General features: G+C 42.5%; 1 protein-coding gene across 1 annotated transcript; it reads left to right on the top strand.

Annotated features, from left to right (window-relative positions):
- Positions 1-20287: 20287 nt before the first annotated feature.
- On the top strand, positions 20288-52220 carry CHFR (checkpoint with forkhead and ring finger domains). Its single transcript, XM_075275160.1, has 18 exons — positions 20288-20372; positions 25403-25535; positions 27744-27843; positions 28638-28747; positions 29012-29071; positions 30271-30438; positions 30615-30776; positions 31160-31307; positions 35493-35647; positions 36677-36839; positions 41308-41447; positions 42007-42126; positions 42356-42439; positions 43343-43413; positions 45608-45695; positions 49968-50075; positions 50662-50734; positions 51846-52220. Exons 2-18 carry the CDS (start codon positions 25415-25417, stop codon positions 51886-51888), a joined length of 1914 nt encoding a protein of 637 aa, XP_075131261.1. The 5' UTR covers positions 20288-20372; positions 25403-25414; the 3' UTR covers positions 51889-52220.
- Positions 52221-61078: the final 8858 nt, after the last annotated feature.

Genomic DNA, 61078 nt, shown 5'->3' on the forward strand with positions numbered 1-61078 from the left:
TTTACTTTCTATGTGTTACTGTTTATGAACTTAAAAGTAAAAATACATTTAATCCTAAACACAAACACACCAATAAGATTACCCACAAAGAGGTTGGGTGATGTTTTCTGTTTCTCATATCTTGATGGAGGAGTATCCAGTATTTAGGCAGCAGATGTAGTGAGAATAATGTACACTGCTCAAAAAAATAAAGAGAAAAATGCAGAGAGAAAGGCACTGCCTGCAGTGCTCCGAGTACTCACCGTACGGAGTGCAAGCGCTAATGCTACCAAACCTAATACAATTAAAATTAATACGAACTTAATACAATTTTAATTGTATTAGGTTTGGTAGCATCAGCGCTTGCACTCCATACGGTGAGTACTGAGAGCACTGCAGGCAGTGCTTTTCTCTCCGTATTTTTCACCCTTTTTGGGCGGAAACTGAATGGAAACCACATGGACCCCGCGGATTTCTGTGGGTAACCGCTTTTTTAAGCAGTTTTTTAATCATTGAAGTAAATCTGCTCCAAAATAGTACCATAAAACACTATCACTTGTACTACAAAAAGCAAACCTTAATACAGTTAGATTGATGGAAAAATAAAAAAGTTATAGGCATTGGTATTTGGTGATGAACCCCCCCCCCCCCCCCCCCCATAAACACCTGTTTGGTCATCAAGGCTTTATACAAGATGGGGTGTATGTTATAAAATAATATATCATATATTATACTTGATAATTCACTTCTCAGAGTCATTCACTCTGGTTGTATTTTATATACACTGCTCAAAAAAAAAAAATACAGGGAACACTCAAATAACACATCCTAGATCTGAATGAATGAAATATTCTCATTGAATACTTTGTTCTGTACAAAGCTGAATGTGATGACAACAAAATCACACAAAAATCATTAATGGAAATCAAATTAATTAACCAATGGATGCCTGGATTTGGAGTCACCCCCAAAATTAAAGTGGAAAAACACACTACAGGCTGATCCAACTTTGATGCAATGTCCTTAAAACATGTCAAAATGAGACTCAGTAGTGTGTGTGGCCTCCATGTGCCTGTATGACCTCCCTACAATGCCTGAGCATGCTCCTGATGAGATTGCGGATGGTCTCCTGAGGGATCTCCTCCCAGACCTTGACTAAAGCATCTGCCAACTCCTGGACAGTCTGTGGTGCACCATGACACACTGGAGGTGCTACCAGAAGACGTGGTGGGGGCATAGGAAGCAACAACCAGTGCTGAACCTCTAATGAGGCAGGGTGAGGCAGTCGCCTCAGGCGGTGTTATCAGGAGGGGGCGGCATTTCAACTGACCTAAGCCAGTCCAAGACAGGGTGTTTAACTATGGCGGCTGCCCGACTCCCGGCGGACGACCGACTACTGTTTTACATAGTAGACACCCAGCGCTAAGGTCCCTAGTCGGTGCCGCACTGATCGGGGGTATTAACCCCTCCGGCGCCACCATTTTTCCGGTGATTGCTGGCGCCTGGAGCAAGCTCCAGGGCCGCGTCACGTTGGAATGACAGCCGGGAGCCTTGTAAAGGCTCCCAGGCCTGTCTGCAAAGCTTTTCTTTTGCAGGCTGATTTTTATACATGTACTTTGGTCCTGCCCAAATATATTCCAAATTTTTGGAATCGGATACATGAGATTATTGAAGAGAAAATGTTAATATCAATTCCCTTCTCGATTGAGTTTCTGTAATTACATTGCTCTTATAGTCTATTTTAAGGGCAAGGTGACCAAAAATAGGAATTTGATTTTAATTTTCAGGATGATTTTATTAGCTAAAGTACAGATAATAAGATACTGGATGGTGGATTAAAGGGATTCTACCAGTAAAACACATTTTTTTCTAGTTAACACGTCGGAATAGCCTTTAGAAAGGCTATTCGTCTCCTACCTTTAGAAGTGCTCTCCGCCGCGCCGTTCGTTCAAAATACTAGTTTGTACCGGTATGCTAATGAGTTCTCTCGCAGCGATGGGGGCGTCCCCCATCGCAGGAGCAGCGATGGGGGCGTCCCCATTGCAGCTCGAAAACCGACCGCAGCGCCGCCTCTATGGTCTTGGGTGTCCTCCCCTTGCTTCTTCAGCGTCCTGTCGGAGGCCTGCGCAGTACGCTCTGTTCGGCAAAGATTGCCGAACGTACTGCGCATGCGCAAAATTGCAGTGCCCGCACTATGGCTGGGACCGCAATTTTGCGCATGCGCAGTACGTTCGGCAATCTTCGCCCAACAGAGCGTACTGTGCAGGCCTCCGACAGGACGCTGAAGAAGCAAGGGGAGGACACCCAAGACCACAGAGGCGGCGCTGCGGTCGGTTTTCGAGCTGCAACAAGGACGCCCCCATCACTGCTCCTGCGATGCGGGACGCCCCCATCGCTGCGAGAGAACTCATTAGCATACCGGTACAAACCGGTATTTGGAACGAACGGCGCGGCGGAGAGCCCATCCAAAGGTAGGAGACAAATAGCCTTTCTAAAGGCTATTCCGACGTGTTAACTAGAAAAAAATGTGTTTTAGTGGTAGAATCCCTGTAAGGTTCCCACTATTTTAGAATGGATCAACCAGATTTTTTTTTGTATGCTGTTAAAGGGGTTGGCCACTTTCAGACCAATATTGAGACACAAATGTTATGGTTTGTAGAATAAATAGAGATGAGCAAGTAGTGAAATATTCAATATTAAATATTTGTTTCGAGTAGCCCGTCAATATTTGACTATTCGACCGAATATCGAATCCCATTATAGTCTATAGATAAAAAACTGCTCGTTTCAGGGGAAACCAAAATTCGACTAAATGGAGTCACCAAGTCCACAATGACACCCCAAGAAATGATGCCAACACCTCTGGAATGCAACTGGGACAGCAGGGGAAGCATGTCTGGGTGCATCTAACACGCCCAAGTCCCAGGATTACCCCACTATTACAGCCTATCAACTAGACACTTTCCAAACTCAATAGAACCTCTATGGAAAGTGGAAAAATACTTGGAAACCTTCTTTCCTCTACATTAATATAGACAGAAACACAAATTTAAACCTAAAGAAACATTAGCATGTGCTCATCACAATTCCTGACTTGACAGCTGCGTTAAGCAGGGTGCAGGGCAGGGCCGGCTCCAGGTTTTTATTGGCTCTTGGGCGACAGAGTCTCAGTGGGCCCCCTTGTGGAGGAGACGGGAGTCGGGACACTGCGCGGCGCTGCAGGCGAACGAAGCGAGTGACGTCATGCAGGAGTACGGCGTCACCTATGTCATACTTCCCAACTTTTGAAGAGTAGAAAGAGGGGCAAAATGTGCGTGCCGCGGCAAATTTAGCTCTGCCCACTTTTATGTTGACTTCGCCCATTCTCATTCATTTTTCATGTGCCCCCACACAGTATAATCCTCCATCTCCATATATGCCCCCCTCCATCTCTCCCCCAGTTTCATATACACCCTTCCTCTGCCCCCAGTCTCATGTCCCCCCTCCATCTCTGTCCCCAGTTTCATGCCGTTCTCCCCTCTTCATCTCTGTCTCCAGTTTCATGCCGTTCTCCCCCCTTCATCTGCCCCAGTCTCATGCTGTTCCCCCCCCTTTCATCTGCCCCAGTGTCATGCCGTTCTCTCCCCCTTCATCTGCCCCATTGTCATGCCGTTCTCCCCCCCTCCATATCTTCCCCAGTGTCATGCCATTCTCCCCCCCACTTCATCTGCCCCAGTGTCATGTCGTTCTCCCCTCCTTCATCTGCCCCAGTGTCATGCCGTTTCCCCCTTCATCTGCCCCAGTGTCATGCCGTTCTCCCCCCCCTTCATCTGCCCCAGTGTCATGCCGTTCTCCCCCCCTTCATCTGCCCCAGTGTCATGCCGTTTTCCCCCCTTCATCTGCCCTAGTGTCATGCCATTCCCCCCTTCATCTGCCCCAGTGTCATGCCGTTCTCCCACCCCCTTCATCTTCCGGATGCCGATGAGCTGAAATCGAGACAGGCAAGTGCTGACAACGATGCCGTGTGCTGACGACGGCCCTGGTGCAGTGTACAACGCAGACCAGGCCCGAGCACCAGGAACAGGTGTTACAAGGGCTAGCGGATAATGCTTCCAGCGACTTTTCTACCAGCCAGTCGGCCACTACCTCCAGTTGTGTTCATACCCAAGAGTCTGCCCCTTCTTCCTCCCAACATGCCTAATCTTCCCAGCAGAGTAATCCCACCCTTTCCCCCTCCCAGGAGATATTTTTGGGTTCTTTTCCACTCTGTTCAACCACTTCACGAATCCAAGGAGCTAACAGACGAATTTCTCTGTCCTGATGCCCAAACACTGGAGCATCCGCCATCTCCTGCCGATTTTGTGGTTGTGGACCCGCAACCAGCATTTCTCGGCCTCAGTGATGATGACAAGACATGGTTGCCATCAGGACAGGCTGTGGTTATGTGCGGTTTGCAGTAAGAGGAGAGTGAACAATTGTAAGAGGAGGTGGTGGACGATGAGGCCACCGACCCAACCTGGAGAAGGGTGATGTATAGCGTGGAAAGCAGTGTAGATGTGGAGGCAAGCGCAGCACCAAAAAAGGTGGCTAGAGGCAGAGGCCTGTCCAGAGGCAAAGGACAGCTGCTTCACAGAAGCCAGGCCAGAGCCAGCAAGGTTCAAGATGTTCCCTGTACTAGCCACTCGCCCAAAAGTCACCCATCGAGGCCACGTCCCTCGGAGGACAAACTGAGTGCAATTTGCACACTGTGCAACTCAAAACTGAATAGGGTCTTTGAGAAAAGCAACCTGAGCACCTCAGCCATGCGCCATCATTTGTAAGGCAAGCACTGGGCTCAGTGGGAGAGAGCAAACGCAGGACAATCGTCGGCCGGTGTTGCCAACACTGACTCTTCCGCTGTTTCCAGTGCTGGCACTGCAGTCCACACCACCAGCCAGGACACCTCCACATCTGCCTCTGACACTTTGGGGACTTACCCTCATCCTCCCTTTTCCTGCCTCTGCTCCTTTTTCCTGCACCATCATGCGCCTCTTCCCAGCTACTCCCCATCTCCCAGGTGTTTCATTGCAGGCAGAAGTACAGCGCCACCCACCTACATGCCCAATCCTTCAACGGCCTCATCTCATCTCAAAACTGCTGGCCCTGGAGATGTTGGCGTTATGCTAGTGGAGACTCAGGCCTTCCGTCACCTGATGGCAGCTGCGGCACCTCGCTATGCTGCCCCTAGCCATCGCTACATCTCCTGGTGTGCTGTCCTGGCCTTGCGCCAGCACGTGTTCCGTAACATCAGTCGGGCCCTGAGTTCCGCGCTTTGCTCTAAGGTCCACTTGACTACCAACACATGGACAAGTGCATGGGGTCAGGGATGCTGCTTCTCTATAATGACAGGCTGGGTGAAACTGGGGAGGCCCATCTCCTCTCCCAGCCCAAAATTCATGCCAGGGGTTCTCAGAAAGCCTGCTGCTCCGCTGCAACATCGACCACACCTGCTAGCTGTAAACGCTGCAGCACTGGGGAGTGGAGACGTCAGCAGGTCGTGCTGAAGCTCAGCTTGGCTGACAGAAAACACACTGCCCCCGAGGAGAGCAATGCCATCCTAGAGGAGATGGCAATATGGCTTTTGCCGCTGCACCTGGGCCCAAGCATGGTCATGTGTGATAATGGCCGGAACCTGGCAGCAGCTCTGGAGCTTGCCAGACTCAAACACAGTCCACACATGGCCCACGGTTTCAACTTGTTGGTGCTAAGGTTTTTAAAAACCTACCCCATTGTGCCTGATATACTGGTGAAAGTGTGGCCATTTTCGTAAGTCTAAAGTAGCTGCTGCTAGCCAGAAAACATTCAGAGCACACTCCTGTCATCTTCTCACCATTGGATGACAGAGGAAGAGGATGAAGTGGCATTTGATGTCACTGTCCCACACGAGGCTAGCGGGGAAGTTCAGTGCATCCCATTGCTTCAGTGCGGATGGTGTGAAGGGGAGTTGAAAGTGGAGGAAATGGAGAGTGACCCTTCCGGTGGAGGCAGCAAAGTCATGCCAAGTAACACTCTGGCACACATGGCTGACTTTATGTTGAGCTGCTTTTCCAGAGACAAAGGCATTGTTCACATCATGGAGAGCAACCAATACGGGATTTTTGCAATCCTCGACCCCCAGTATAAAAATAACATCTCGTCTTTCATTCTGGTAGGGGAGAGGAACAATCGCATAAATGATTGCCACAAGCACCTGGTGCAGAATATGATGGAAATGTTTACGTCAACCCTCGCTGGCGGCAGAGAGGAGATTTCCTCAAAGAGGCTAACAACTGCCATCCGGTCCACAACCACCAGGGGAACACTCTCCAAGGTGCGGGACACGTTAATGCCCCCCCCCCCCCCTGGCCAAACTACCGCCTCTGAGGGGCCTAGTGTCACCAGGAGGGAAAAGTATAGGCGCATGTTGCGTGAGTACCTGGCCAACCACAGCCCTGTCCTCTCCAATCCCTCTGCGCCTTCTACGCCTTCGGTGTAGAAGTTGGACCTGTGGCCCTTGGGGTGAGTGGAGGATTCCCCCAGTTGAGGTTTGGGTGAGTTTGGCGAGGGGGTGCAAGTAGGCCCCCCAGTTAGCTTTTTTGGTGGCATAGAGTGTACACAATGAACCCCAACTGTCACTTGCTGAGCCACTCTTCTGCTTGTAACTTCATGATAGAACCTGCGTGTCTATGCTTTCTTTTCAGTTCTATTGAGATTTGTGCACCTGCATTTCAAGTTTATGTACCATTCTGTGACTCTAGGCCACAAGCAGTGTTCTTTTTTGTGCCCCTCTGTGCCAATTCAGCCATGCCAGCCCCAGTAGTCATTCTTTCACCCCTTTTTCAATTATGACTTGCCACAGCAGTGTTTACAGTCTCAGCTGAAGTCTGATCGTGCACCCTCTGCCTATTGTTTTCTATGTAGGTGTACAGCACAGACTGCTGCTGCTGCTGCTGATGACTTCCTGCTTCCTGTTTGCACACACACATAGGAGAGAATATCAGAGAGCAGTGCTGCTGAGAACTTCCTGTGCTGGCTGGAAGCTAATTAGCATATTAATAAAAAACGGACTTATTCAAAAGCCACTGAGGCAATTTACATACAAAAGGTATGTGTGAAATAGCATTTTTAAAGGCTATGCATGTATGTGTTTAGTTAAAAATGATTTTTCCCAATGATCCACAGGTCATCAGTATGTGATCTGTGAGGGTCCAATACATGGATCTTGCACAGATCAGCTGTTGCAGCATCCATGGCCGCTGATAGGCCAGTATTACTGCTACTGGCGTCAGGGGCCCGGCCAAATTGAAAAATGGGGGGGCCCGGTTTTGGCCCACCACCTTGTGCCAACCCCCTGGCGCCCACAGCAGTCATTGTGCCCAGTGAGCAGCGCTGAGCTTCAGCTCCTCGCACAGGCGCAGTACTACCCGTATTGAAGCCGGCAAGCGGGTAGTACTGCGCCTGTGCGACATAAGTCATTCAATTGTAGTCAGGGCCGGCATCAGCGCACGGCATAGTTGGGCAAGTGCCGGGGCCCACAGAGCCGCTGGGGGCCCCCCCGGCACTTGCCCGCCCCAGCACTTGCCTGTCCCGATTTCAGCTCATGAGCTGAATACATAGGCGATTGAAGCAGGAGCTGTGAGCTCAGCTCCTGCTTTAACGGTGCGGCGTGTGTAGGCGTGATGTGATGACGTCACATCGCGCCTACAACTATGTGAATGGAGTGAGAGAGCGGAGAGAGGAGGGGGAGGTGAAGGGAGGGGGAGCGATGGAAGGTGAGTGTAAGTGTTTGTTTTGTATTAAACATTAAGGTGGAACATAATGAAGGGGGCCCATGAAACTGGGGAAGGGGAGGGGGGGAATGGCATGATACTGGGGAAGATGAGGGGGGGGGGGGGGACAGCATGACACTGGGGCAGATGTTGGGGGGGTGGAACAGCATGACACTGGGGACAGAGATGGAGGGAGGGGACATGAAACTCGGGGCAGAGGAAGGGTGTATATGAAACTGGGGGAGAGATGGAGGGCATATAATTTACGGGTGACTGTAGGAGGATTATACTGTGTGGGAGCACATGAAAAATGAATGAGAATGGGCGGAGTCAACATAAAAGTGGGTGGAGCTAAATTTGCCACGGTGCGCACATTTTGCCCCTCTTTCTACTCTTCAAAAGTTGGGAGGTATGGCATTGGTGACGCCACACTCCTGTGTGACGTCACTCGCTTCATCTGTGACGCACAATGTCTCGACTCCCCCCACCTTCTTTACAAGGGGGCCCACTGAGGCTCTGTCGCCCAAGGGCCCATAAAAACCTGGAGCCGGCCCTGATTGTAGTAAATGCAGCAAATTTGTATTGCCCTGAACAAAGATGGCGGAGAAAGGCAGAAGCGCTCTAAGTTTTGATGTGACCTGACCTAGCTATCGCCTGTTGTCTTCTGATCTGTACAGTCTGGAGATGTTGGGTGGATGTCTCCTCACGGTGTAAGACGGGTGCATGACTGCTGCAGCCCCTGCTACTATATCAGGTACATGTAGTGTGTATATGGCTGTGTACCTGCTATATCAGGTACATGTAGTGTGTATATGGCTGTATACCCTGGTCTGCTACTATATCAGGTACATGTAGTGTGTATGTGGCTGTATACCCTGGTCTGCTACTATATCAGATACATGTAGTGTGTATGTGGCTGTATACCCTGGTCTGCTACTATATAAGGTACATGTAGTGTGTATATGGCTGTATACCCTGGTCTGCTACTATATCAGGTACATGTAGTGTGTATACGGCTGTGTACTCGGGTCTGCTACTATATCAGGTACATGTAGTGTGTATGTGGCTGTATACCCTGGTCTGCTACTATATCAGGTACATGTAGTGTGTATGTGGCTGTATATCCTGGTCTGCTACTATATCAGGTACATGTAGTGTGTATATGGCTGTATACCCTGGTCTGCTACTATATCAGGTACATGTAGTGTGTATATGGCTGTATACCCTGGTCTGCTACTATATCAGGTACATGTAGTGTGTATATGGCTGTATACCCTGGTCTGCTACTATATCAGGTACATGTAGTGTGTATATGGCTGTGTACCTGCTATATCAGGTACATGTAGTGTGTATATGGCTGTATACCCTGGTCTGCTACTATATCAGGTACATGTAGTGTGTATGTGGCTGTATACCCTGGTCTGCTACTATATCAGATACATGTAGTGTGTATGTGGCTGTATACCCTGGTCTGCTACTATATCAGGTACATGTAGTGTGTATATGGCTGTATACCCTGGTCTGCTACTATATCAGGTACATGTAGTGTGTATACGGCTGTGTACTCGGGTCTGCTACTATATCAGGTACATGTAGTGTGTATGTGGCTGTATACCCTGGTCTGCTACTATATCAGGTACATGTAGTGTGTATGTGGCTGTATACCCTGGTCTGCTACTATATCAGGTACATGTAGTGTGTATGTGGCTGTATACCCTGGTCTGCTACTATATCAGGTACATGTAGTGTGTATATGGCTGTATACCCTGGTCTGCTACTATATCAGGTACATGTAGTGTGTATATGGCTGTATACCCTGGTCTGCTACTATATCAGGTACATGTAGTGTGTATATGGCTGTATACCCTGGTCTGCTACTATATCAGGTACATGTAGTGTGTATATGGCTGTATACCCTGGTCTGCTACTATATCAGGTACATGTAGTGTGTATATGGCTGTATACCCTGGTCTGCTACTATATCAGGTACATGTAGTGTGTATATGGCTGTATACCCTGGTCTGCTACTATATCAGGTACATGTAGTGTGTATATGGCTGTATACCCTGGTCTGCTACTATATCAGGTACATGTAGTGTGTATATGTGTATATGGCTGTATACCCTGGTCTACTACTATATCAGCAAAATAAAGTAGTTTTAAAATGGCGGGGGGGGGGGGGGGGACCAGGCACTTAGGCTGTATGGGGCCCCAAAATTCCTGATGGCGGCCCTGGTAGCATCCTCCGGATGGGACAGGGAGTGTGTGCCGGCTCTGCTATTCAAGTATTAGTAATGCTGTGCCACTCCTATTACTTCAATAGAAGCAGCCTGCACTCTCTGCCTGTCCTCTGTGGCAGCTTCTCACACACAGAGGCTAGTGCAACAGCTGATCTGTATGGTATCTGGGTGTCCAGTAGGAAGGTCATCAGAATAAAAAAACTGATTTGGGGGTCAGAAAACCCCTTTAACCCTTTCACCTTCATTCTGTATTCTTAAACTTTTACATTCATTTTTAGTCATCAAATGTAAATGTATTCATTTTATAACATATCTTCATTGCTATTTTTTAGTTGTCACAGACCTGCTATTCATTGTCTTTATTTAGCGCTTTGAGTCCCTAATAGTCAACTGGTGTGAATGGGCACAGGGTCTGATTGGCTCAATAACACTTCAATACCCCCTGCTATCATAGCAATTAACATATGAATGCACAATACAGCTATTAGGTATTCATATGCTAATTTAGCTGGATTTGCCTGTGTTAATGAGCATCATGTATTTAAGAGTTACTAAGTCTGGCTGTCCTAGTAATGTCCTGGGTCTACAGGTCCTAGTTAGATTCAAAGATTATGTCAAACTTTACAAACATTTTTATTGCTCCAGTACATCTAAAATGAAAATTTTGAAAAAAATGCAAAATTTATATTTGATTAAAACATTTTGTTTCTACGGGTTCTGTGCAGAGTTATGTGCTCCCATGGTAACAGACAACAAGGTATACAGTATGTATGGTCTGCTCTTATCCTGCAGTCTTTTCTGTCTCCTCCTTTCTGCTAACCTAACAAACTGCAAGGTCACACACAGTTTAGTTATTGTATGCATATATAGGGGATTTTACTGAATTAAGATAAGATAATCCTTTAATAGTCCCACAATGGGGAAATTTCAGTGATACAGTTTCACGGATGGTACAGTAGTATATAACAAGAGAGAAAACACATACAAGCTCATGGCAGATAGAGAAATCCTGGGAATCATAGCAACTAAAAAAGAAAGAAACACAGACACACTGCAGGATCATTTAGTTCTCTGTGCGGAGTGATGTTAATAATACTGCCCAACCGTGGTTGGAGGGCACGAAGAGGGGGTCACAGCATGTAGATATAACAGGCAGAAACTTTTTTTTTTTTTGCAGAGGTGGGGGACATATGCAGCTATCATGATAACATGTGGCAGTTCCTTTGGTAGGTGGTGAGATCTCCTGCTCACAGCTGATAGTTCAGTATCTTGTATCAGCACTATTGTCCATTAACCACAAAGAATGCCCCAAATGTCCTTCATCACAAGCCCTCCTCCTTTCTTCTTACCACTGTGTTCTACTGCCCAAAGAATTCTGAAGCCATCCAGGTAGACAGGCTGCTGCTGTCTTGCCAAGCTTCCATAAACTCATGGGGTAGGTGGGTGATGGTGGGCTCCCAGGCTGTAACAGAGTCCCACGTGTCCACAGTAAAAGAAAGAAATACCAGTCAGCTGTAGGCATCTTCACACATCAGCAATAGACGCCAAAAATCATCTCCTTGAAAGAAGAAGTCCGCACTTCCATGTAGGTTTCTCCTCCATGCTGCATGGTGTCCATGCTGTCCTTAGCTCCTGGGGGGATGGTAACAGGCACATGTGCAAACAGGAAAACTCCAGCTCATCAGGTCTTGAGTCTTGTCCATGCTTAACAATAGAAACAAAAGGAAAAAAAATACTCCACAGGGTCTTCGTTCGATTCATAGCTGCTAATTCATAGTGCTAGTTTGCTTGGTTAGAGGATTCTTGAAGATACAGACAAAAAGAGTGAAAAAGGAAAGATAAAGGTTGCTCTCAGCTTGGAGCTCTGTATCGAGGCAGCCACTCAGTGCGGTGCCATCTTAGATTAGCACACCATATGGGGTATACCTCTCTTCATTTGTGCATAGGCTTTGATGTAAGGCCTGGTTCACATCTGCGTTCGGTATTCCGTTCCGGGAGTCTGCATGGGGACATCCTGAATGGAATACTGATCGCATTGACAAGCGTTTGAGCAATGAATCTCGTTTTATAGACGTGTGTCAGGAATCTCAGTTTAGCTGCTGTTGCTTTAAGGTTACCCTGCCAATCTTTGAAGTTTCTGCTATGCTGATTCAATTAGCAGCTGAGGAGGGATATTTAAAACCTGTTCCTGCTCCTCTTCTAATACTTTATGTTGTTATCCAGTTCCTGCAATTTCTGATATTTGTTCCAGAAATTTTATCATAACAATGTGATTCTGAATAAAAATGTAATGCACTTTAAGTAAAATGTGGTTGCTTTCTGCCTGAAAAACCTCTCTAAGGGCCCATTCACACGGAGTAACGTGCCGCGTGACCTGGCACGTATACACCGTGTGAGATTTTGCGGGCCGTACTCGCTCCCATTGATTTCAATGGGAGCGTGGATCGTAAACGCGTGTTATTTTGCGGCCGTGATTTTGCGGTTGCAAAATCATGGCTGCAAAATAACGCGGCGTTTACAATCCACGCTCCCATTGAAATCAATGGGAGCGAGTACGGCCCGCAAAATCTCACACGGTGTATACGTGCCAGGTCACGCGGCACGTTACTCCATGTGAATGGGCCCTAAGGTTGCTTCCACTAGATGTCTCCCTTTGCAGTTCACTGCCTGTTACTAGGGATGATTTTCCCATAGATACCATCAAAAAGCAAAGACATCTTCACATTGAGTGAAGAGGGAGATTCTGTTCTGTATTCACACAGTAAATAGAGAAAGGATGGGTTGATTCTCCTCCCAGCCTCCACACACATCTACAAACTGCTTATTCTGTGCAAAGGACTTCACATTCTGCAAAACTCGCAGCATACAATGTAGGAAAAGTCTTCTATGTACTTGTATCTACTTCTATTTGCTTGTGTGATTACAGATGGAATATTATTCATAGACAGCAAGCAGTTTTCCTGATTGTGCTTATAGATATTTCCAGTGTTCCTGTTTCCTATAACTTGAGGACCCCCCCGAAACAGAAACCTATACACATAGAAAATTGGTTACCTGGGAAAACACGCGGACCCCATAGACTATAATGGGGTCCGTGTGGTTTCCAGATGAAACATGCAGAGAGATAAGTGTTGCTTGAAGGACTTCTCTCTCCGCATGCTTTGTGTGGGAACTGAGCAAAAACCACACAGACCCCATTATATTCTATGAAGTTCACATGCTTTCCCAGGTAACCACTTTTCTATGCATATAGGTTTATGTTCGGGGAGTCCTCAAGTGGACACTCTGAATGGAATCCCGAATGCAGATGTGAACCGGGTCTAAGAACAACAAGGGGTGCAAGCCCCCTCCATGAAAAACACGACCACACCATAACACCAACGCCTCCAAATTTTACTGTTGGCACTACACACGCTGGCAGATGACGTTCACCGGGCATTCACCATAACCACACCCTGCCATATTGTGTACCGTGATTCATCACTCCACACAACGTTTTTCCACTGTTCAATCGTCCAATGTTTACGCTCCTTACACCAAGTGAGGCGTTGTTTGCCATTGACCTGCGTGATGTGTGGCACCCAATCACCTGACCACGTTCGAAGTCTGTGAGTTCCGCGGAGCGCCCCATTCTGCTCTCTCACGATGTCTAATGTCTACTGAGGTCGCTGATATGGAGTACCTGGCAGTAGGTGGCAGCACAATGCACCTAATATGAAAAACTTATGTTTTTGGGGGTGTCTGGATACATTTGATCATATAGTATACTCCGGAGCGAGAAGCCGCGACTGTCGGAAGCTGTGACAGTCGCATTTTGGTCCTATTCTGACGCTGCTTCCTGCGTCAAAATCAGGACCAAAATATGCCATCCCGTGCCCCATGTGAACGGGGTCTAAAGAGGTTGTGGAAGCTACTAATGGGGCTTTTGGTGTACGTGTGGCTTAACTGTTAGCTAATAGCTCCTTTCACATATCAGTTACTGATATTACTCATTTTGACCACCAGGGAAGATTAAATTAATATGAAATATTTCTTCCTAATTTTCTTGCTTAAACCTGGGATGTATGGTAAATACCGGACATGTTCAATGACAGTGATGTACTCGGACTTTCACTTGATGGCAGATGCCAGTCAGTGCACCTTTAATAGTAGTTGAATTTGAAGGTCAGTAAAAAAAAATGTTGAAGAAGAATGTCCTGATTGATATTTTGAGACAATGACACCTTTGCGCAAAAAAAAAAAAAAAAAAAATCGGCTTCTGAGCAGTAGAGTAACTAAAGTCTTGTGGGCCCCAGTGCAATCTATTGCCTGGGACCCCCTACCTCATCCCTATAACAAATTCTTGATAGTGATGGTTACGGGTGCTGCAGCAGTATAGCAGATACTTGAAAGGTATACAGTTTTCGTACCAGAAATGTAACTTGAAGCTCCTTGGCCCCAGTGCAAAATTTGTAATGGGGCCCCATTCCTACATTATGCCATTTAAAATAGTGATATATCTTGGCAGAGGGATCTTTGGGACCCCCCCAGGGTTCACAGCCCGTAGAGACTGCTATTGCTGCATCCCCTATAGATATGACACCGGAAATCAATACAAGACCAAAGGAGTTTAATCAATGGGGTTAGGGTAATTTGTGAGTCTCCTTGGCTTATGGGCTGCAACCTCAATACTGATGGCAGTGCTTATGGGCCCCCTAAGGCTCCTGGCCCAGTGCGATTTCACCCTCTGCATCCTCCCCCTCCAAGTTACGCGGCTGCTTCTGAGGTAGCAGGTCTAACTTTCAAATGAGGATTACAAGTGGGTGTTTAGAGTTCTGAAATTTTCTAGCTGAAAAAATAGTGACCTGAAATAAGCTATTCCAGGAAAGGAACGTGATAGAAGAATCCGATATAGGTTCAAAAGGGGTCTCCTGCTCTTTGAGGTTGATGGATAAATCCTAAAATGGTACAGGATTTATGACAGGTAATTATGCATAGCTTTGAAAAATCTTCTTAACAATGGCTGATAGCAAAGGGAATTTTGCAAAACTGCATTAACACATAGAATAGTGAGTTTAAGAACTAGTTGTGGAGAAACTGTAAGGGTATGCTATCACAGCAAAATTTTGCACTCATTTTGAGCCAAGATCCGCCTCAAAATTAGCACCAAATTCTGCACTGAATCTGCCTTCCATTGATTTCAATGGGGGCAGAGATTGCAGAAGACTCTTGCCAGGGATTCTGCAATTGATCAGCTGCAAAAAAGCAGTGCAAGACAGTTGGCTGATCATTCCCATCAATCTGGGGCTGATCAGCGATTAAAAGCTACAACAGAAGGTTGAAGCTCTTCTTCAGCTTACCACTAATGGCTGCTAGGGGTCCATCTGGACAGCACTAATACATCTAAAAACGATAGTTTAGCCAGTCTTTAAAGGGGTTGTCCCACGTCGCATACTCACCAGTCTTCGTTTCTTTGAAATCTTCAGTCTTCCGGCTTTGTTTCGTCATTGGTGGGCGGGGTCACATATGCAAAGCCAAGCGGCGAGATGCCGCCGGCCCTGCGTGCGTGCTCATACACCAGTCTAGCCTTCACAATGCGAATACAGACACGCAGGGCCAGCGGCATCTCGCCGCTTGGCTTTGCATATGCGACCCCGGAGCGGAGCAACAGCATCGCTTCTGCCGCTGCTTGTTTCATGCAGGGCAGAAGCATAGCGATGTTGCTGGCTTCACCTGTGCCGGCATCTAACAGTCCCCAGCATCCGCCTCTCTATTACAGCGGATGTCGGGGACAGTTAGACGCCGGCACAGGTGAAGCCAGCAACATCGCTATGCTTCTGCCCTGCATGAAGCCAGCAGCGGCAGAAGCGATGCTGTTATTCCGCTCCTCCGCCCCCCTCCCCGGAATAGCAGCATCGCTTCTGCCGCTGCTTTCTTCATGCAGTGCAGAAGCATAGCGATGTTGCTGGCTTCACCTGTGCCGGCGTCTAACCCTGCATTGGTGGCCCCTTCCCCCAAAGGGTAAACTACCCCCCCCTCCAGGCTTGCTCCCGTGCACTTAGCCCCTCCTCCCTCCCCCTGAGAGCAGGCCGATACATCACTTGACTCAGGAGCAGCTAGGTCAGGGCTGTGGCCACAAAAAAATGAATAAAGTGTTATAGTGGACAAACAAAGCAGTTTTGCTGAAGCAATGTATTTAGGAAAAGTCTTACATTCACATTAACAAGCATTATAGATAGGATCCTTGTGATGGGACAACCCCTTTAAAGAGCTTTCATATATGACCATAATATATATTAATTGGAGGTTCCTGATGGCCAGCAGTGTAGATATTACTTCATCTGAAAGTTAACCTTCTAGTTAATCTTAGGGCCCATTCACACGGCCACAGAGGGGGCGGATTATGGCGTGTAATCCACGTCATAATCTGCCCCCTCACAATGGAGGTCTAGGGAGACTGATAGTGTTCTTTTTGCTGCTAGTGGAAAAAAGAAGCAAGCTGCCCTTTCTTCAGGCGGATTTTCAACGAGTCGCGGTGTCCGCCTGGCGGCAGCAACCTCCCAGAGTCAGTCCATTCATTTGAGCCGACTCCGGAGGGGGAAACCGCGACCGCAACAGTCGTGGCAGGCGGGTTTTGACCCGAGAGTGACGGGGCTCCCCACGTCACTCTCTGTGCCAAAATCTGCCCCCTGTGTGAACTAACCCTTACTGTATCAGTCTCCACTACACTGGGCATCGGTGAAGCAGACCTTTCTGCAGAAGTCAGTCTGGTTTTTGGGGAATACAAACGGAAAAAGAAGGGTTCCAGACCCAACAAAAGGCCGAAATATTCAACGTAGACATGAAATGTAAAATATTGTACTTTATTCTTGAAACTCAATTAAAAGTAATAAATAGAGTATGAAATGTTTTTGACACATAGAACACTACAATACAAACAGAAAGACAACCCACAGAGACAGAAGCCAGCACTGTCAGCTTATCATGGTACAGCTGATGTAGGTAAACATTACAAAGTTACTAATTGCTCAGAAGGAATACATATATATATATATATATATATATATATATATATATATATATATCTATGTATAGCCCAGGTCTGGCCATACAATATATTCCCAACTACAAAGTGTGGGTTTCACTCAAGAGCAAAGACACATATCTCGGTACACAAAGCATATAAGAGAAATGTACCAAAGAATGTTAAAGCCGTGCTTATATGTGTAAAGAGGAAGTGAAATATAGACCAGCCATAGACCTATAACTGATATCTGATAGTATGTCTATAAAGGAGGGGAATACATCTTACCCATCTCCAGAATGGTCTATTGTGGTGGTCTGCTGTGATCCGTGACTGTGGGAGTCCCAACCCGACGCGCGTTTCGGCACGTAAAAAACGGCCTTCTTCCGGGGGTGAAGAAGGCCGTTTTTTACGTGCCGAAACGCGCGTCGGGTTGGGACTCCCACAGTCACGGATCACAGCAGACCACCACAATAGACCATTCTGGAGATGGGTAAGATGTATTCCCCTCCTTTATAGACATACTATCAGATATCAGTTATAGGTCTATGGCTGGTCTATATTTCACTTCCTCTTTACACATATAAGCACGGCTTTAACATTCTTTGGTACATTTCTCTTATATGCTTTGTGTACCGAGATATGTGTCTTTGCTCTTGAGTGAAACCCACACTTTGTAGTTGGGAATATATTGTATGGCCAGACCTGGGCTATACATAGATATATATATATATATATATATATATATATATATGTATTCCTTCTGAGCAATTAGTAACTTTGTAATGTTTACCTAATCAGCTGTACTATGATAAGCTGACAGTGCTGGCTTCTGTCTCTGTGGGTTGTTTTTCTGTTTGTATTGTAGTGTTCTATGTGTCAAAAACATTTCATACTCTATTTATTACTTTTAATTGAGTTTCAAGAATAAAGTACAATATTTTACATTTCATGTCTACGTTGAATATTTCGGCCTTTTGTTGGGTCTGGAACCCTTCTTTTCCCGTTTGTATTTCTGCATAGAGGTTGAGATATGCTTCTTGATATCGGGTGGAGTTGTGAGAGTTAAATATGTTTACTTGATATATATGTTTCTTTACTCTCCCTTGCCATGCTTTTTTTGTTTCTATATGGTTTTTGGGGAAGTTTCCAATAAACACCTCTGGACAGGGATAGCACAGAGGGAACAAGGTTTGTCAAAGGGATGATCGCTATTGCATTAGTCTTGTCATTGCTGATTTTCCTCAGGGCTCTTGGAATAGTTGGTACAGGTGGAAACACATAAATGAATATTTTGTTCCAGAACAAGAGACTATCTAGTAGCTGTAGATGACTCACTGGATTCATGGAACAGAATCTCCTGAATTTGTTGTTGTCTGAAGAATCATAACATCTACCAATGAAAAAAAAGTGACGCTGGGCTCACACCAGCGCCCGATCTCCGTTTCCAGGTTTCTATCTTCTGCCGACAGAAGACGGAAACCTGGCAGACCGTGTCCGGTTGTGAGCGCTTTGTGCTCTCCGCGGCGAAACATTTTTTTTTTTTTTTTTAACCGAACACAAAGTCCTGCATGTCCGACTTTGTGTCCGGTTAAAAAAAAATGGTTTCCCCGCGGAGAGCAGAAAACGCTCACAGGCGCTCATGGCTGGACACTTTCCAAACCCATTCAAATGAATGGGTTTGAAAACTGACTGCAGGTTTCTGTCTCCTGTCCAGTTTCGGGCAGGAAACGGAAACCTGCAAAACAGAGACCGGGGCGCAGGTGTGAACGAGCTCTGATCTAATGTAAGTAAAGCAGACTACACTATAGAGCAGGGGTGGGCAATTAATTTTTCCCATGGAGCCACGTGAGAAATTGTAACGGTTCTAGAGGGCCATGCGCGCTGCAACAAATTTAGCTCCACCCATTTCTTTGCTGATTCCGCCCATTCTCAATTATTTTTCCCATGTGCCCCACATAGTAAAATCCTCCTACAGTCACCCTAACATTATAACGTTTCCCTCCAAATGTCCCACAATATTAAGTCCCCCTCCTGGTGCCCCAGTATAAACTAGCAGAAACTAGAGGGGACTTGAACCTGCAATCATTAGTAACCAATAGTAATATTCCTATGACAAATCTGAGATGTTAGAGAAACAGGTCAGCTACCATAATCTCACCGCATGGGAACCAGCCTGCAATGTGAAACGTACGGAGCCAGTGGGGTAATGTCACAGTGTGAGGTATAAAATCATCATCATCATAAAAATGGTACTGAAAGCCAAATCTTTTGATGGTTTGTCCAAAAGGAGCTATGCAGAGATATCAGAGGAGGGGGCCTAGGCCTGAGCCCTGAGGAATCCCAACAGCAAGAGAAAAAGAGAAGAAATAGCAGCAGCAAACGATACACTAAATGAGCAGCCAGAAGGAAAACCAAGAGATAGTGGTGTCCTTGAGGCCAATAGAGTGGAGCATAGTGAAGAGGAGTTGGAGTTCTACTGTGTCAAATGCTGCTGAGAGATCCAGAAGAATAAGAAGTGAGTAGTTCCCATTAGATTTAGCCGCCAGGAGATCATTGGAGACTTTTGTAGGGGTCATTTTTGTAGAGTGTAGTGCATGAAAACCTGATTGTAATAGGTCCAAAAGAGATAATAAATAAAATGAAATGAAGGGGTGGTTAGAGATAATGAATTCAATGGGAGGCGGTTTTTTGACCCGGATTTTGATGCAGATTCCGCGTCGAAATCAGGACCAAAAAACTATGTGTGAACTAGTCCTAAAGCTCTACCTATCACCAAAAATACACAAAAAAATATTTGTAGAACAGAAACAAATAAAAAAAATGTATAACCCTTAAAATGACGTACAAAAATCCCCCCAAATGTGACCTGAACCAGAGAAGATAGCCTGCTCATAAAGTGGCTAAACAAGTATGACTGTATTCAGACTATCATGAATGTATCTAGTGCATCACACAAACATGGATGACACAAGCACATTGCCATGAGACTCCTTCACAAACTTTCAACTTCAACCTCAAAGACCAAGTAAAGTACAAGGAAAGAGAAAGGCGAAAGTGTCGCAGCCAATTCGGTATCGGCTTTCATTTTACGTCAGCTGGTATCAGACACGCGCGTTGATTGGCTGTGTCTTCTGCATTGCTGAAATTTGCTCGCTGTATTCTTTATAGATGTCGCATATGCAATAGGAGGTTTTGCCCAAATTAAAAATGGCTGTTGTGGGTGTCACGTGGCTGCACCCATTCTGTCCTTCGGAAAGGAGGTGATTTCCATAGGAGACGCCACGTTCGGGGTAAGCCCCGCCCTCTGATCAGCTGACGCTGCCTGGTTTGTGTTGTGACAGGGAGGCGGCCGCGGATGAGACGGCAGAGACAGGACAGCCGGTAATGGTACCGGGGACTGGGTGTGTGTGGGGTACGGCCAGTTGGGGAGGAACATCGGTAGGATATGGTTGGCATGCTGCTTAGAAGTCAGTACTGGCAGAGAAGGAAGAGAAAGCGTTGGCAGGCCGGAACAGTAGGCTCCACACCCTCCTACCGTACACTGCAGCCATCCCATCCTGGTGCCTCATCCTCACCTCTGCCCTGCAGCCTCTGCCTGCTGCATGTAAAGCTGCCATACTCTAGAGGGGGCACTGGCAGCTAGAGCACGGGAGGGGGCGCTGCCAGGTAGGATTAGGCAGGGGGCACTGCCAGTAGGGCACATGAGTGACATCACATCTTTACTTTGGCTTTAAAGGTTATTGGGGCAGATTTATCAAAAGTGTCTTAAAACTAAACTGTTTTACTTGCCCACAGCAACCAATCACAGCTCAGCTTTCATTTTCTGTTCCTGTTAAAAGGGAAGCTGCAGTGATTGGTTGCTATAGGTAACTAAAAGTGTTTTCTTTCTAGACAGACTAAGGGTGAGTTCACATGGGTTTTTTTTGGTCCGGAACTTGAGGCTGCCTCAGGTTCCGGACCAAAATACAGGTAGCCGCGACTGAATGCTGGTGCACTCTGCTCCGGCTTAGCCTCAATTAATGGGCCTAGTTGGGAGGAGGGAGTGTCTTCAGATGGATTCGCGAGGCGAAACAGCCTGAAGAATGAGCATCTCGCTTCTCTTTTCTGGGAGCCGCAAGAAATGGCTCCCGGAAAAAAGAACTGACCGGCTCGCCATCTTTTTGGTCAGGATTTTGAGGCGGATACACTAGTGGTTTTTGCAGAAACTGCACCAAAAAAACGTGTTGCGTTTTTTCTGCCTCCCATTGACTTCAATTGGTTTTTTTAGGCGGAATCCTCCTGAAGATAGGTCATGTCGCACTTTTTTTTTCCCACTAGCTGAAAAAAAAACGCTAGAGCGAAAAAAAAAAACTGCTAGTGACTCCCAATGAAATAAATGGGAGGTGTTTTTTTTAAGCGGATTTTGAGGTGTAGTCCATGTCAAAATCTGCCTGCAGAAAACAGGCCCTAAATATATCTGCCTCAGTTTTTGTATACACTGACCCAGAAATGACTACTGTGCCATAATTTACACTGACCTGTACTCAGAGCTGTGCAGTCAATGATAAAGTATCAGAACTGTACCGTACCATGCGGACTCCCCGAACGGAATGCCGAATGCAGATGTGAACCAGGCCTTACTGACCAACAAAAAAAAAAAAAACCCTATCATATCCAGTGTATATTTAAAACTTTGGCAGGCGTTCCGTAGATTCTCTAGGTCAGAACAGAATCCTTTGCTGCCCTGTAATATTCCTCACATCCTGGAATTCTCAGGGTGAGATTAGATAAATTGAGTCCTAGTTCTTTTAAAGTGCAGGTTGCTGCACTCAGTGCTTTCTCTGACTTAGTTCACACGTAAAAACCTCCTGGCTTATTTTGGTCCTGAAAAAAAGCGCTTCCTAATTAGGAAGCTTTTTTTTTTTTTACCTTGCCAAGCTTTTTTTGGAGCTTTTTTTTTTGTAAAAACAGCTTCCAAAAAAAGCCAGGCTGTTTTCCCCTCCCATAAAGTGAATGGGCTGAAAAAAACGCTAGCGGTTTTTTTCCTCGCGTTTTTTTGCAAAAAAACGCGTGGCTTATTTTTGCAAAAAAACGTGTGGAAAAAAACCGCGTGGTTTTCACCTCCCATTCACTTCTATTGCTTTCTTCAGGCGGAAAACGCCTGAAGAAAGGTCATGTCGCTTCTTTTTTCTGCTAGCAGAAAAAAAGCTAGCAGAAAAAAAAAAAAAAGCTAGCAGAAAAAAGGCTAGCTGTTCACATAGGGCTCCATTGTAAAGGGGCTGATTTTGAAGCGAAAACCGCTGTCAAAATCAGCCTCTTTGCCCACGTGTGAACTAGCCTTGTCAGAACACTCTTAGGTCAAGAGGTTCCTTGTGGCAGAGAAGCACCTTAACCTGGCCCACAGGTGTCTGGTTCCTACTTGGGATCTAAACCTTGTATTCTCTGATCTCATGCCCGTACCCTTCATTCACATCTGCATTCGGGGAGTCCACATGGGGACCCCATTATAGTCTATGGGGTCCGTGTGCTTTCACTGGCACACCACTTGCAGTTGCGTTCGGTATTCTGCTTGGAGGGGTCCTATGCGGACTCCCCCAGACAGAATACCGATGCAGATGTGAACGAGGTCTTAGAAAGCTTATCTATTAAGATACATTTATCGCCTTCCCACTGGTGGCATTTTTTGATTTTCGTTTTCCGTTCCAAACCACATAACTTTTTTTTTCCTGTTCACGGAGCCATACGAGGGTGTAATGTTTACGAGTTATAATAATAATAGTATTATTCTGTACAACGTACTTGGAAGCTAGCATAAAATCTAGAATGGGATAGAACTGGAGAAAAACTGCATTTGTGTGATGTTCTTACGGGCTTCGTTGTTAGTGTTTAACTGTGCAGCCAAAATAACTTGTCACCTATAGTCTATGTTTTGATGCGATTCCAGGGATACCAATTGTATAGGTTTTTTTTGTTTGTTTGTTTTGATCGCTTTTAATTCACATTTTTATCAGAGGTGAAACTGCTAAAAAAAAACAGCGGTCTGGTTTTTCTTTCCCTGCCATGGCGTTCTCTGTACAGAATACATAACTTTATAAGTTTTCAGACCAGGCACTTTCAGACACAGGGATACCTAATGTGTACATGTTTAACAGTAAATTTTCTACTTTTATGTATATTCTAGGGAAATAAATGCCAGACATGCCTGGGAGCCTTCAATAGGCTCCCGACCGTCATGGTAGCGAAAAGTTGGCGCTGGATCTCGTTCCAGACAACAGCAATTCTACCTAAATGGCGGTGCCCATATGTAGCCAGGAAAATGCGGGTACTGATCATGGGAATTAGGGCCAGGCCTAACACAGGAGACGTCCACCGTACTATTTTGGGAAGGAGTTAAAATGTCCTTCTTTCTACCAATAACCTCAGCTAGAAGAATTTCTGAGATCCAGGCTGCTTTTTTAGGTGGACAGGGAAACCAAGCACTAGTGTGAACTTAGCCTAATTCTGTTTATTTGATGAAGAACTGCATTTGTCTTTTTAACTCTTTCCCAATATTTCAGGTTTTGAAATGTGTAATACAGCAGAGACCCAGCGGCAATGCGGGCATTAAGCATGTTAATGCCTTGGTCAAACCTGACTGTGGCGCATAGGTTGACGCTCCATTCCCTTATATGAGGCTGCAGTCACATTACAGTCAGAGCAGCAATTGGACAAAAACACTGGCACTCCATTCACTAAAAGGCCTTAGAGGATCTTTCGATCCCCTGCCCGTTTGATCACTGGGGGAACTACCGATCGGGCACTTATACCATGTTCTGTGGGAATGTGTCCATAACAGGACAACCCCTTTAGCTGCAGTAATGCCTAGCACATGTTACTATACATGTCAGGGGGGCGTTCACACTTGCACCCCTGTCCATCTGCCGTGTTTCTGTCCTAATCGTTGAAAATGGATAGGGGATGGCTTGCCAGCGGTCAGTTTAAAAACCCATTCATTTAATTTTTTTTTTATTTTTAAAGCAAACCATCGATTTGCAGCCTCTCCACCTGGAAGCCACGGACTCAGTCGGACATGTAGGACTTTGTGTTTGTCCAAAAAAAAAACAAAACTGTTTCCAGGTAGAGAGTCTGCATACGGATACCGGCGGTTTGCTTTAAAACTGACCGCCAGCAAGCCATCCCCTATACAATTTCTGCAGGGATTAGGGCGAAAACATGGCAGACGGACAGGAACGCAAGTGTGAACACCCCCTCACTTGTATGACAATAACAAACAGTAAACCAGAGTTTTCCAATTTACTGGCCATCAGCAGACAGGTGACATACACAGTTTTAATGGATTGTCAAAAAATAGGTTATGTCCTGTATCGGTCTATTTCATGGTTCCCTCAATGGACTTCGTCTATGAGAGATCCGTGAATAATGCCCCTTTTTCATGGCTGTTTTGTCCATTGGTTGAGTGAATGTAGATTTAGTGATTTTCACAGAAAAAGCAGGCTGTGGTAACGCAAATGAAAACCGCACATGTAAAAGCACCGTCTGTATCGTCTTTGGTTTGGTAATGTGGCTGATGGCTGAGAGATCACTAATATTTCTGGGCATCTTAATATTTCCCTGAACCCTACCGCCTCCATGTCCGCTGCTCAGTGGACAGCATATAATAATAACCACGCTTGCAGTCCTAGTTTGGATCCAATTGTGGTATAAGCATTAAGTAAAGTTTATCTTTTTGCCTCCCCCCCACACTCACATAATGAAGTCTTCACAACAAACCCTGCACCTCCCACTGTAGACTGAAATTCCATGGCACCTCATCGCCCAATAGCACCGCCGCATTCACAGACAGCTGCCTCCAACCCCCACTCCCGGCACAGGCAGTACAACCTCCCAGAATAATACAACAGGCAATAATCTCTTTCTATATCTGTTCTGTAATGTATCCCTTATGTTACCAGGAACGCAGTATGGACTGAGAGGGAAAACAATCTAATACCGGCTGCCTACTGGCTTACTGTCTTGCTTTTCCATGTTTCCTTCCCATGACTGCATCTTTTGTCTGAGTAGGATTGTGTGTGCATTTGTTGATGACATAGAGAACCAGATCTAGTTTCACACTGCTTTACCTTTGTCAGAAACCATTTTGGAAATCTAAACTTTCTGCCATGGTTTTTTCTTTCATTGTGTCTCAGTTTAGTTATGTCTTTTGTTTAATTGGGCCTGATAGATGTTGCTAATGGTGAAGGGGTTAATGCCGTTCCGCCCATCTCCAATACCTTGGATATCATCAGCTCCTACCATAATAGCTTGTACTCTAGTCTGAGCTGCAGCTACTGTTGTGTCTGGTTGGTGGGGAGGGGACCTCTCCTGTCTCTCTGATGCATAAGTTTGGTTCTCCCTGCCCCCAACTCATTGTGGTTTTCTCCCGATTGTTTCAGATGTGAATTGAGATGGAAGGCTTAGGGGAGAAGAAGCCCTGGGGGAAGCTGAGCAGACTGCTAGGAGCTGAGACCGAGGCTGCCTCTGAGCTTTTTCTCTGCAAAAAGGAATGGACGATTGGAAGGAAGAAAGGTAATTCTCTCCATAGATATATTGTGCTGTCTCAGATGTGCAATGTAAGGGCTGGCGCAATTGCAATTGTAACATTAATTCCTATTCATTTTAGCTGTATACAATCCTGACCTTTTATCACCTCTGAGAAGAGGCTGCTTCCTGGACCTCTCCCTTCATTTATACTGCAAGCTTCCTTACCTGTCATCCCCCTCCTCAGAGCCTGACCTCTAACTACTTCTCAATGGAAAATTTGTAGTTGCTCATTTAAGACCCCGTGGTCTACCTTACCACTGGCATCCATGTGTTTTACTCACAATGCAAAGCTTAGCTTGATACAACAAACCTTAACATGATATTTAACCTATTACATATGATGATGAGACTGAATGGTATGTAATATGTTAACTGCAAAGTTAATGCTATGACAAGATAACTTTTTTTGAGTCTATCTATTTTCTGTCTATCCACGTACACTGCATGTTTTAGATACAATTCATGCTAGACAAAGTAAAATAAGGAAGGAGATGTTTGTCGTGCTCTGTTCTATCTGTCTGTTCTATAGCTAACTCTACTATTTGACACAATCTAAAAAGTGAACTTGTAATATTGCATATGCCATCGATTTGTGGGGATGTCGGAAAAGAATGGCGCACACATCAAATAGTTGTTAAATGCATTGAAACAGTGGAGGATGTGCGGATATGTCTCACTTGACAGCTGCATTCATTTTTTATCATGTTTGTACTGATACACATTTATATTCAACTGAAAACACATTCGTACCCTAGTCTGTTCTTCATTACTATAGGATGCCTGTGGTTTGCTAGATTTTTATTCCTTTATTGATGTAGTAGCTATTCTTTAATTATATAAGCCTGGTTTCACCACTGCAGTTGTTGAAGCAGTCAGAGCTAGAAATGGATCCAGGAGGAAGTAGAAGTTCTTACTTTATAGTTCCCATTTCTTTTGATTCCTTTTCTGACTTTGTCTCAAAAACATCATGAAAAAAGCGGTGGCAGGAACTTACTTTAGTTAAAATCATGGTAAAACTGCAAGGAATTTAAAATGAACCTGTCATGTACATTTGTGACGCTAAACCAGCAACTGGTCCTTATGGACTGATGGTTTAGTGTTCCAAATACTGTAAAAATGTACATTTTCCTGACTTTCAGTGCACATCCAGTTCATCAAAAAAGTCAGAGTAGTATACGGACTTTGGACACACGTGGTTTACCCTACAATGAAGAACATAGGATACAAGGCCTCATAGCAAGGATAAAAATGAGTCCCCATTCAGATGGTCCTTGACACCATCAAACTTGTACCCACCAGTGACATCCTAAGGGCCTGACTATTGTTGATGTAGCATGATGTATTCGGGCTAATTCAGACAACCGTAATGTGGGTCAGTTATACTGTCTGCATTTGTTGTCTAGAAATCGCAATCTGTCTTAAGAGTCTAATGACCAGAACTAGCAGCAGGATACAGGTTTGGGCCATTAGATCCACAGTTGGGTCTTAAAGGGAGTCTGTCGAAACCAAAGTCCTCATTAAACCAGTCCCTGTACTTTCTAGTGCTCAGAACCATGATCACAGTACTATAATTTGTAGAATTACCACTTGATTTAGACAAAAATGATTTGTATTCCTGTCCACATTAGCCGGGTATGCATCTGTGGAGTGTTCTGGGATGGGTGAGCTTCCCCTTGCTCAATACCAGTCCCAGCAACGCTGATGTGATTGGAGTTTTCACCTATCCTGAAGCTAGAAGATCTTGGTTTAGTAACCCTTTTGGTGCTGGCATTCTCCCTTTAACTTGTTGTAATGCAACCACATTGTGCTAATGCACATAGAAGTTGAGCCATGGGTACACCAATTTAATCTGTGGTTTACCAGATCTTTCCATGTAGCAGTTTTACTTGCCTGTTAGCAGTAATCTATGTACAATACCCATGCTGGCTAACATACATGTAATAGCACCTTTTTAGAATCTCTAATCTGCTGGATGGAATACATTTTTAATAGGTTGTGGTGGCGTCATCAGTCTCTTGTAAGAAAGGTGTTATTTTTTTCTACAGGATTCTTTGTCATTTAGCACAGAAAAGATGGTTGTTGTTCAGCATTATGATATATGTGCACCCTGCAGGCAGCATATTGGGAGTGTTATTAAACACAGGTCTTCCTGTAAGCTAGATACTAGACGGATTTTTATTTTTGTCTTCACAGGTTGTGACCTTTCATTTCCTGGTAACAAACTGGTGTCTGGAGAACACTGCAAAATAACAGTGGATGAGGCTTCTGGGGTTGTTTCCTTAGAAGATACCAGGTAATGTAATAAAGCAAACCCTAGTTAGAAGGGTCTTTTTAACATAGATGGTAATACATACACTGTCTACCAATAAGTATAAGGACACCCATGCAAATGAAGATATCTGCGGTGTCACGCCTTACGCCGTTAAATATCGTGTAGGAAATAGCATTGGCATTAGTCACAAGCAAGATGCCATGAAGTGCAGAGTTGTCCGATTTCGAGAAAGGGGTAATTGTCGCGTACCACGAAAATGGTCGATCCTTAAGGGACATACAGGTAGCAAGCGAACTTAATTACCCAAAATCGACAGTGGCCTATATGATTACAAAGTGGAAGGTGAACGATGATTGACGAAAAGTGCCCAGAGTCAGCAGATGGTTGAAACTGGGAGATAGAGACCGACGAGTGCTGGCCAGAGAAACCGCACCCAACCGATGGCTCACATACACCAGGAGTTTCAAAAGGCATCCAGGAGTATTGTGTCGATCAATGACATCCGTAAGGAAGCATCTGCTGGGTTCTACTAACTATTCAATATGAATAAAAGTAGGAGGGGCATGCTCACTGAAAGACCTTTGCAAGATGTTATGTTATTTATATGTATTTGTGTTATTTTTAACTCTTGTGATGCATTGCACGTATAGTTACAAAAACAATACGTTATATGAATATGAAACTGCCATGTAATTTTTTTTCGAACTTATATTTTTTTTTTCACAGATTTACCTGAAACATTCCCATCATACATATGGTTGTAAATGTTATATGAGACTTTTTGATGACAATATTGTATATTTTTATATTTGCAGTACAAATGGCACCGTAATTAACCAGCAGAAAGTGGTAAAGAAGCAGTCCTACACATTAAAGAATGGCGATGTCATTTATGTTGTTTATAGGAAAAATGAGCCAGAGCAGAGTAAGTTGAGTCTAGTGTGTGTGTGTATATATATATATATATATATATATATATATATATATATATATATATATATATGTGTGTTGTTTCTATTTTGGAGAGAGGCATTGATTGTTACACATTTTTCTTCTGTTATTGTTAAAATACAAGCGTTATTAGCCAATTTAGTTTGCAATGAAGTGAATGCTGATGAAAAAAATTCAAACATTATATTTTTTAGTTATTCTGTAATGATTTTGTTTTGTTTTTTTGTTTTTTTTGTAGATGTTGCATTTCTGTACAGATCATTAAGTTCAGCACAAGACAATATGCAAGAGCCCGCAGGTGTGTTAATGCTTTACTTGACATCTAGGCCCTGTTTTCATGTCCTTTATTTCTTTGAGACCCTGTATGGTGTAGCATACTGTGATATGTTGCCTTAGAGAAAACATTAAAACCTAAACGGCCCATTTATTTATTTAGTCTAATCAGGGAGATCAATAAAATATATATGTAGATTATGGTGATTGTAATCCCGAAGTCTTGACATTAGTGTAGGCCAATTTTTCCATGGCCCGGCGGGGTTTTCAGTGGCAGAACAAGGTTGGGATGATTGGGCGGCACATAAGAAAACACAAAGTGCATATTTAGTTATTATATTTACCTATGCAGGGGAGACCTTCGCTCACTATTACTGTAATAGTGCCCCCCATGCAGATATTACCAGGCGTGAACCATGGGTTTCTGCCGCCTGAGGTCCTGAACTGGCTTAGGTCAGCAAAAATGCCGCCCTCCCCGGGGCCCTGGCATACTGCCGCCTGAAGCGGTCGCTTCATGTCGCCTCATGGGTGGTGTGGCGCTGGATATTACCTTTGTGGGGATGCCTATTACCTGTTGGGGGCATTATTACAGTAATAGTGTCCCACACAGTTAATAACATTAGTTATAGATAGTTTGATACGGATAGTTTGATGCTGCTTGTACAGCCGAAATGTCTAGTGCAGTGAATAGTCTTTCTATGTAGACCGAAATGACAAATCCTTTCACAGAGCATCTATCCTATGAATAGGTGATAAGTATTGAATTTGGAGAAGAAAAAAAATAAATCAAGACACTGGCTTGATTTCTATCACCTTATCACATAAGAATGGGTAGACCAAGGCTTAAATAATAAACAGTATATGCGCACTTGTCCATCCAGTCAGGGATCCAGTGGAGAGTCTCCTTTCAGCTCCCTGGTCTTCCTGACCTTGGCCTGCTTGTGAGTACATCAGCTAGTCAGTGGCTATGAGCTAACTGAGCATCACTGCTGATGGACTGACGCACTCACATACATGTAGAAGGTAATGAAAGACTGAAGACTCGCTAATGGATCCCTGGCCAAACAGAGAGGTGAATTTATTATTTTAAGTCTCAAAAGGAAGTAAAAGAAGGGACTTGGAATACCCCTTTAAGATTGATTCCATGGTAATCATGCAGTTGGATTTTTCCACTCCTGAGATACTATGGGGGTTTTTTTTGTTTTTGTTTTTTTTTTTTTACAGATACCTCAGGAGAAGCAGATGCGACTCAGGCGTTGTCTCCTTTCCAAGACACTTCACTGACGTCAGAGGAACCTCAGCCATCCACTTCCACATCTAACCTCTACAGCACACCCACTACCTCCTCCCAAGAGCCACTTTTTACCATGCAGATTCAAACATCCCCAACAGGTTTGTAAATTTGGCCAAGTATACACAAGTATTCCATTCAGAACATGTATGTTCACAAATTGTTGGTGACTGGGAGCGTGTATTCACACATACAAAGCATGCTTCTTTTACTCACAACCTCCCCTCATAGTGTGGGTATATACTGTTTACAGTTCGCACGCCTTTTGTTATTACAGATGCTGCTTGTACAGCAGCAAATCCAAATGAAAGCAAGCATTTGAAGTTGGGAGATGGTGAGCAAAGTCTTACTGATGAAACAAGTGACAGAAATCCGACCATTATTAAGAAATCTGAAGATGCACAAGATAATCCTCCTCCTAAAAAGAAGCTGAAACTTGGTTAGTGTTTTTTTTCTTATAATATCTGGTTGATGCCTTCAGAATACACATTTGTAATTTGAGTGGGACTGAAGGTCAAGTACAAGCTTTGCCCTGCCTCTTCATTAAGTGTCTGATGGTTATGTTCAGCTGTCCGTGTCAGTCCCATAGATTTTAATTGGAGTGATACCACTCCATTTCAACTCCTCCTCAGTGGGGTCAAGCAGTAAGAAGGAACAACCTTCAGACATGATAAATGCTAATTGTGGGAATACTACTTAAAGTACAACATCCTATATTTCAAAGAAAATAGTTTAACACTTTTTCTCCTCAAGCTTTACTAGAGCATACATGTTTGTATATGCTGTGTACTAATATTTAATTTGTTTTGTCTTTTACCTTAGATGACTGTTCAACCTCTCATAGTCCTATTCTTCCCAGTGACTCAAAAGGAGCATCTGAAGATACTAAATCTGCTGGCGTGAAGCCTGACAAAATGGAAGAGACTTTAACCTGCATTATCTGCCAGGAATTGCTGCATGATTGTGTCAGGTACGTTAACAGTTGTTTCTATTCACTTTACCTCTGCATCTTTGCATTTTATAATCTCCGCCATTGTGTTATACTTGAATTCTTTGCTCCATTCTGTTTATTATTGATGATCATGTGTCCTTCACACACAAATAGAAGCCAACATTAACATTAAATGTAAATCGTTTTTCTCCAGTTTATCCTGTTGAGCGTCACTGCTTAAACTTGCACTTGCTATGTCCTAGCAAAACAATAACTGTAATGATGTAGATGTCCATATTATGCTAATACTAGTAGAATACCCGCAGCTTCGCTCGCAGTAAATATATTGAATTGTTGGTTATGCTAAAGTAAAATTTTCAGTGTCACAATGTAATTAACATTTTCAGAGCTACAGTAAATCTTTTTTTTCCCACTTTAATTTTTTATTATTTTGGCATTTTATTAATTTGTCGTAACATTGATGTGAACAACAACTTTTTTTTTAATTTCTAACATTTTTATTGATTTTACATATTCAATACATATTTTATAGTATAAACTATTACAACTATATTAAGGATCTCACATCTCAGTAATGAAAACCGCCACACGGGCAGACTGGTGGAGTTGCCCATAGCAACCCATCAGAGCTCAGCTTTCACTTTACCTCAGCAGCTTCAGTGATTAAAGCTCCCTGTATAGTCAGCAATAATGACAATCTTACTATCAGGTAGTTACTATTATCTTGCTGCTCAGTAAGGCTGTTTGCAGGCTGTGGATTCTCCAGCTCCATAGACTTCTGTGGAGCCTGCAAAATTAACAGCTTTGTGCACAAAGAAGTCTATGGAACCGCCAAATCCATGGCCTGGAGTCCCGTGAAAAATACTGTAGTGTGCAAGCAACCACTAAGGATACCAGAAGTGTTTTGTCAGTGTGTGCGCAAAAGTGTGATCCATGTGTATGTATGCGTGTGTGCATGCACGTGTGTGGTCCATGTATATGTATGTGCGCATGTGATCCATGTGTTTGTGGAGCGCACTGCAAGTGTCCATGCATGCAGTAGTTGTGTGTGAGTATGCATGTGCTCTGTTCATCCGTGTGCGTAGTGTGCATCCATCTGAGTGTGTTTGCATACATGTGTGTTCCTTGCGTGTGTGTGGTGTGCATGTGGTATTTATGGGGTGGTGTTGTGGTATTTGTGGGGTGGTGTTTGTGTTGTGTGTGTATAATAGAGTGGTTTGTGTGGTGTTGTGCTTGTGGGTTGGTGTATGTGTGCTGTCTGTGTGATGTTTATATGATGTTTGTGAAAGGTTTGTGTGTTGTGTGTGGTGTTGCGGCCCCTTTAGCAGCGACTCTTTGGCGCTGTCGCTATAATCCTTCCCTGTTAGTCACAACTGTTGTTTTCCCATCAGCACTTTCACCATTATATGTATAGGGCCTAACATTGGGGACCCCAATCTCATCACAGGGGGATGCTAGCGAGATGTAACGTGCGCAGTATTCTGCTCCTGTGGGTAAAGAGGGGGCATGCTAAATTACACCCAAATTGGGTGAGAACCATGGATTTGTATAGAGCAGACTACTACAGAATTTGAGTTTTATATATAGATAGATAGATTTTATAATTAGAATCACACATCAATCGTTATAAAACAAAGTTAATGGACCTAAATGCATTTGTTCACTTGCTTGTGATATAGTGAGTACTGTTTTTGCTGGATCATGTTATTGCTTAGTTAAAGAATTTTAATGTCTGTAAATCTTCTCAAGGTTAAAGGGTGTCAACCAGAATATCAACCAAACCCCGCTGATAAATAGGTTGGGATTACCTGAATCAAGCAGTCTTCTTTCCCCTTGAGAATCAGTGACTCATTGAGCTATCACTGTTTTTGTCAATATACACATGAGCTTGAGACCTAAGCAGCAACACTCTTGTTGCTCAAAACAGATAATTGACATATTGGCAAAACAGCATTACCTTGGCAACTCAAGAATCAGTGGGAAAGCGCTGTTAGGTTAGGGTCACCTGTATCAATCTACCTGTGGGTCTGGGTTCTAGCGATAGACCTTTAAAGAGGACCTTTCATGGTTTGGGGCACAGGCAGTTCTGTATACTGCTGGAAAGCCGACATTGCGCTGAATTCAGCACACTGTCGGCTTTCCCGATCTGTGCCCCGGGTAAAGAGCTATCGGTCCCGGTACCGTAGCTCTTTATAGTCAGAAGGACATTTCTGACAGTCTGTCAGGGATACCCTTCTTCACAGCAGCGCCTATTGCGCTGTACAGTGTGAGCTCACACTGTACAGCGTGCTAGGCGCTGCTTTGAAGAAGGATGTACCTGACTGACTGTCAGGAATACCCTTCTGACTGTAAAGCGCTACGGTACCGGGACCGATAGCTCTTTACCCGGGGCACAGATCGGGAAAGCCGACAGTGTGCTGAATTCAGCGCACTGTCGGCTTTCCAGCAGTATACAGAACTGTTATTAGATTGGTTTTATTAAAGAAGTTGTACAGTAAAAAAAAAAAAAATCTAATTGTTAAATGTGCTAAAATAATAAGGTCCAGATGTGGCGCTGTCAGCTGCTCTGTCCCAGGTCCTTTACTTGACACAAGAGAATATTTCCTGTCTCGGCATTTCTGGCCTTTATGTGAAGGGTCCTTTCTCAATGTAATAGCTAATCCAGCCTCCTCCTTGTCAAAGTTGACTAGGCTAGTGACCACTATTCCTAATAACTTGTCTGCTCATAAGGGATAAATGCCAAATGCATCATCCATTACTTTGGACATGCTCGCTTCCTTAAGAGACTATCTTGGCAGTTTAGTGGTGCATTGAGCTCCTACATCAGTAGTAATGAAGGTGCTCACAGATGCCCCAGGAAGCAAGCAGTAAGTGGGATTTTCACAATACTGTTGTGAACTTCCATTGCTCTCATCTGTCATAGGATGAGAGCAACAGACATTATTGGTGGTAGAGTTATGGTTGCAAACAGAGCCCCCTCTGAGTGCACCCATACCTATTAACACTTTTGTAACAAAAGAAAAGGTCCTGCATGCACGTGACTACTTCTGTCAGAAAAGTTAATAACCTGATGGAAGAAAGCCTTCATTATTTGTTGTTTTTTTTTGTTTTTGTTTTTTGTTTTTTACGAGTCTGAATGCAAATGACACCAGAGAGAGGATGCTCTGTTCTCATCAGTTGTTATTGTTTGTTGCTCTGATCCTATAACGGATGACAGTAATGCACATGAAATAGTGTAAACCCATCCTAAGCTAGATTCATTACTCCATCTTGATCCCGAGTACTGACGACGTACCACATCCCTAAGCAGGGAGCAGAGCAGTCAGTCATGAATCCAGCCCGCCACTCACTCCCTGGTTATTATACTGTATTTGGGGAAATAAGAGGGGTATTATTTTCTGTTGTGACACTGATGGAGGTAGTGTACTGTGTGGATGCATAAGGGGCCATTATTCTGTGTGTAGGTCTATAAGACTGCATTATACTCCTAGGGGGACACTAAGGGGGTCTATTACAGTGTGGGGGACACAGCAAGGTATTATTTGAGGAAAACTAAGGTAACATTATACTGTGTGTGTGGGGGGGGGGGGAGTATAAAGGGGTGTAAACTAGGTAGTATACTATTTGGAGGACCATAAGAGGGCATTGCATTTATAAAGGAGCACAGCATAGAATGGGTGTTAGTGCGGGCAGCACGTTGGCTCAGTAGTTAGCACTGCAGCCTTGCAGCCCTGGAGACCTGGGTTCGAATCCTGCCAAGGAGAACATCTGCAAGGAGTTTGTAAGTTCTCCCTGTGTTTGCGTGGGTTTCCTCACACACTCCAAAGACATACTGATAGGGGGGAACAAAAAAATAGGTGTGAGTGTTCTTTGTAACCAGCAGTATGGCCTGAAAACAATGTTCCGTTGCGCAAGGCACCAATTTGTTTTTTCCTTCCTGAAAGCAAGTATGCCCAACTTTGATGGGATAATGCCTAGCTACCTAACTGCTTCTCGCAGCAGCTGCCAAGGTCTAGAGGGAACATTGCTGGTAATGTGCCAAGACAGGAAATGTTCTCCTATGTCAAGCATTGTGCTAAGTGGAGCTACTGTTTTAGCAGAAGTATATTAGTAAGCATGTTAATGCATTTAATGATGGAATGTTTTTTTTCCTGAACAAGAAAAAGTGTTTCATTATGTGTAATGTTGGCTTCCATTCATTAGTTTGCAGCCTTGTATGCACACATTTTGTGCTGCCTGTTACTCAGGCTGGATGGAGCGCTCTTCCCTCTGCCCTACCTGTAGATGTCCTGTTGAACGTATTTGTAAAAACCACATACTCAACAATCTTGTGGAAGCCTATCTCCTTCAGCACCCAGGCAAGTTGTTTTCTATGATTACCTTCCAATATTGTTAAAGGGGTATTTCCACAGCAGCATATTTCATATAAAACTGCTTAAATATAAATATTGTCAGCGATTAAAAGTAGCCGAATCATATTTCATTGGAAAAGCCAAATGAGATCCCCCTTTCCCTAACTCTGTTTGAACATGGTTGACGCTGATGCATTCCATAGACCACCTTTGTTCAGGAGGAACATATTCAGTTTCTCTTTTTTATTCTCTACCTGTTTATTAGATAAGTGTTATATAACCATGCATGTGATATCCTAACATGGGATGTAATGCATGAATAATTCATGTCTGGTGGAATGGCCAGTGTGGCAGTTTGGAAGTGTTTAAAGCAAGGTGCCCCTGGAAAAAGTAGTTTTCAATTGTGAAGCAGACCAACTCGTGCTCCACAACATGGCGGAATTTGCATTAGGTGTGTGAACACTTCCGCATGGCTCGTCTGTGACGGGATGCCGATGCAGTGCATCGGCATCCAGTTGCGGCATTCCACTCCGGATTAGGCCCGAAGAATGGGCCTAATGTGGATGGAGCCTTGCGCTGTGGACGCCACAGCTGAGTCAGCCTCGGAATCTGCGGCAAGATAGGGCAACTTGCTGCTTTTTTCTGCTACTAACTAGAAAAAAGAAGCAAGCGGCTCCCATTGAAGTAAATGGGAGACTTTTTTTTTTTTTTTTTTTTTTTTTTTTTTAAGGTGTATTTCGTGTCAAAATCCGTTCAAAAAAACTCTGTGTGAACATACTCTAAGGCTGAAAATGTAATAGAGGGATGGGGAATATACGTATAGGTCTTTAGAGAGGGCACATAGTAGGTGAAGTCACAGTTCTTGTGCAGATGGTTCATCCACATGGTTGCTCAACTTTTTGTTGGGAAGACTGCTGTAACTTGCCAGTTCAAACACAGGCATACTTTTCATCATTACAAGTAGTAATTTTATACAATTGTATTGTGTCTATATGGTTATATGTTTCAAATTTGTTTTCTCCCTGCTAAATCAAGAAAAGTGTCGCAGTGAGGAAGACAGACGTAGTATGGATGCTCGAAATAAAATCACACAAGATATGCTGCAGCCAAAGGTGCGTCGATCATTTTCTGATGAAGAAGGAAGTTCTGAAGATCTACTTGAGCTCTCAGATGTTGACAGTGAATCTTCAGACATTAGGTTTGTAAATGGCATTGCTGTCATTTTGTGGAACAAATGATAATACCGAGCAACCACAGGAATAGATTGTTAATACAATACAAGGAAGATTGGCAGCAGCAGTAATTCAATCCAGAACCCCTTAGGGAACAGAAAATGCAGGAGAATGACCAATGGATATGAAGAAAACCGCGCTACTCTCTTGGGATAAACCAATACACGCACTTTATTCCACTTTCTTAAAAACACGACGCTACAACACAGCGTTTCGGGGATTCCCCTTTTTCAAGTGTCACAAAACACACAATATACCCTAATAAAAATAACAAATGGCATAATAAATAAATGCAACAGAAGGCAAAATAAATAAAAATACACATATGCATATAAATATATAAATATATAAACATATAAAAATAGGTAGAATGGCAGGTCTTAAATATGAATGTTCCATTACACAAGTATTTATCGTTGTTTGTCATTAATCCAGCAAAGTTAAACAAAGTTGCTACCCCAGCTATTGGTGATAGTTGTAGCTACATAAAGTGACCAACTGTAGTATAATGCAGGTCAGCAAATGTTCTAATAATAAAAGAGTAGGGTAACCAAGTATTTCATAGGCATGGCTCAGACAATAATGAAATATATAAATAAATAAATAAATTACTGTACCAGACAAGGAGTTAGGAGCATGAATCAGGAGCAGGAGCTTCCTTGCACGAGTAGAATGTGATGCACAGCGTGGAGTGTATGGGCTACGTGTGTAACGCGGGCTTATTACACCTGGGCGGGCTGGAGGGGAGGGTCACGTGCCAGGTGTTGCTAAGAACTCCCCGTTACTTACTTAGAACTCAAGCCTGAAGATCATATATTATACAATCCACATAATGACTGTGGATTGTAGAGACATCCAGCTTATTTGAATAAAATTGGATCGCTACTCCGAGATGCTCGTGTCTAGGGAGAGCGGTCGTGCCCGCTCGTGTGTTTAACCTAGTGCGCATGCGTATTGCACGGCACTAGGTTACGGGAAAAGCCGAGCCGAGTCGACGAACGACCGCTCGTGTGTCGGGTTTACTACGCATGCGCGTACTCGTCCGGCCGCATAACCGGCACTAGCAGTACACTGGCATGTCCTGCCTATTGGATTCTAACGGCAGTTAGTTTAGACGGATGTCAATTAGTGTGAACCGCATATGTGGTTCACACTAATTGACATCCGTCTAAACTAACTGCCGTTAGAATCCAATAGGCAGGACATGCCAGTGTACTGCTAGTGCCGGTTATGCGGCCGGACGAGTACGCGCATGCGTAGTAAACCCGACACACGAGCGGTCGTTCGTCGACTCGGCTCGGCTTTTCCCGTAACCTAGTGCCGTGCAATACGCATGCGCACTAGGTTAAACACACGAGCGGGCCCGACCGCTCTCCCTAGACACGAGCATCTCGGAGTAGCGATCCAATTTTATTCAAATAAGCTGGATGTCTCTACAATCCACAGTCATTATGTGGATTGTATAATATATGATCTTCAGGCTTGAGTTCTAAGTAAGTAACGGGGAGTTCTTAGCAACACCTGGCACGTGACCCTCCCCTCCAGCCCGCCCAGGTGTAATAAGCCCGCGTTACACACGTAGCCCATACACTCCACGCTGTGCATCACATTCTACTCGTGCAAGGAAGCTCCTGCTCCTGATTCATGCTCCTAACTCCTTGTCTGGTACAGTAATTTATTTATTTATTTATATATTTCATTATTGTCTGAGCCATGCCTATGAAATACTTGGTTACCCTACTCTTTTATTATTAGAACATTTGCTGACCTGCATTATACTACAGTTGGTCACTTTATGTAGCTACAACTATCACCAATAGCTGGGGTAGCAACTTTGTTTAACTTTGCTGGATTAATGACAAACAACGATAAATACTTGTGTAATGGAACATTCATATTTAAGACCTGCCATTCTACCTATTTTTATATGTTTATATATTTATATGCATATGTGTATTTTTATTTATTTTGCCTTCTGTTGCATTTATTTATTATGCCATTTGTTATTTTTATTAGGGTATATTGTGTGTTTTGTGACACTTGAAAAAGGGGAATCCCCGAAACGCTGTGTTGTAGCGTCGTGTTTTTAAGAAAGTGGAATAAAGTGCGTGTATTGGTTTATCCCAAGAGAGTAGCGCGGTTTTCTTCATATCCATCGGTCATTCTCCTGCTGTCATTTTGTATCACCCTGTACATCTTAAGGAATGTGTTTTTTGTTTGCTTTTCTTTTGCTGTTTTTCCCCTCCTTTTTCAGAGTGTGACAATATATACCGTATTTTTCGGACTATAAGACGCACTTTTTTCCCCAAAAATTTGGGGGGAAAAGAAGGGTGCGTCTTATAGTCCGAATGTGGCGCCTGGCATCCGCTGTACTAGAGAGGCGGAAGCCGGAAAGGGATAGACGCCGGGGCCTGAGACATCGCTGTGCTCCTCTGCCCTGCATGAAGCCAGCAGCAGGAGGAGTGATGCTATTCCGCTCCTCCGTCCCCCCGCCGCTGGCTTCAGGCAGGACAGTGGAGCGCAGCGATGTCTCAGGCCCCGGCGTCTATCCCTCCCCGGCATCCGCCTCTCTAGTACAGCGGATGCCGGGTCAGTATCGGTGGCCCCTTCTCCCCCGGGGCCGGTCCCCACCGGCCCCGTACCTGTAGAGTTGCAGGCCGGCTCCTGCGCGGCGATATCGCAGGAGCCGACCTGTTCGGGTGACAGCCGGGAGCCTAATGAGGCTCCCAGGCCTGTCACGGCTATATTAGTATTGCGGCTGGTCTCTATGACCAGCCGTAATACTAATAGACAGAATGTCCCATAGACGGCAATACAGTTGTATTGCCGTCTATGGGACTTGCAATCAAGTGACCGCAGGTTCAAGCCCCCGGGGGGGAATAAAATAGTTAAAAAAAAAAAAAAAAAAAAAAAAAGCTTTAAAAATATAAATAAAAGTTCTAAATCACCTCCTGTCCCTAGAAAAAAAAATAAAAAAATATATATATATATGTATATATATCATAAACCACAAGGTGATCTAAGCAATGGATATTCCCCAAAATGGTATAACTAAAAAGTACAGCTGGCCCCACAAAAAAAAACACTCTATGCATCCCCGTGCAGCTGCAGGGTCACCTGTCAATGTGGCCTTGCAGCTGTTGCAAAACTACAACTCCCATATATTAAATATTTTACCATTTTTTGCTTCAAAATTTTTTTTCCCTATTTTCCTCCTCTAAAACCTAGGTGCGTCTTATAGTCCGAAAAATACGGTACTTGCTGTGGAATTGGCAAAATAATCTCATACTCATGCATGTGCTAGAAACAAGAATACAGTATCGATAGACTGTCTTTAGGATATGCCATTAATATGAGATTAGTTTTTAAACTCCACCAAACAGCTATGGAAGTGCTGGGGTTCCTCCATTGTTTACACTGGTTTATGCACCAGAACACTGTACACTTGGCACTGGCTATTATGAGTGTTTGACTTTAAGGACATGCGACCACCCTCAACAACAGTTCACTGGCGGGGGTGATGACAGTTGGGTCCTCACTAATTTGCCGGGCTATTTTATGGGTTTTGGCACACTTATGGAGACACACACAATATATATATTTATTTATTTATTTATTTTTAAATGTAGATTGTGAGCCCCACATAGAGCTCACAATGTACATTTTTCCCTACCAGTATGTCTTTTTTGGAATATGGGATGGAAATCCATGCGAACACGGGGAGAACATACAAACTCCTTGCAGATGGTTTTCTGCCCTTGGTGGGATTTGAACACCAGGACTCCAGCGCTGCAAGGCTGCAGTGCTAACCACTGAGCCACCGTGTGGCCCCTACACACACAATATATATTGTCAAATTCTGAGAATAAGAGACACAAACAGGGGGGAAAAAAACAAAGTACTGATGTACAGACCAATGTAAATCAATGAAGATGTGTTCAAACATCTTGTCACTGCGTTATAGGCCAGCGATATTCTGACCTCTGCAACACCAATTTAAGTATTGTTGGAGTGTGTAATGTTATATGTCATAATTTGTGATTTATTTGTTTTGATTGGGCAGCTTGCTTCATAAATATGCATCATATTCCAACAACCTCAGATAAAGCATTTTAAGCAAAATGCACATCTATGGTGGTGGGTGATACTTTTTGGTCCATGGCATTTCTTCCTTTAGTATGTTTTTGGTTGCACTCTGTTTTTCTATGGCAATAGGACCTTGTTCAAATTGTACATCACCTGTTGTGCAACCATTCCTTTTTAAATATGCATTTTGTCTAATTTTGGTTTTAATAACGTTTAGATACTTTTGTATATGACTCTCATGACTATATCTTGCACTTTTTCTTGGGCGTTATTATGTATTATCTAGCTCTAATGTAAATGGTGTGTATATAGTGGTTATTTACTTTAGATATTTTTGAAATCATACAGCCAGCCCTATACAGTGTGCCGACAATGCCCAGGGTATGGTAGACATACTATGCAGCCACATCCTTATCCACTTCCCATTGAGACAGAAGCAATGCGGACATTAGGTGATGCCCCTTCTACCTCTGCCAACTTTCCTGCAGGTTTGTTTTTATATTTCCATAACATAAGATTGATTTTATTTTCACTGAATAAACAATGTAGTCCACATGCATAACCAGTCTACCAATAGAGTCTTTCTGACAGACTTTTTAAGGCGGTGTATTTCTAATTCTCAGTATGAAAAGTGATAGTAGACATAGAAATGGATTAGAAAAACAAATATATGTAAAAACCTGCCTTCATTGTTAGTTTTTTTTTTTTTGGGGGGGGGGGGGTTCTGCATGCCCTGAAACCTAGTCTTGTAAACATTTAGCAGTGAACAGGTGTTTGTTTCCTCCCAGTCTTTTCCGTTTTCAGCAGACTTATGAATGTGGGGTGAGGATCTGCTAGGACCTGTTATGCTTGGTCTCCAATTACAAAAAAAAATAGAAACTTGGGTTGGGTCTTTTTGCAAACAGTTGCCTTACAACCAAAGAAAAGTCTGATCCTAGGGCTGATATGGATGATGATCTGAACACACACACTCACCAATTTATTAGCTAGACAATAATGTCTTATTATTACCACCATATATAATATAGAATTTGTTTTTCTTTGTAGTTGCCCAGGAATATGTATGTTCTTCCCAGGGAAGTCATGTGATATGTACATGTTGCTTCCAGCCAATGCCAGACAGGAGGAGCGAACGAGAGCAAAACCCAAATGTGGCACCTCAGCAATGCAAGTCACAACTTTTAACTATTTTTTTTTTATATCATTGGTTTGTTTCCTTATACTTGTGACTGTCTATAATGGCTCTTTATACTGCATATTTTGTAATCTACCCTGCAACAGGACAAAGGGCTTTGTATATGAAAAGACAGCCGTATTTCCTTCCAGCCCATCACTAGTTTAATTGCTCCAGGTTTCATCGGATGTGTGCATCTTTGACCTTGTTTTGCTTTCACAGGCACTGTATGTTTGCAGTCCTTCTGTCACATGTATTGGGGATGCACCAGAATGGGCTGCTTAGGCTGTCTGGCTCCATTTTGTGGTAAGCTGCTTACACCTGAGCCAAATTGCCATTATCTTGTCATTTTACCATATTTTACGTCATAAGGACTTTTATGTCATTGTTAGGTAGCGTGACCTGGGTGAGTTCTAGGTGTAACCAATTCAGACTGTATTGATTTATAGTAAGACCACTGGGCAATTAAACACTCAAAATAAATCTGGCTAAAACAACCCCCTATTCTATTTGTATAGCTCAGTAGACCTACATTTCCATCATCTATACTGGTTTCCTTGTATAGGGTGTTCACACTACAGTTTGATGTCCGTTCTGGTAGGGTCTGTTTAAAAAAAGATTGCCTTTCTTAAAGGACTTTGATGATGATTTGTCCTTTGTCTTAACTGATCTATTTTTTTACTTTATTTTTTTTGTTCTGCTTTCTGAGCATGCACAGTGAAAAAAAACAGACATTTATAACGGACAGTATAATGAACAACTGTCCATTAGCCATAAACATTAATGTTATAAAATAAGGGATTCTTAACATCTACCATATGTCTTTTATTTTGAACAGAGCAAAAATTCTCCACCCCACATTATGTCCACTAAAATAATGAACATATGACAGATTTGGTGAAAGCAGATACTATCGGACCACAGATCAAATCCCATTGAAAGCAATGGGATTTTTAATGGATTTACGATAGATCTATTAGTGTCCATTGTTAATGTTTTGGAATGGATGGTAGCAACAGACACTAATAACGGTAGTATGAACGCCCCCCCCGAATGTCCAGTGTTCCAGTGTATACTGGAATGCGGACTGCATGTTCAGATTAAATAGTGCACGTATGTCATGAAATGTTCTTTGCTCGTAATCTTGTTCTTAAACCCACTATTTAGTATAAAGGATACAACTTGCTTGTTTTGTTTTTTTTCTTTCAGAGTTAAATCTTGGAGAAAAATGTTTGGACTCGGTATTAAACAACAACAACTATGAGTCTGACATTCTAAAGGTAGGAACTGACCTCAGATGCACAATATAACACGAAGTAAGACACATAAGTAAAACTAGCGCAGATGTGGTGTTGGTACATTTCTATATTTTAGTTAACCTATTGCTTTTTAAAATTTTTGATATGTCAGAAATCATGATCTACTCACCCATTTGTGCCAGCTCTGTACCATAAAAAATGCTAATTTTGGTGCACACCATGTAGAGGGTGGGTGGCGTTTAACAGGAGGATCACATCTCGCTGTACTTGACAGATTTAAACCAGAAATTGGCACATTATAACTCAAAATTTCAACTGCTCACAGCAGGCATAGGTTCTAACACAAGGACAGCAGCAAATGCAGCAATGCAAATGCAGAAAATGTATTATGTGCCTCTTAAATGGATTCTACCGCCACTAAAATCTGTTCTGTGGCATACTGTGCATACACTTTTTTTTTTTTTTTTTGGTGTATGTGTCAAAGTGCAATTTACTTGCAGAGAGAAATCAGCTAAAAAGTCGGGTTTTTCTGTCCGCTTGAAAAGTCGGACATCTTTACATGTGGACAGTGAAGGAAGGGCACGGAGTGCAAAAGAACGCACCCGATCGCCATTTAAGTGAATGACAAGTGTCACGGACACAGCTAGTGTCCGCTCCTAATGTCCGTGCCAGATTTTGAACGGACTCTAGGAGCGGACACTACCTGTCGGACACTGACGGTAGTGTGAACGCCCCCCTAAGGAAAGTATTTCCAGGAAATTACATTTTGTTTAAATAATTTTTTCTATTAAATATATATTCAAAGAATTTTTTGAGATCTGTTTAATTTTTGGGGGGAGTAGATAAGCTGAGGAAACACTTAATGTGGCTGATGTATTCTGTGTCTATCTACATATACATAGTACATACATATTTACATATACATAGTAAGTGAGGTGGCCACTGCAGAGATGCACTGGAAACTGCAATTGTCCATTCTTTGTTATGTCAGCAGTAGACCACAATGAGGACTTCAGGTCAAAAGAGGATAGGTCAGATTCTGATTTTAGATGGTCTTTTTTTCTTTCCTGGTACGAGTGATAAATCCTCTCTACCAATCTAGCAATAACATGGAAGTCATCCTAACCAAATAACAATAAACTATTTTGCAGTACTTCTGCAATGAGATAACAGAATAGAACTGTACTGGTGGAAGCATTGCCTTGTGATTCTGCCTGCAAATACAGCTTTTTATTAAATATATTATTCAATATTCAATTTTATATATTTAATATTAAATATTCAATATTATAATGACAACCTAACCAGTAAAGTCAAAGTGTGTCATCACTTTTGTCCTGTATCCTAATTGTGAGGGGTTTATTCCTTATTTTAATTTTGTGGACAGAGCGAGTTAAATCATTCCTATTTATTTCCTATTTATCTCTCATGTTTGTATTGCTTGAAATGTAATGCCATTTATTCCAACTTTCATACACCAATTTTCTTTCTTAAATTTTGTATTAGTAAATGTGTTACGTCAGATGGGGGGGAAAAAAACAACTTTTAACAAGTCACTGACTGTGCGTTCATACACTTACATCCACTAGATGGAGCTGTGCAATCATTATCTAAAGAACACTTGACATATCCAAAACAGTTTATGTAGTGCCTTGTTTGTTAGGAAACTTCCCCTTCTAAATCTTGAGTGGCCTCTTTCCTCAATTCTCTGTTTTTTTTTTTTTTTCGGTTTTTTTTTTTTTTATACAAGACATTATGTGCAACGAAAATGTTACTGTGAATATTCTTGCTTAGTTCAGGTGCTGAGCTGCTTGTTGTCTTTCAATTTGGGTTATGTATATCAGTGGATGTTGTTTTTTGGTTTTTTTTTAAATTAAGGATCATTTCTCTTGAGATTTTATTCACACAACTGTAATACAAATAAGACAGTGGACGTTTTTCACAGCCGTTTGCATCCTTGTCTGTACCTCTTTTCAGGGTGCCCTCTTACATTTAAGTCTACTGAGTGGTCTGTGAAAATGGCTTAAATAGGTCATGTGAATAGGTCTCAAATCAGTCTTTATTCTCATCAGGGAAGTAATTTGTTGCTGAGTGATATCATTTTTGTTAATATAAAGGTCAACATGAAATGTGGTCTTACAGCTGTGTATAGTGACACGTCTACGTGGCTATTCTTGGTATTGCTAACACCTTTGAATTACATTTTTCTTCTCAGAATTACCTGGCATCCAGGGGTTTAACATGGAAAGACTTATTACACGAAAGTCTTGCTGCCGTTCAGCGAGGGGTTTTTATGCTTCCTGGTAAGTAGCCATTAGGTTAGATTATTTTATTATGTTATTTATGAAGCACCATGTTTAAGCATGGACTGCTATAAAAGCCTTTTTCAGTAAATTCTTGTTTTAGTATCAATTTTCACAGTAACATTGTTCAAGTTGAATAGGGACAGAGATTCCTCAGGTCCAGTTTATAATCCTATCATTTTGATACTGGAGAAGGTTAAAAAAAAAAAAAAAAAAAACTTCAGTAGGTGGTTACCAGGCCCCATAATAGGAGAAAAAAATCTAGTTCCTGGAACTTGTGATACATTGTACAATTTCAAGAGAGGTCTTGAAAGTAAAAGTATCAGCAGCCATCACAGCATTCTCTGGCAGAAAGTTCCATAGTCTCATTGCTCTTTCAGTAAAGAATCTCCATCTACAACAATGGTGAAACCTTCTTTTTTTTTTTTCTAGTGTTGGAGGAAGCCCCCTTTGTCATAGTACAGGGTTTTATATAAAGTGATCCTTAGCTAGATCTCTGTACTAGCTCTTTATGTGTTTGCATTGCATTTTTAGTAGGTCGCCCATTAGCCCTCTTTTTCTCCAGAGCTGAATAATGCCAATTGTAACTTCCTGCCTTTAAAATAGTGTGGGTTCAAGGGAGAAAGACCCAAGTGTTTAAAGAAATGGGTAAATTAAGCCATTTCTGACCTGTATACAAGTGCCCAACATTGCATACAGTTTTCTATGTGTGGTCTGACTATTAATTTGTATAAAGCCAAAACTTGTGTCCTTATCGTTATTTAGGCTCTGTACTGTCAGGAGGATGGTGTCAGGCAGGGTCAGACAAGGGGTATGATTCTGTGATCAGATACTGACTGCCTCTGGTTGGAACTCTGAATCACACCCCTGCCTGACTCTGCCCTACTGACATTGCAGAGCTTAAATAGCACCGAAACAAACTGCACGTGTCGCTTGGGAATGGTGGGGGGCTAGAGAGAAAATTCCACTGCATTGGAATCAATGGGGAATCAACTATTAACAGATGCTAAGAACTTGAATTGACAGTGAAAAGTCTTATTTATAAAGGCTCTGTTGTTTCAACAAACTTTGCTTACATGAATAGTACCGGTGATTATAAGAAACTTTGGATTATATATTTATATCAGAGAAATGCTTCTTTTTCCTTTTATCAGACTATTTCCTTGTGGTGCGACTGGGAAAGATGTAAGATAATAATTACAAATAAAAAAACCCAAAAAACATGCCTATCCCCAGCTCTCTGTTGTTCGCCATCGGTGGCCTTTCCACCTTCTGCTGGGCCACGTTGATTGAAGTCCTCAGCCTCACAAGACCAATTAGGTCACTGATTGGCCACAGCGGCAGACAACTGAGTGCCAGGGATATTTGAGTATGTTTTATTTCTTTAGCAGTCTACAGAGAGGGGAGGGGGGAAGTTCACGAATTGAAGGAGATATGAAGAAAAAAGATCCTGACTAGGAACTTTCTGTCACAACCAAAGCACTTTATTCTAATCAGTACAGGTCAGTGCTCCTCTATGTGCCCTATATTCCTGGAGGCTGTTTGTGTGTGAGAGAGAGAATTAAAGAGGAGATTCTCCTTTACTTACTGTAAGCAATGTATGGAAGGTATATCTCCAGATATAGGATTCATGCTAAAAATTGAAAAATATGTTGTGTAATGACTAGAAATAGTGTTTCTTTTATGTATACACACAACAGCTTATCTCTTAAAAGTCAAACAACACATTAGGAAAACGTTAAATATTTATCCCAGATGTTAAACTTGCTACTCTTTAGTTTCTGGGCTTACTTTTTTGGCACATTTTTAAATATTGGCACATAATTGCCTATGCACCACTAATGCGGAGGAGACCTTTTTATCTTAGAATCCATAAATGTTAAAAATAATGGCTTGTCTTCTGCTATACTTTTTTCCTGCATAACTTGGGTTTACATTGTATCCAGACCTGGGAATTTGTCTATTTTACTGTTTTAGCATGATGGAGTCTCTATACATCAATTACTATGACTACAGGCTTTCTGTTTATACATGCAATGCTCATTTTGCCCACTAGATAGCGTGATTACTGTCCCTATACATCACTAACACCTTTTATCCTAGAAAGCTGCTCAGGGTGGTAGTGACAACCCACTGCATGAATCTGCAAGATTGATGTGTTTACCCTTACTGTGTTAGAATGACTTCCTTTCATGCACGTGTAGTATAATAATTTCTCTGCTTCCTATTGCTGATCATCTTATTCAGTGCATGCTGAATCATGTGTTGGTCTTTAGATATTGGAGAAGTCTTTAGTAGTTGATATCCTTATTAATGGCTAACTTAAAAAAATGATGACATATTGCGAGCTTTCGGTCCCTTCATCAGGCTAGTATACACGGTACAAAGATATTTTTTTCTTTAAATATTGTTTATAATAACAGATGAGACAGAAAAATGACATTATGAAAATAATGGTATATATTACTTACAGTTTAACTTTTAATAACTTGTCTTCATTACCTTATGGCAGATATGGCAGTTTATATCACAATCCCAAAAACATTGCATATATAATTTCTGTGAAATGTCTTATTGCCAATCCATATCAGACATATATGTAGTATAGGATCACTTGCTGTATATAATGTAATGTTGATACCAAATAATTTTTAGACTGAAAATCAAGTGTTTGTTTGTTTTTGTTTTTTTGTAAAAGTGGTCATTTTTGGCCGTAAAATATTTCTTCCTACATTTATATACTCATTAATATTGGCAGATTTGGCAGGATGAAAGTTGCCCTAACCTGGCAAAATGAAGGTGTTTTGTACATGTAACATCAGTGTGCTCCTATGTGGGTACAAGCTGTACAAGCTGCAGTAAGGTCTGTGTACCACTACATGTATGGATAGCCTGATAAAATTAACAGGGGTGAATTTAAAGGAGTTTTTCCACGCATCCAAGATCAGTAGAGGTCAGGCAGCTCAGACCCTCACTGGTCAGAAAAACAGGAGGCTTTCATCATGTCAATGGGGAGTGATGAAGATAACCAAGCGGTGTGCTTCAGCTACCTCCGGTTCTCTCATTGAAATACATGGAGCTGTGCATGCACTGCCCGACCACTACTCCATTCTAAACGGGGAACAGAAGTTCCTGATTCTCCTTATCTGTGTGTGTCTGAGAAATAACGTAAATAAAATTTGTGATTAATTGGACATTTTACCTCAATTACGATTCATTTTGATTATTTAGGTCATGCCCCTTGTAAACCACGCCCTCTTTACAGTATAAGTAAGTGTTGGGCAAGCCCCACAAGATTAGTCTCACAGGTTATTATTTTGCCAGATAGAAGTAAGATGTATCCTAATATTGTTTACAGCACAACCCCTGTTTCCGCATGCTCTGCCCCCCCCCCTAAATAATGCATCAGCTGACCAATGGACATTTACACAGAACTTCCACATGTGCTTACTCCATAATATTATCTCTAGCTGCTCCTTGCACGTTTGAGACGCTGAGTACACTGCAGAATGTTTTTTTTTATTTTTCTCCGCTCAGAGCTCTTAAAGAGATTAAATTCCTTCATAGTGGTGAGATTTGATCTTTAGCGCTATTCTTATTCCTTACAAAGCACATCTGTATCGCCCTTGTCCTGTCTGAAGGAGGATCTGTGAAGAAGGGAATTCACTAAATATTCAAATGTTCCTCCTGATATTGGCATAAATCTGGTTTTGAGATTTGAGCTATGCATCTCTATCAGATGACATAATACCTAGTGTTTTAACATGCCCTTGTACATGTTTGTATGTGTGTGTGTACAAGACTTGATAGTTACTGCAGTGAGACCAAACCATCTATTATTTATGTGCATGCATTATTTACATTGCCAGCTGTATTCAGAAAGCCAGAAACGTTGTACATTGTAAATAAAGTTTATATTGCACCGAAATGCCTTTATGCATTAAAATAAATGCTTTTATGTTCCTGAATAACGGAGTAGTTATTGTTATGAAACATCATCTGCTATCATATTGTAACTATAACATATGAGGCGTCAGCTGCTTCTTCAGGGACACAGCTGTGCTTTTATAATACTATCCATGTGGGTATAAGAAACTTTGTTGGACACTTATCTGTAAGATTCATGGCACAATACAGAGCCATAAGAAAAGATGCTCCAGACTTGTATTCCCAAGAAGAATGCAAGTATTTAGAAAAAAGTTAAATTATTTGACTGTATTTTTTGTGGGAGTTTTTTTCTTTAATTTTTTTTCTTTGTAATGTTTTGTTCAGATTACAGGATTAACGGGAATACTGTGCTTTGCTACTTCTGTGGCCTACGCAACTTCAGAGATCTTACCTATCAATACAGACAAAACATCCCACCTTCTGATTTACCAGGTATTTGTCCGCCTTTACTATAGTATTTGTATCACTAATAGGCTTCAATTTGGCTGAGCACGGAATATCCTTATTAGTAACTAATGAGTACATCTTGTCCTTCACATAGTGCTTGCAGATATAACCAAAATGTTTCAGATGCCAATGCGATTTTAGCTGCAGTTTTCGTTTGCTTACTGTTGTACTTATTAGTCTTGCACTGAGCTAGCCAGGATCACCAAGTGGATTTAGTTGATGTCCAAGATATACTGAAGCCAACTATTCAATACAAAACAGTGTGCAAAGAAGCCTCACTTTTACTATGTTTGTATTAAGAAGCCCTATCATTATCCTTCAGCGTGTAGGGAGCATATGGAGAAGAGATGTGCAAGTTCTGTACTGCTATAAACCTGTATAGAAGAAGTTTAATATTGGTCCATTCTGAGCCTAACATACATCTATATTTTTGACTGGAGATAAGTGGACATGTTAGCATTGTTTAGAGGAGCTAGGAAGTTATGATGACTTTCTAATAGGAACTCTTCAGTTTTTGACTTTATCTGTGGACTTGTAAATATTTTAAAATGAGCTGCTTTGTTCTTTTCAGTGGCAGTGACATCGAGACCAAATTGTTACTGGGGAAGAAACTGCAGAACTCAGGTTAAAGCACACCATGCTATGTGAGTATTGGAGATCATAGCAAAGTTCACATGACTCCAGTCATGTCACGGTTGTAAATCTGTCACATGAAAGAATAACAGGACTGTCAAACATATGTACTTCTATTAGGCTCTGTTTACACTGGCATGCTTTCATTTTTAGCAGAAGCATTGGACAGGAATTTATCTATAAAAAGTTTCCTGATTATGGAACAGAGGTAAACTGAGCCAGGAGGCCCCAGTACACATTAGGTACTGCCTGGGCTGTCCTAGCTGATGGTATTGTATGTGGTCAGCTTTAGTTCCATGCTTCTGTTAAATTTGATGTGCCAATGTAAAGCTACTTAAAGGGGAGTTTCAAGAAGGGAATCCGCCATGGATCTGCTGCTTGTTGCAGCAGCATCATTTAGGTGACTGCTGTTCCTACTTCACAGGCCAGTCATGTCATGGTTATTTGTCCCATTCAGTCCCATTCAAGTGAACATGCCATACCAAGCACAGCAATGTACAGCCCTTTGTTTTAAATTTAGTCAAGAAGTCTCATTACTCACCCAAACGCTGTGTCTCTTCAGTGGGGGTTTTGGGTACCTGTGGTCCCAAAGGTCTTATATGGATGAACTATGCCAAGGATAGGTTGTCAGTATTACAAACCTGGAAAAGTACTATAAAAGGCTTTTGTTAAAATTCTTAGATTTTTTTTTTTCCTTTTTGTGGAGATGACCCCTAACTATCTATATAGTAAGCAACTTTATCTATAAACAAAGTTACACATAAGGATAAGGATTGCATATAGATTATTCCTCTTTGAGAAGTGGACCACTTTTTAGTGCAGTTTTTGGTGGTCATCTCAGAGGTTTTCCTCATATTTTATTTTTTCGGCAGTAAATGAAATCATTGCTGCATTGAAAACTGGCACCTAGATAGTCTTGCGTGAGCCGAAGAGGCTAAAATTGCATCTAGGCAGTGCTCTGTGATCTAAACATATATTATAGCAAGCAACCAGTGTGATTTATGTATTTATGAATGAATTATTCCTCAATATATTGGGTGCTAAAAATAATAGAATGTGGTTATTGCTTTAGATAGCGGCAAGGAAGATCTAAGCTAAAACATTGCATCTTTGTCTTTCCAGGAAATTTAACCATATCTGTGAACAAACGCGCTTCAAGAACTAGGTCTAGAATTGTGCTATGGAAACTCTCATAAGAGGATGCATGAGAGCTTCAGGAGGATGTGAAGATGCCTGTGACCTCATAGCGAGAAGCAACCTGTTCTTGGGGCGGTGGTCCGCTTACACTGTGCCAGATTGTCTTGGCACACAGTGATGGTTGCGAGTTTTATTGCTCTTGGATTTGTTGAAAATGTTTGAGGATCAGGCAAACTCAACCGATACTATTATACAATGCAAAATGTCTTTATTCCAGTTAGGGACTGGTTTAAACGTTTGATACATCGGCCCAGTGACGCTGGGTTTTACAGCTTCCTGCTGCACACCACCGTATTGCTGTTATTAATGGACATTTTAGTATTGTAAATGACCTGTTTTGTTCATCAGTTAATATTATTTAAAGATTCACACTGAATATATTGCAGGTTACCTGCTATTTTAGTGCGCTTTCCATTCAGGGAAATTGGTTCAATTTACAGCCATTGGTTTATTATACACATGACTAGTCTGCTTCTCTTTTCTGTAAAAGGGCTAGAGTGAAGCGAATAATTTTTCCTGACAACTAATTGAGTCCTGGAAAATCCTGCTCTGCACTGTGGTTCCTGTGTATGTGATCTGCATAACTGAATATCTATGTTGCTCATGGAATATGCCTGCAACACTGAATGTTCACTTCTGGGACAGTAATGTCTTAGTAACCTATATCACCTCTGATACCATGATTTTTTTCTTTTGTTTTTTAAAATTTTATGGACTATGACATGTTACAAGAAAAACAAAAACACACTGTATAGTACAGGGAAATTGAAGCAATCATTCTAGTAAATGTTGTTATACCTCAAAAGTTGGATTCTCTAACTATTACACAAAGTTGCTTATCTACTGTAGTCAGTGCAATGCATAAAACATGTATTATACCTTTTTTTTTTTTTTTTTGTAAACTTTACTTTGCATAGACCTCTGCGGTGCTCACATTTTTTCGACATATCTATTTACACATTTGGTTAAATGGACTGTACTCGTAAATAGAAGTGCTTAAGGTCTTTTATATCTTGTACGGCTGCCCACCGGTTTCAAGATGATGTAGTGTAATCTACTGTATGCTGCCAGATATACTCAGCTACTTAGCTGAACTGGTAGTATTTACTATTCTCATTGTGGACCAGCTACAGCACTTATGTCAAGATTTTTGGAGGAAGCTGGCATACAGAACAGACAATAGATGGTGAATATCATAAATAGGTGAAAAGATAAGTGTGACTGATGGAAAAGGTAAACAATGAGGGGATTTAATTAAGCAAAATGCACCAGAATTCTGTCCAAAATTGAGCCAAAAAATTGTCTAACATGCTGTGTGCTAAATTTATCAAGTATGTTAAACTCTTCCAACTTGTGTAGGTAAAAACATAAAGAAAAAAGGTTCATGGCATCACAGGAAAGGGTTGTGGGCTTATTTACAAGACTTACTTATTTGCGCCAAGAACTTTTAAGCAAACTACGGCACCTGTGCTGAGGTCGGTACTTCAAGTATATTTGCTCGGCACAGAATTCTCTCTAAGGCTGAGTTTAGACAGGGTTTTTTGGTCTGGAATTTGTCGTGGAGGCTGCCTCAGATTTCGGACCAAAAACGGATAGCCACGTCTGGATGCCGGTGCAGTACACTGGCATCCAGTCGCTGTATTCCGGTCCAGTGCACTGGAATCCAGTCGCTGTATTCTGGATGGTTTAGACCCAAATAAATGGTCCTAGTCCGGAGGGAGGTGTCTTCAGGCGGACATTCGGTAACAGAATCCGCCTGAAGAAAGAACATGTTGCTGCTTTTTTGCAGGAGCGGCAACAAACCGCTCACAGAAAAAGGAACCCATTGATATCAATGGGAGGCGGTTTTTGAAACTGATTCTGATGCAGATTAAGCGTCAAAATCTGGCCCAAAAACCCCATATGAACTCTGCCTAATGTTTAAAACCCTGCGATTCCATGTCTGTCTCATGGTCCAACAAGTCAGAAGGGAGGAAGCAATAAGGGGCAAAGCATGATGCATGGCATCCTAGTGTTGAGGCTGTGAGCTAGCATAGTCAAAAGGCAGCAATTGTCTGTGTAATTTTATACCTTCAAGCAAGTGTAAAAGTTAAGTATAATATGACAGCCGAACACGATATAGTAGGTAATTTATTTCAGCAAGTCTGAACACATTTTTATGGGCTTATGCAAAAAAAAAAAAAACTGGGCTATATGCGGAACATCCACTACCCCTACAAAGCTGGCTTACTGCAGATCACTCTGAATTTTATGTTCAGCCAAAACTCGTATCCACCTGAGAAGAATCATCTTTACACAATAAAAGTCCTGGACAGGGTTCACAATGAAATGCAAGTTTAATCAACTAATTATTATTATGTACTATTATTTTGCTTATAGAGCATTATTAATTCCATGGTGCTTTACATTTGAGAGATTACATCCAGTACACAAAATATACAAAACAAGTACAACAATGAGGGTATGGTCTTACAGAAGTTTTTGACGCGGACTCCACCTCAAAATCCACCTCTAAAAACGGTTCCCATTGACTTCAATGGGAGCTGCTTGCTAATTTTTTCTTTTTCCACTAGCTAGTACCGGAAAATGAAGAGACATGACCTATCTTGATGCGGATACCGTGGCTCGAGACACGCTCCTGTTTAGGCCCATTCATTCAGGCCTAAACAGGAGCGGAATGCTGATGCTGCATTGGCATCCCGTTGCGGCTAGCTGCGTGGAATGTTCTGAAGGTGGAAAAGGTTTCTGTGACCTTTCCCTCCATGTAAACATACCCTAACGGTGAGCAACTGGCATCATCGGATTGTGGGTTCTGATCGGAAGGGCTTGCAATCTATGAGAAAAGAGACATGGAGACAGTAAGGTGAGGGTAGAGACTGTTCAGTTAGTGGTGTGCTAACTAGCGTTATTGGAGGTTGTCGGGCTTCCTGAATATGAGTTTTCAAGGTTGTCTTGAAGCTTGAGATTGTGGAGGACAATGTTAAATGTTCTGGTAGTGAGTTCAAGAGTATGGGGAATGCATGGGAGAATTCTTGGAGATGGTTTTGTGAAGAGCGGATAAGAGCAGAGCAGAATAAGGAGGTCTTGGGAGATTACGTTTGGGCAGGTAGTGGGAGATTAGGTCAGAGATGTATGGAGGGGATAGATTGTGGATGGCTTTGTATGTTAGTGTTAACATTTTGAACTCATTCGCTGGGTAATGGGTAGCCAGTGAAGGGATTGGCAAAGGGGAGTAGCCAATGAAGAATGAGAGGAAAGGTAGATTAAATGAGCAGCACAGTTTAAGGTTGACTGGATGGTGAGTGAGAGCGTTTGTTGGGAGGCCATGGAGATAGGTGTTAGTAGTCTAAGGCGGAGATTATGAGGGCGTGGACTAACAATTTTGTAGTTTCAGGGGTGAGGAAGGCGCAAATTCGATAGATGTTCTTGAGTTGGAGACGGCAGGAGGAGTTGGGGGTTTGGATGTGTGTCTTGAAGTCAGAGTCAAACGCTATCCCAAGCCATCAGGCCTGTAGGACTGGGGTATGTATGGTCCCATTAAGTTTGTTAAATGGGTCAGGTTGGGGGGCTGTGTGAGGGGGGCAAAGCTGATGAACTCTCTTTTCTCCATGGTGAGTTTGATAAAGCAGGAGAGGAAGGAGGCTACAGCTGCTAGACACTGGAACTCTGGACAGCAGAGCAGTATTATCTGGTCCAGAGACATATTTTTCGGACTATAAGACACACTTATAGTCCGAAAAATATAAAATTATTTTTCCCCCAAATTTCGGAGGAAAATGAGGGTGCGTCTTATAGTCTGAATGTGGGTTTGCAGCATGGCCGCGCTACTGCCACCGCTGGTTTTCTTCAGCGGCAGTAGCGCGGCAATCTGCAGGCCCCGGCAGCTAAGACAGTCCCCGGCATCTGCTGTAATAGACCGGCGGATGCCGGGGAGTGTCTTAGCTGCCGGGGCCTGCAGATTGCCGCGCTACTGCCACCGCTGGTTTTCTTCAGCGGCAGGAGTGTGACAATCTGCAGGCCCCGGCAGCTAAGACACTCCCTGGCATCCGCCGGTCTATTACAGCAGATGCCGGGGACTGTCTTAGCTGCCGGGGCCTGCAGATTGCCACGCTCCTGCCGCTGAAGAAAACCAGCGGTGGCAGTAGCGCGGCCATGCTGCAAATCCACTCCTCCTCCACAGGTCCCGGCAGTCAGTTAGCCCCGGGGCCGGTCCCCACCGGCCCCATACCTTTAGTGATGCAGGCCGGCTCCTGCACGGCGAGGCTGCAGGAGCCAACCTGTTCCGATGACAGCCGGGAGCCTAATGAAGGCTCCGAGGCTTGTCATAGATATATATTACTATCGTGGCTGGTCTATGACCCTCCGCGATAGTAATGTATAGAATCTCCCATAGACGGCAATACACTTGTATTGCCGTCTATGGGACTTGCAATCAAATGATTGCAGGTTCAAGCCCCCTAGGCGTGGGATAATAAAGTAGTTTAAAAAAAAAACCACTTAAAAAAATATAATAAAAAATAAAATAAATAAAAGTTCACCTCCTTTCCCTAGAATACATATAAAAGTATAACATTACTGTGAAACATACACATTAGGTATCCCTGTGTCTGAAAATGCCCGGTCTACTAATATTTTTATGTACAGTGAACGTCAAAAGTGCTAAACTGCCGGGTTTTTCTCTCTGTTTTGCCTCTGAATTAAATAAAAGGTGATCTAAGCAATAAACATTTCCCAAAATGGTATATCTAAAAAGTACACCTGGCCCCACAAAAAAAAACGCCCTATACATCCCCGTACAGCTGCAGGGTCACCTGTCAATGTGGCCTTGCAGCTGTTCCAAAACTACAACTCCCATATATTAAATATTTTACAATTTTTTGCCTGAAAATTTTTTTTCCCTATTTTTCTCCTCTAAAACCTGGGTGCGTCTTATAGTCCAGTGCGTCTTATAGTCTGAAAAATACGGTATATTTAAGTGTCAATAACGTAGCCATGGCATTGAAAACTGAAATTCTATAAGTTGGCTAAGGTCGAGGGTGTAGATGGAGAACAAGAGGTGGTCCTAGGACAGAGCTTTGGGGGGGGCACCTACAGACAGAGGGTGTGGTTTAAAGGTGGTGTGCGATTGGCTGAATGTACAGTTAGTGACCTTTCCTCTGCCTTTGACACAGTACTGAACATTGGCTTTAGCAGTTAGTAGGTTGTTTGTGACTTTGGTTAGTGCAGTATGAAGCCTGACTGTAATTTGTCAAAAAATAAGTTGGAGGAGAGATGGAAGGATGGCTCAGAGTGGATATGTTGCTCAAGAGATTTTGAGGCTAAGAGGAGCATTGTGATGGGGTGATAGTTGGCTGGAGAGGACAGGTCGAGGGAAGGGTTCTTAAGTATAGGTGTGACAGAACTGTGTTTCAAGGCGGAAGAGAAGGATTCTCTGGTTAGACATAGGTTGAAGAGATGGGTTTAGAGTAGGAGTAAAGACTCCAGTGAGGTTGGAGATGAGGTGTGACGGGGTCAAGTGTGCAGGTGGTGTGGTGAGGATTTTGAAATTAGGGTGAAGAGCTTTTCATCAGTGTTGGTAGAATAACAGGTTACGGCTGGGACCACATGGGCGAAAAATTGCAGCATTTTACAGTCACCACGGTAAAAGCTGCAGTGTGGACATGCGATTTCCAAAATCAGCACAGTTTTGGAAATTGCAGCATGTCAATTATACCTTCAGAAACACCGGCGGTTTCCCCATAGGTATAATTGAAACAAATTCCGCAGAGGAAACCTCTATGAACTTTGTCTGAAGCGCTGCGGGAAGAACTGTGATGCGTTGCTGCCATAGTTTTTCCCTCAGTGCTTTTTTTTGCTGCGAGATGCCACATGCGGTCTTAGCCTAAAGGTGGTTTTTGGGGGCCTTTTGAAGTATTAGCCTCCCCTACTGAAGATAGGTCAGACAAAGGTTTTTCAAGATTATTGCTTGCAGTCGTTCAGTAGAAGTCTTCATGTTATTTCTGGTATTGCCTTGGACATGTAATGTAACTGTAAATGAGATGAGCATTTGTATATCCTTCACATGACCAAGAGATTTAGCATTTACTCCAAGTAAACTATAAAATTTCATAGTTAATAACAGCAAGCAAAGAGTTTGAAGAGTCATGTATATTATAATAGTTCATCAATGTATAGTGAGCAAGCTGTGTTTGAAACTGAAATATCATTTCAAGACAAAGCATAACTCTGAGCTTTGTAACTAAAGGTGTAGACTCGATCAGGCATGTATAATAGTGTGGGGGAAGGGTAATGGAAAGCTTAGAGACTAAGTAGCCACTATGTTTTTCCTCTTGCACACAGAAGCTTGTGGCTTTTGTTCTAAGAAAGCAAGATTGGAACCCCTTGTCCCCTCTATAATACTGCATTTCTAGTTATATAATATAACTAATATTTCATAAGAACAGGATAAAAAAAAAAACTTGCTATACTGCTCTATGAAATCAAAGGTCTACTGAAGTTTATAACTGCCCATTAGCACTCTATAAGTTATAGTTTAGCTCTTTGGCCCCCATACGCATAACCATAGTGGTCTTCAGCCTGCAGTAGAGGCTAGTCTATGGACCTATTAATTTCTATGGTCCCTCATACACATGGCCATAGTTGTACGGATCAGTATCTAAGCTGTAGAATATCCACAAATTATGGAGCAGGTCTTATTCTTGTCTGCATTTGTGGCAGACTCACAGATATAAGTGTAGGGAATCAAGTCTAAGTCTCTCTGCAGATGACATACAGCTGCAATGCAGACATGTTTATTACAGACTTGGGGGACAGTAAAAAAAAACAAACAAACAAACAGAGGTTCTGTGCTTGTAGCCTACAATTCGGGACGTGTGCAGACATAATACAGCCATGTGCATGAGGCTTTTAGTAAAGTTATTGGAAATGTTTTGTGAAGTTTTAACTCACTGACCTTTGTAGCTCATAAAACCCTGCTTTTATTTTTTTTTGGTATGTTATTTCTGTCTTTTGAAAGCAAATGTGGTCACATCCCCACCCTTTACATGATGGTGCCAAATATTCAGCAAGTTTGGACTTTTTTTTTTCCACTGATCACATTTACTTTATTGGATGTGTTCAATGCATGACAATGCAAATATACCCTTATAATGATATAGTTTCCATACCTACCACATTGCATAAAATTGATAGAGGATAACACATCTGATTTTGCAATGCAATGTTGCACACCACAAACAACCGTGCAGTTTCATAAAAAGTGATCATAGTTAGATTATTTGCAGAATCAAGGTAGGCTCACATGCAGTGTCATGCATCTACATAGGATTTTGTGCAAAATCTCGACTGTGTAGGCACCATTCAGGTTGAGGTAGATTTTTTTGTTTTGTTTTTTGTGGTCGTCAAAGCAGGTTAGTAAAATGATATGTTATAAGAAACAACGCCTCACAACCATAGAATAGCCACCTGAATTAAACAACAGAAATGGAAAAAGTAGTGGCAAAAACAAATAAAATAACCATATGTATATAAATTTATTAATAGTCAAAAGATAAAAACATTAATAATACAGCAGGGTGGATGGAATAAGCCATAGGAAGAAAAAAAAAATCAGGGAAAATACATCAGGAAATAAATTAATGTTTTTATATACATATGGCTATTTTTGGTATTATTTGTTTTTTTCCATTTCTTTAGTAAAATGATATGCACATGAAGCCTTGTGGGGAAGTCCATATAATCTCTTTATTCATTAGACAAGCTTGCATATATTGTAAGGCATTTTCTGGCTACATGGAAATTAAATTACCCACAGACAAGTTATGTACACAGGCCAATAACTAAGAAAATATTAGTACAATATGTTTACATCACAAGGATTGCCATTTATCCTTACTACCAGTTCTTATGATACCTGGTCAAGATGTCTTCAGAATCATGCAAGGATATTCATTATACAAACTTATGTCAGCCCACACATACCATAACTTACACTAATATCTTCTGGAGTAAAACTTCCTATCGGGAAAGCTGGTTAAGAAGTTGCATAGAGAACAAGGGTTGATTTCTATAATCCGCTTTAGTTGGTCTGTAATCGGGATTAATTAAATTGGTTTTTTGGCTGTAACTAAAATATCTGCTGTGATTAAATTACATTAAAGGGGTAATCGAGGACTTTGGAACGAAGTTCTATCCTTACTAGAATGCGGGAGCCGGTCTCTCAGTACCCCCATTAATCATCCGTCTGTCTATGTCATGTCCAACAACATTGTTTAGCAAGTGAAGCTCCTTATTTTTAGTAGGAGTTGCACATGGAATTATAATTCACTACAACTTTGTCCCTTTTAAGTGAACTGGAGTGAGCTGTAAGACCACTGCAGTGTCTTATTCACACATCTGGCCTTTAAATTGAAGTCAATACCTAGGACAGATGTGCTGGGTCCTTTAGTCTCCACTATAATTAATAGAAGAGGGCCCTAAACTCGGGACCCCCAGCAGTAATAAAGATGGGTATTTGAAAGAGTTTTTGGGGTTTTTTTTCGTCAGGCAACATTAAAGTTTTCACCAGGTATACGATTACAAAGTCAGAGTCAATGTCTTTTCATCTGGCAGCTAGATATAAGGCAGGTTTCCAAACCATTATATTGAACAAACCATTTATTGAACAAAACTTAAATCACCAAAGAACTCTATAGCAAGGTTTTTCTAACTTCAGTCTTCAAATGCCCCCAACAAGTCAATACTTGAATATATCCCATAGAAAATATGTATTGCAATAACTGATGTACTAACAAGAATTATATCAATCTGTACAACGCTTAAGAAATCCAGAAACGTTACCTGTCAAAAGTATTTGCGTAAAAGAGGGGGTATATTTGGCCACAGCCACATAAGTTTAAAAGGCAAAGGCCTCATGGATGTAGTCTGCACAGTGATATATGGAGTCTGTGGCTTTTCATTACAGACCTGTATGCACCGTATAGTGCCTCGCTTCTAAAGTACAATACCTCTATAACAGGGGTAGGGAACGTACGGCTCTCCAGCTGTTGCAAAACTACAACTCCCAGCATGCATACTGGCTCTGCTGTTCTTGGAACTCCCATGGAAGTGAATGGAGCATGATGGGAGTTGTAGTTTCACAGCAGCTGGAGAGCCGAAGG

The sequence above is a fragment of the Leptodactylus fuscus genome, chromosome 1 (genome assembly GCF_031893055.1).
Source record: "Leptodactylus fuscus isolate aLepFus1 chromosome 1, aLepFus1.hap2, whole genome shotgun sequence".
NCBI classification, from domain to species: Eukaryota; Metazoa; Chordata; class Amphibia; order Anura; family Leptodactylidae; genus Leptodactylus; species Leptodactylus fuscus.

Excerpts from the sequence above, each read along its gene's own strand:
- CHFR (XM_075275160.1), top strand. The coding sequence starts at position 25,415 with ATGGAAGGCTTAGGGGAGAAGAAGCCCTGGGGGAAGCTGAGCAGACTG. Across the intron at positions 30,777-31,159 it reads TAAAAAGAAGCTGAAACTTG|ATGACTGTTCAACCTCTCAT; the intron begins GTTAGTGTTTTT and ends CTTTTACCTTAG. Across the intron at positions 50,735-51,845 it reads GTTAAAGCACACCATGCTAT|GAAATTTAACCATATCTGTG; the intron begins GTGAGTATTGGA and ends TTGTCTTTCCAG.